General features: G+C 41.9%; 1 protein-coding gene across 1 annotated transcript; it reads left to right on the top strand.

Moving 5' to 3' along the window:
• Positions 1-23,977: 23,977 nt before the first annotated feature.
• On the top strand, positions 23,978-63,623 carry SLC22A15 (solute carrier family 22 member 15). Its single transcript, XM_032189036.1, has 12 exons — positions 23,978-24,064; positions 36,050-36,262; positions 42,309-42,441; positions 43,524-43,688; positions 44,750-44,879; positions 46,590-46,805; positions 47,493-47,633; positions 48,419-48,504; positions 50,572-50,692; positions 51,583-51,655; positions 53,988-54,176; positions 57,221-63,623. Exons 1-12 carry the CDS (start codon positions 23,978-23,980, stop codon positions 57,305-57,307), a joined length of 1,641 nt encoding a protein of 546 aa, XP_032044927.1. The 3' UTR covers positions 57,308-63,623.
• The last annotated feature ends 8,259 nt before the right edge of the window (positions 63,624-71,882 follow it).

Genomic DNA, 71,882 nt, shown 5'->3' with positions numbered 1-71,882 from the left:
CTAATCGATCGTCATGGTCTCCATGGTTACCGGGGTGACAGAGGAGTTGGGAGAGACACATACTCCAGCCTGGGGCTGTCAGACCATTCCTGAGAGAAATAATACCAAAAAAAAAAAAGAAATCAAACCCCTTCCATCACGTTTTAACGCATTTACTTCTTCCTTGGAGCTGGGAAAAACGTAGCCCGAGCTTCTGTTTGACGCTGCTACCCCTTGGCTTGGCGGCAGGAGGAACAAAGCAGATCTTTGGGAAAGCAGAAGCAGCTCCCTTTCCCCTTTTTCTTCTCAGAAAGGTTTGATTATTTTTTATTTTTTTTTTTCATTTTTCTCCCAGTCACTGTTGTAACCGTAATGGTTGTTTTTATTCTTCTAAATTGGATGGTTAGTCTCTCGAATTGGCCAAAGACAATGATATCCTCCGGGAAAAGAATCGCAATTTATTAGTATTAGTGGCATCTTTTTCTCCCTGGCCTCAGCCCCTAATACTAGGCAGTCTTTAGCCCTCGTTGTGACAGATCAATCAATCTGACTATGATTCCTGGTTGGAAGCAAGTGGAGTGTGATACTAAGGATGAATTATGGAATTAGGAGAGTTCTTCGTCTTTAGAAGCAGATTGAGTTGGGCAAGGCAACGTCTCTGACCAAGACAATTAGTGTGTCAGGAGCATGGGAACTGAAAATGCTCAGTGCAGAATATGATCCTGGATGGATCAGGGGAGGAGGAAGCTATGTTTGAGGCAATATCACTGTGGCATCCCCCACTCCATCCCCAAAACAACCCAGGAATTTTGCAAGGTTTGCCTTCAATGCACCATGCAGGTACACAGAGCCATGCCTGGTGCATGGGGTTCCCTTTCAAGCCTGATTTGGTCTTTGGGCTGACCTCAGCATGGTCTACCCCAAAAAATTAGGATACATTTTCTGTGTTTTCTGGGTACAGCCACAGTGTTAATGCTTGTCAAAGCTCATCCCTTGGAGCACTGCGGCTGGTGCTTTTCTGGCCATGTTCCTGCCCGTGGTAGCACACAAGGCTTTGGAAATGTCAAGCGTAAGGGCGGCCAGAGGGAGCTGATAGCACCAATGTATACGGCTGTGATGGGCTCAAGGGCTGGTGGCCCAGCACAGCTCTCCAGAGACCTAAAAGTGCCAACTGCTACATATAAAATGCATCAGATGAGTGAATCCTGGGCCAACTAGAGCTCTCACGGAGCTACGCATGGTTTGAGAGCTGCATATGCCTTTACATGTCTTTTCTCTTCCTGAAATCTGAATTAAACTGTTTTTCACTCAGAGCCTGCAGTCGTGCTTTGCTCTTTTGCCTTCCAAGTAGAAGCAGAAGGTGCTCAAGCTGGGTTGCTCAGTTCAGGCTGCAAATATGCATTGAGGGTGGGATTCGACTGTCTAAACAGTGTCATTGCGAGTGACATCCTATCCAGCCTACATGCTCTGCCCCTAAAACGTGCAGGTTTTCCATTAGGACTGCGCATTATCTGCCAGGCACTTTTGTCTGCTCTGGGGATGTAAAGGAGCACCGGGCATTCATGCAGCTCAACACCAACCTGACTCCTGAAGCAAAACATCAGCCTGAATATTTTGCAAGGGATCAGGAAGACAGGCTTTGTAGCAGTGTCAGGTATTTCTTCCACCCTGGGGCACAGTGAACAGAGCTTCTGGTGTGGAAGGATGTGGTGTTTGTACCACAGAAGTCCTCTCCCTTTTCCTAGAAACGTATGCTACACAATACACCACAACCACAGTAAAAACTGGCACAACGACAAATATTTCCTCATCTGTACTATGACAGGGGTAATGTTTCAGTGTTTCCTACTTTATAGAAAAATATATGTGATCCCGTCTATTTAAATTCTAATTTTGCTCCCTCCCAGCAGCATCCCTGTTTCTAACCTGAAGGGTAGGAAATCCTCTACTCTTCGATATTCCCCAGCCTTAAATACCATGGGCCTCCTCAATTTTCATACTGTACAAACACAAACTAATTAAAGTCATACAAATACATCCCAGGAAGAGAATGAGAATCTGCTCACTGGAGGGAAAACTGCTGGCTCCCAGATCCCAGGAAAGCTCCCCAGCAGTTTACATTGTTCTTTTTGCAAGGGATAATTTACGGTAAAGCTGGTTTCCACTGAAACAGCAACCGTGTGTAAGGGAGGGGAAAAAAATGTAAACACAACAGCATCTTTGTGAATGCAGCAAGGTGCTGGTGCCTGCCTCTGCGTGCTCCATAATATATTAATACACACTGGCTGGCCAATCCCACTGGAGCATTCAATCATGCCATATTATAATAGAATTTAATGGAGTTGACAGCTAAGACCTAGTTGCTGGAGACATGCGAAAGACCTTTGCAATGAGGATCTACAATTAATAAAGGAAAGGGCCATAGATTTTTGGAGAACCTCATAAAAAAGTAAAATATCGACATTGATCACGGCATGCAAGGATATTAGACACGTAAATCTGGCTATTGCCTTTATTTATTTATTTGCACATCTTTAATATTATAGGCACAGGTTTCCCCGAGGCCAAAATGCAATTTCTCTCTCCATTTCTCAGCAGGAGCTTTTCATCTCCCTATTCACCAGGTTTTGAATTGCACATTTAATAAGCGATAAAGAATTCCTGCCTCTTTTCCTTGGGCCTAAAGCCCATCATTTCCTCCTTCCGTTTCCCTTTTTTTTTTTTTTTTTTTTTTTTAATGAAAACAATGATCTCTTTTAACCACTAGCAGCTTCCTTCAGGATGGGTGGGAGTGGTGTAAGAGGGGACCTGGCACCCATGGGGGTGTCTGGATGTCAGTGTGTCACCCTGAGTGTGGTGTGGTAACAGGGAGGCAGAGATTGTGTTGGACCAACACAAACAGAGATCAGGAGAAAGGGTCTACAGCACCATGCAGCAGCTTTCCCCAGCACCATGCACCACCCCACCCCAAATTTTTTGGCACCTAAGTCAGAGCAGCAGAAACAAGTTATGGCTTTGCTGCCTTCACCCTGCTGCTGGGGGAGAGAAGCATCCAGCCTTTGAGGCGTATTTGTAGTGGTTTCAGAGGTGAGGTGTACCAGACTCCATCCCCTGCCCTGATGTGTGCATGCTGCTGTGCTCCATTAACCCCAAGTCTCTCTGCATTTGCAATGAGCACACAACTGGATCAGGGCTGCTGTTTGGCTCCCTGGGCTCCCTCCTCCATTACACTGATGAATTGTGAAGTCAGGATCAGACCCCAGCGAGCTCCAGCCCCTGGCAATGTAAAGGTCTGGCTTCCAGCGGCATGTTTAGAAACTGAAAGCAAGAGTGGGTTATCTTGCAAGCAGGCAATGTACAGCAGTGGAAAAAAAAGGGGATGAATAATTAGATATTCCAGTTTTGAGACCAGCTGTGGTAGGTTACTCTCCTGTCAGGTGAATCAACCCTGTTTCTCTTCCACTTACCCATGCACAGACGCGTTTCCCCCGGATAGGTGATGTCTTGTTTGGAGCGAGAGGGGCCGTTTGCCCACATCACGCCAGTGGCGCCTGCATGGTGTCACCTCAGCCTCTCCTCCAGCAAATTGAGTTTGTCAGTGCTCAGCCGCACAGCTGAGCGGAGCTGCGCTGTGCCTCGCCTCTCCGGGGAGAGAGGAGTTGGCATAAGCCAGGCCGTAATGGGATCCAGAAACAAAGAAGCGTGAATGAAGTGCTAATTGCATTCATAAAGACATTAACAAAGGAATTAAAATGGCAGAAGCTTCCTTTCCCCCTCAAGATTCATATAAACAGCCAAAAGTATATTAATAATCGCTGAGGTTTTTACCGTTTTGAAGGAATTACGCAGAGACGTGACGTGAGGGCTTGGAAAGGCCATTTCAGTGGTCTTTTTTCTTGGTTCTGTATCAGAGATGAGACACTTTACTGCAGCTGTTTACCCAGACTTGCTCTTTTCTTCCTATACTTTCTCCTACCCTTGTGCTTCCTTCAAAGAACGAGAAGATTGATCCTCATTTCCCTCTGAAATTTTTGACAGTTGGTAAAAATAATGAAGTCGTATGAAAAAAACCTGCAGATTTTCCCTTAAAAAACAACAAAATGACCTCCGGAGTTTGGCTACTGACACGCTGGAAATTTCCTCTATAAAATAGCCTGAAACAACCTGTCTGTGTTTTTGTTTGTTTGGTTTTGTCTCATTCAGTTCTGCTTACCTTTCCATGGAAAAGGGAAAGACGACATGCCTTCTGTTTTCCCTCAGTCGGCTTCAACACGATGCCATCCTTCCATTTCCAAACTCCAGCACCGTGCTCTTATTTGCATTGGTAATACTGTGAGAAAACATTTACCTGTAAAAAAAAAAGTAAAATCTCTCCAATGAATGGGATCTCTTTTTCCCCATGGGAATATTCATATTCGTCTCAAGCTTAGAAAGAGCTTGTTTAGCAAACCCTAAATTCTGAGGCTGGTTTAGTGTTTTCATAGCAGTCAAACGTTAGCTCTTTGCTTTCTGCAGTGCTTGGCTGTGTTTATCATAGCTCCCCGTCTCTTGCGCTCGCTTTCTTTCTGTCTGCTGCTGTGGGTGTTGTGCTAGCAACAGCTACAGCTACAGGCAGCTAAACATTTTAGTTCCATTCGCCAGTTTTCAGTCACTCGTCGCTTTCAAAAACGTTCATTTTGGGGGACTGCAACCTGCCAGTCCTCAGGACACTGGCGGGTGCTAGCTCTGGGGGCAGAAGCAGAGACAGGGAAGGAGAAGAAGCCCCAGAGACGGGTACCTGAGGGGATGAGCCTCAGATATTCACGGGACGTGTGTGGGAGCAAAGGGCTGGGGTCCCAGGGTGGGGGTCTGGACTGAGGTGGGGATCGGTGGGATGGGGCAGCTGAGCAGGGAGGGAGGCAGAGCTCCCCCAGCACACTCCTGACACCACACAAGAGTGGGGATGTTGTCACTCCCCCCATCAGGACGCTGCCTCATCCAGGTGAGACCCTCATCCCTGACTGCTGCACCCCTCGATGGGCTCCAGAGGCTGGGAGCTGAAAGCTTCACAGAAAGAACGATGAGTAGAGGCAATGCTGGGAGGAAGAATGAGCATTGCTCCTGCATTAAACATAAAAACTCACACTGAAGCAATTTTCCGTGTTACAGGCAGCTATAGCCCATTACCAGTTAGCAGCAGCAGGATTTGGGGGGGGGGGGCTTTAGGAGCAAGCACGGGGCACAGTTATCCCTCTCATCTCAGTATCCCCAGCGCAGGAGGGAAGCATGCCCTGGCTGTCACTGCAAAGCAGCTGAACGAGGAGCAAGGGCAGCCTCAGCCCAGGCCTCGTTTCTAAATAAATGAAATGTGCATCTTCCACGTGGTCAGCTGGGAGGGAGAAGCCTATCTCAGGAGCGATGGCAGGTGCTGCTGAGCTATTTCCATTTTCCAGCTCTGCAACCTCAGGAACCTCTTTAATCCAAACCACCCGCCAAGCTCCATTCACTGGCAATGAAGACCAGCCAGTGTTTTCGGATTCATTTTTAAGGCTGTCTTTAATTTTTGGAAGTATCTTGCTGGCGGATTTTTGGTCCCACCTGTGATTCAAGAGGAGATTTGCAAATCTCATTCTCATTTTTTCAGTCATTTAAAGGGACACGTCATGCCAAGAATTTAGGCTCCGCTTTTAATAGAGGGAACATGGGGGTAAAGGGATATGAAAAGAAAATCAGGAGGTACAGGAACACTTTGGCGGATTTGTTAGAAATGAAAACACTCTTTATTTGATTTCTGCATTCCCTGGGGCAGCCAGGGGAACCTACACGCAATTGCATTGAAATAATGTATGAGAGTCAGAGAGTGAATTTGACAAGAAGCTCCACCAGACTCACCTAGAAGCTCAGCAAAGTACAAAATGTAAATGCAGCAGAGAAAAGAGTGGCGTAGCTCAGGGCCATGATCTCAGTTACCCTGCTTTAAGGCGTCAGTAACAGCAACTGAGCCAGGAAAATCAGAGAAGAGCCACGCCAGCCTGACTTTAGTTAGGGTTTATGTTCCACATACATAATCTATCGATAGATGTTAAAGGTAGACGGCATTTTTGTAGGCACTTGTTCCACTTCACGAGCACATATGTACACACATAGGCAGACGCAGATACGCATGCACAGCTACTGCTCCAAATGCTTTCTGGTGTCCAGCTTGCCGAAATGCTTTCAATTAGGGTTTGGAAAAGGTTGACTCAGTCAGCGTATGCGACACTTGCCAGAGACAAAATTAGTTTTAGTCACTGCTGTTTTCCTTCCAAAACAAAAAGCCCCCCCCTCTCCCTTGCTCTCTTCCCTTACATTCAGTGGCACGTATTCTCAGGTAGGTGTTTAGCTGATTTTTAATGCCATGGAAACTTCATCTGCAAATTCGTTAGAAACTCTTTAGTGAAACAGTCTAGTAAAACAGATGATTAATATTGGTAAGCTCCTCATTTGCATATTAATTAGTCTCTGTACTCAACTAATTAAAACAGGGCTGCCTGTTTGTAGACTTTCTGAATTCCAGATTGTTGCTATTGCTCCCACGTAGGTGCATTTAGCACAGCTAAGGCAGGCCATCCATACTACCCACCAGCCACCCTAAACAGCAGTAGCAGCATTTAAAGGCATTTGGGGCTGTGAGGAAGGTACTTTCAGCATCGCCTTTGAAAAAAAAAACAAGGCTGATGCTTGAAATGGCAGGATGTATTGACTGAGCGGTGCTCCAGCTTCTCTGTGATGCTCTCAGGGAGCAGGACAACTGCAGAAGCTGTTCAAATCCAAGGGAAACAGAACATCACAGGGCACGAACAAGCTCACACCAAGCTGCCCTTAAGCCCTGTGTTACTCAGCTTTGTCCAGAGATGCAGCCTAAAACCAAAGCTCAGCCTGATAACCCAAGAGGTGAAAACTGAAGGTTAATTCTGACCTCTGCCACTCTGGTGGAGCTCTGCAGGGATGTCACAGAGACCAGCCACTGCCTGACCTTTCACAGGTGAAGAGCTGCACGTCCCCATTCTGCATTTCCCTGTTGGCACTGCCTGGGTGCATGCATTACAAAGAAATCCTGCTGTTTATTTCTTGCCTTGGAGCTCTGGCACTCAAACACCCATCTCCCACCAAGACCTCCTTGGTCACAGAGCCATCCAGCCCTGCCCTCTCTCTCCAGGGCAGAAGACCCTGCCCCATCCTGCCTTTCCTGGCTGAGGACACACCATTGCCCCCTCTCCCACCATGCAGCCCCCTCTGCTTCACAGCCAGCACACCTGCTGGTGGCCGTGACTCCTCTCTGTCCTCCTGCCACCTTTTCCAGCTCCTCCTGCTGCTCTTGCTTCTGGACCTGCTTCTTGGCTCTGTTCTCCTTCCCCTCTCTCCCCGTGCACCTGGTTTTAGTTCCTCCCAGCTGCTGGTGTTCCCCACCTTGCCATCCCTGCAGTAGTACAGTATTCCTGCAGAAATTCAGGAACTGAGGATAAAACACGCCAGGCGGAGAGGCCCCGTACGAATGTCTATTTACTGCTACAAAATGTTTTGCATGGCAGTGACGAGTAGGTTTTCTCAAACTGTCTGTGCACGCAGGGTTTTTCCTCACCCTAGCTGCCAATAGCAGTTTGACAGGTTTTATTATACTCCATTATTCACAACAAGCCAGGTCGCTGTGCCATATGCTGTCCAGTCCTGCTAAAGCTAACCATGTGCCCATGTTGGCTGCTCACCAAAGCTGGGTAAAACATGCTCCCTTTTGCCTGCTATTTGTTTTGAAAGAACTGGAGACAGGGGCTTCGGGTCAGGCGCTCCTGTCTGTTTTATCGCACAATTTTGCTCACCCTCAGCAGCCCAAGGGCCAATTCAGTTGGAAAATCAAGGGTCCTGGTATGGTTTGCACCTGTGGTTCTTGTGGAAACCTGCCCTGAGATGAGGCTGGTGCAGTTTGAGACAGGAGCAGAGCCTTAAACCTCTCTGGGGCTATGGAAAGTGAATTCAACCTGGAGCACAGCTTTTGAGATGATTTCGTGCCCTGCTTAGCAAGAACCATGCAGTATTTCTGAGACTAAGCCTCTGCATCACTGGCAGCAGCTGTATTAGAGGCATCACAGCTACAGCAGGCGTTGTACCTGCATATGGCTGGACAGGCTTCCTAAGGCATCCTCCAAACCAGCGCTCACCACTCCATGGCCCACGCAACTTGCTAAGCCTCTCACTGCTCCCACAGCTTTTTCTTCCCACCATCAGGCAAGCTGATGGCAGAGGCTACTACGTTCTCCCATTTCTGTACATGACTCTTGTTTCCTTGGGTGTGCTGTCTGCTGATTCCCTTCTGTTCCCTTTGGTGTCATTTTCCCTGTTTGTGTGGCTTTTCATGATCCTGTCACTGGAAAACGAGCAGCGCCTCTGGCCCTTTCTGGAGATGGGTTGTTTTTTTAAAATTTTTCTCTTGCTAACTGCTACACTTTTTGTTCAGTTCACACGTTTGACAAGCAGAGCCACCCGAGATCAAATGAGATGTAGTTCAAAGTCAGTGTCCTGCCTGCAGCAGTGGCCAGCAGCAGCTGGCTTGGGAAGAATGCAAAGACACAATGAACGGAAAGGGATCTTCCTGGCCATCACCAGTTTAGGGATCTCTTAAGAATTTCCACGAATTTCAGCTTTTCAGGCTTGTTGTCTTCCATGTGATTTCCTTTCAAAAGCCTTTCTGCAGCTCCTTTGTTAATTTTATGCTGTTTTTGTGGTTTATGGCTATGTACTTCCAAGAAAGGAGCAAAAACTGTGGTGCATTCCCCTCACTGTGCTCCATGCATGTACACCTCCAGCTTGTGACTCCTCTAATCGTGCTGTTACAAGGATGCTCCAGCCCTGGGCCACCTACAAACTCCAGGGGCCACTGTAGTGTGTGGCACCACAAGGATCTAACAGAAGACTTCTCTGCCCAACCCTGTCCATGTGGTATCATTGTGAGGGTGAAAAATCATGGTGGCAGCTCAGGCTGGGAACAGCGTGCCTCCCATTGCATGCACTGAAGGCAGGTGATGCTTAGGTGTGTGCTGATGGCATGAGATAATTTTGATTTAAAGCACGTGAGATAACTTTAAGTGTATATCCAAATTTACTCATGAAACACAGTAGATGTACCCACTGTGTGTGATCCAGCTCAAGGGCTTGTACGCTTCTTGGTGCTGTAGGCAGAATCTGCTTGTCCCTCCTCATAATGTCCTGGGTTCCCATCACATCCTTCATGTATCTCAGTTTCTAAGGGTCCAGACATTTGCAGAAATTATCATTTTAATGCTATGCATGACCACGAACTCTAGGGATGTCAGTGGCAAGCCACGTATTATTTTCACTGTATGACCAGGGCTTGTCTTGCCACTAGCTTTTCCTCTTCAAGTTGGCATAAGCTTCTAAAGACAGCTATAAATATCTATCTAGTTATATCTATAGATAGCTATAGAAGCTGATCTGTTCTTGTTTGTTTGCAGGCTTGACAGTCAAGGCAGCAGAAGTGGCACAAAGGGGTCAACACCTAACTTTATTTTAGCCTTGCAGGGCTTTCACCTTCTGGGACTATTTTGATAGAGTGCTGGATAAGATTTCCAACAACCTCTTCACCCTCTCCATGTGGTGGGGATGCTCTGGCATTCCACCACAGTTCCGTACTACAAACTGAGCAATAGCATCTCTCATTTCATGAGGTTTTCAAATTGAAAGTTTGAAATACTCACTGCTTAACAAGGGCGTTGGTTCTAGATGCTATTAGAGCCCTGATGGCAACAATTGGCCTTAATTACCCTGAGGGCACCAATTGGCCTTAATTGCCCTGAGAAGCACTGATTTGGGACCTCTGACCAGCGCTGATCTTGTCTCCTGCTGCTCCTGATGGGATTCCTTGGATGGGGACCTGCACTGACACATCACTTCACCTTGTCTGGCTGTCACTGGACTGTCACTGCTCTGCCCTGCTCAGGCACTGCGGGGCTGTGTTTTGCTGGTAAAGGTGCTGTCCCACCTGTGCTGTGGCTCTCCTGCTGCTCCTGCACAGGTGTCCTGCTGGTACTCTCAGGCATGTCCTGTCTCGTTAACTTCATGGCAATAAAAGACAGTCAGTTTTCTGGTCCTTGCTAGGAGAAACAGCCAAGTATTGCTGTGATACATCCAGAGAGACAAGGAGGTCATCATGCCTACCACCTTCAGGGAGATGCTGGTATCCAGATATGTTTGCTCTAGGTAAAGTGCACACATCAATACTGAAATTCTTCATGCTGTTGTGGGTTTGCTCTCTACTTTCCTGAGGCACGGCTGTGTCTTCCTTTGACTCCTTCCTGAGAGTAGGAGGCATTTAACTGTTTCGATCACATAATAGGTTGCTGTTCTTTGTACTTCTCAATAAGGACAGAATAATGCATTTCCTATGAATTGCATTTGCCTCGTGCTGGGCAATGCATGTCATCAGCATATGGATGTATTTTTCCCAGCTCATTTTCCTGCTTATCAGTTTGGTTGGTATTACATGACAGCTAGGTCTGCAGTCCAGCAGAAATCAAATTGGTCATTGATCCTAGAGCAGAGTAACTGCGGTGGTGGCTGAATGGTTAGCAGTCTTCAGAGATGTGCCTCGCATGTGTGAATCTGCCTGTCGCTGTTATCACACTGTAGAAATTCTCTTTGCTGGAAGTCTGTGTCAATAACTTCACCACTCCGTAAGCAGCTATGCCTTCCTTCTGCAGAAGATACCCTGTTGCAGAGAGAAATGGGGTTGTTTCTCCAATGTCTTCCATCCGTATTCATGACTTGTATGTTATCCCCCAGTCTCCTGAATTGTTCATGTGGGTTATGCTGTATTCTAATGTATTAGTTGGCTTTCCTGCTCCATGTAAACTACTGCCTTTGGCAGAGGCACTTGTTCTGCTCTAGCAGCCCTTCTTTTGGTGTTGTCTTTGGTTCAGTTCAGCAGCCCTTGCTGGTCCTTCCGTAGGTTTAGCTCTCAGTCTGAATGAACTGGAGTCCTCACACTTCAGAGGTGGGAGCATTTGCAGGGATCTTTAATGAGTCTTCATGCCAGATGTCTTGGTTGTTGCTCTAAGTATGTTTCTTCTATATTATATAAGCACAAACATGTTGTAACATTCCCCAACACAGCTCTCATTTCCCCAGGGTCGCTGTACTCACCAAATACATTACAGACTTCCTTACATTACAGGCAGGTGAGGGAATTGCATGGCAAGTGTATATTGCCACTTACCCCCTTCTCATCCCACTGGAGGAAGAGACAAACTTTTGTGTCCATGCACCCCCTGGCCAACTGTTAGCACCCAAACAGGGACATTTCTTCACAGGCTTGGGCACGTAGCTCTGAGGCTGGAAAGAAGAGCATCTCTGCACTGTTCTCACAAGTTTCTGTCTTTGTGTCGTCTCACTCTCATCCTTCCTGTGGATCTCACAGGATTGAAGGTTGTTATCTTCTTCTCTACTGCCACATGCTTGCTTGGCAAGAACTAGGAGGGGCTACATTTATGAAACAGAAGTTGTCTTCTTAGGAACGAAGATGTCTCCTTACTACGATACTGCAGCCAGCGTTAAACTATGTGCATGTAGACTGACTTACAAGTTTCCCCAGTTCTTCGTTCCCATTTTAAGACTGTTACATTGACTGCTTAATGCTACATCAGAAAACCAGTCATTTGTTGGATCCTCAAATGCTAACAAGGTCCAAGGAACTGCAAGCCCTCAGCCCCAGACTAAGACAGGCACTTATTTCAACGGCTGGAGCCTTCATTTTGTTTAGTAGTTATTTTGTTAGTGCCAAGCAGGTACGTGCGTAAATCCCTCCTGTTGGAGGTAATGTCTTTGATCCCTGGTATCTAAACTGCCCACCCATGGAAGGAGTCAACATCCCGGGTCTGTGTAGTAATGGATCAGCCAGTTGAGTCTCTCATACGGGTTGGTGCCATTGAGGCATTCAGCACACTCCTTCCAACTGCTCAGCAAAAGAAATGTGTTCAGAGGTGTAAATAATTTTGACAATTCAAGTGTTGTGTTAATACACTGATCAAAATGCTGAGAATTTTTAGGTCAGGGCACATCTGTTCATCACAGCAATCTTGTTAAGAGGTAAACCCTCATAGCCTGGGAGATGCTGAGGAAATATTGCAGGATTTCTGTTTGGCTGGTTTTTTTTTTTTTTTTTTTATTTTTATTTTTCCTCAGTATCAACTTGTGCTGGATCTTCACCACAGAAAGACTCCTGTCAGGGTCTTGAACACTAATCAGAGAGACCTCAGCAGAAGCAGCATTAAACCAAATGGGACCTAAAAGGCCAGAAGCGTCTCTGCACTGCTTCCCAGCATCAGCACTGATGAATGGCCAAGGCTAATAACCATTAATCAACCCTACTAAATGAATTCAAGGAGTTTAGACAAAGCTAAAAGGAGCAGAGTCATGGGGCCAATGTGTAGAGCTGCTGTCATTCATGTGAGGTTTGGGTCAGTTTCCTGCCTGTGCCACTGATTCATTAGCTAAATCTGGGCACCTCTGAGGCTAACAGGAGGCTTCCTGTTGTCTGCCAGGAGCTTGGCTTAGAGCTTTTATTCTCTCCTCTTCCCTGCTTCTGAAATAAAGATAGTGCAGCTCACCAGGGATGCTCTCTTCAGGCTTGCACTACCTAGGGTGTAACAAAAAGCCAGATCTCCTGTGGCCATTAAACTTCTTGGGACATTAGCCCCACCGTCTGGGTACAATGTGTCTTGCTTACCATGAAATTTCTCTGGGAATAAACCCTTTTGAGTCGATGCACTTCAGTCCTAACAAAGCGGTACAATTTGCATTACACATCCGTTGTTTTAGAAGACAATGGATGAAAATCTGGAGCTCTACACTTGGTTTTCGCTCAGTCTGTCTTCTGTGGGAATATTGCCAGCCAAAGAACTGACTGAAGAAGCACTGGTATTAACACTGTGTTTCCAGTGTTATTTGTCTGAGTAATATACTTCAGAGTGTATTCATTAACCTGAGGTAAAGCCCAGGGAAATCTGTTGAAATCTTTGCATTGATCACAAGTAGCTTTTAGATCAGAGACAAAAAATAACGAAATATGCAGGTTCTTGAAAATCCAGGCATGTAGACAAGAGGAATAATCTATTCCCTTTTGGGGGCTGGAGGGAATGGAGGCTGAGAGGTGAAACTGCCTGTCTGGTGCTGCTTGGGTAATCTGAGATTGACACTAGGTAAATACATATGTTTTAGGAAGTACTGGCTATGGGATGAGGATGTTCAGTTGATGCGAAATGGGCTAAACTTTAAAGAGCAAATTAAAGACACTTCAAGAAACTTCAATTAAAAAAATAATAATCCCAAAGCTTCACATGGTTTTGGTATAGCATGAATTAAGGGCCAACTTCTTTTAATTGAATCCAAAAAGCTCCCCTGACTATTCTCTCTTCCATTTCTACCTTCCCCCTCCTTTGGTGTCTGTAGCTGTTATGTTTTATTTACAGATAATTGGAAATGGAATATAAACTCTTTCAATAAGCTCAACTGGAACTCCAAAGAAATCAGCTATTAATGAGTTTACTTAAAGCAATCATGCTTAAAGGCGATAATGATGGATGGATGGGGCAGCAGCAGGCATGTTCTGGCAGAAGGGATGAAAATCCACAGCTTCCCCTGGCTTAGGGAAAAGCTTGATCTCGACCCAAAACCTAGCAACCGACTTCCTCAGGTGCTGCCTTTTCTGCATTGAACTGATCTGGCTTTAATCACAGCTCTCAAAACTGACTTTCAAATAGCTGGAAATCTAGATCATTTGAATTATGGAGTGTGGTTCCTCTTTTTGTAATTGGCGTATAGCTTAACCAGTGGTCAAGGTGGGTCAGAATATGCCAGAGGAGAACATGGGACTGCTCAGAATACTAAAATCAGAGCAGGTTTTGAAGAGGGAGCTGTGCAGTTCTATCTCTGATAATTTCTTCTTTGTTGCTGCATTCCCTGTCCCAGGAGTTTATCCACGCTGGCTGATGGCTAGTTCTTGTCTTCTCCCCATGGCCAAATCCTGGAGTCCCATTTCCTGACTGTTTGTAATTCTAGCAGCGCATGACTGACAAAGAAAGGACTCTCCATTTTCATTTTGACATTTTCCTTTTTATTCTACATAGATGTGTCTATACACTTGTTCTGGCTTTTTTTGTCACTTCTCTTCCTCTTTCTTTACTAGCAAATATTAAACTATAGGGGAGTTTGAGCTGAAGTACATATGGCACATCTGATAAAGATGTTCTAAGTGGACAAATCACTTCCAACTATTTTCTACTCGCAAGGAGCAAAGGCAGTCTCCTGCCTGTATTCTTAACAAATCTCTCCTTGCTTTTATTGGCAATGCTTCTGTTTTGGCAGCAACCTGTCAAGTTTGGAGCTGGCAATCATGGTTTTTAGCATTCTCAGCTCAAATGTAGGCAACATGTTTTCTACAAAAACACCCTTCCTACTCTTCATTAGTGCTTCCAACATTATTGTTCCTGGTACAGAAAGCAAACATTGGTAGCTTCCCTTCTCCCATCACTGTAACCTGGGCTGAACAGGGTTGAAGTGACAAAGTTTTCAGTTAGGGAAAAAATATTCAGTGAAGTAACAAAAAGAAAATGCCCCTGTAGAAAGCCCAGAATGCAGTCTGGGCACACAAGTGGCTGTCAAGGTTAGGAGTTGTAAACTGGCTTTGAATTAGCTGGTTGGTCCACACTATGCCATGTGGAGATACTTGATTCAGGGTACTAGAAATGCTACGGTGTGTTAGCATTACTGCACTATGCTCCATTCTTGTCCCGGGAGTCTTTTCCAGCTCAAAGAAAAAAAAAAAAATCCTTAGAAACACATTGCACAGGAAGCAAAACAAGACAAGCCCAATAAATGGGGTTGCTTTTTCCACTCAGTATAGAAAACATGCAAAATGTATCTGAATCATCAAATGAATCAGGATCCTCTTTTGCTTGAGCAATGAGTTTGTCCTTACAATCCCTGTTAAAACCCTTCTGGCTTCCTGTGCATTTCACAAATTATTTAAAATCCACATCCCTGTAGAGACCTTACTTTAGGCTCCTAGATCTATTGTCCTACTGCCTGCCCTTGTTGGGTTTCCTGTTGTTCATCCCCCTTGTGCAGGGGGATGCACAAGGGGTACCAGCTCAGGCCGTGCTGTGCTCTGGTCCTTCCTCATCAAATATCCTATCTCTCTCTGTTTGCTGCATTCTCACTTTGCAACAAGACCAGGCATAGTGGCATTCCACTTCACAGCTGTACGCGGAAAAAGACTTCTTAACACTTCCTGCTAGCACTGTTGCTGGCTCCCTTGGCTATCTCATAAAGCTTAGGAAATCAGTTTAGCCTGTGGCCTCCCTTTCCCTAAACCTCCTATCCTGATTCCTGAATTCTTGCTCCATCCTTAGGAGATCAGGTAATCTAGGATGGGATAACCTTACATACGGAGCTTAAAAATAAATCATGAAGTGATAAGGAAGTTAGTCTCTGCTGAGAAATTTGGAGCTCTTTCTGTAGCCCACCCTGAGGTTAGGATGAATATCCCAGCCCCAGCAAAGAGTAACGCATCTCTTCACACTTGTCTTTCCTTTATCCCTTCTAATGGAGCTGCTGTCCCCTCAACACAACTCACTTCAGTGACTGCAATCATTAAAGGCGTTGGAAATAGGGTCTGAGACTTATGCAAAGTCCTGCCTCAGGTGTCATGACCAACGAACCGATCACAGATGCCAGCTCCTCTTAGAATGTCATCCCTGACTTCGTACCCCATGGCAGATCTGTCACTCAGTAGCCAAACATGTTCATACAGCGGAAGCCTTTAGGTGCACTTGTACCCTCAAAACTCAATGGAGTTACTGTCATCCTCCAACTGTTCAGTGGCCTAGATGAAATTAGTTAGAAGTCTAAATGCGGCTGCTAATAAAGATACTGTCTTTCTGCCTTACAAAAAGCACCAGCTCCTTTTGCTACCAGATGTCCTCTTTGGCAGTTTGAGTCAATGAGGAGCGAAGTGATGAAGAATGAATGCAGTCTTCAACTGGAGGCCTCAGGCCCCAAGCGGCAGCGGTGGAGGCAGCAGAAGGGAAGTTCTCTATTGCTGCTGCCTGCTGGGGTTTGGAGTTGATGTCAGTTCCTACTTACGTTGTTTGTCACCAGAATCCACTGGAGCCACTTGTGTAAATCTTCTCATGTTCAGCAAACTTCCCCTGTTGGCTCCACACAGGTCTCCTGGAGTGCTGCTTGCAACCTTCACTGAGGGGTCTGTGCATACAAAGGCTACACGTAGCTTTACTTCAGCACCACTATAACCTTGGGCAGCAAAAGTTCCCTCCAGCTTTCATTTCACTTACAGCAACAGTGCTAAACAGGATTGCTCCAAATGGTCAGCTCTGGACTGAGCAAACTGATTTAAGGGCTGGTGACTCACAGATTTCAGTATCATTTGGATGGTTGTTTTTTTTTTTTTTTTTTTTTGTTGTTGTTGTTGTTGTTGTGTTTGTTTGTTTTAATGTATTCATTTTAAAAGTATTTGCATTTCCTGCACAAGACTTGAGTTTCACTGTTTCAGTTTTCTGGAATGCTTTCTCCCATTCAGCTTAAGATAACTTAAAGAAGACAAATTTGCTTCTGTGCTTTAATCCAGAGGCTTAAGTAGGTATAAAAAGACTGCATGCATTGACCCCCAGGAATTCAGTTATGTGACTTCGACTTGGAACAGCCAAATTCTCTCTCTGCCCCTTCCCTAGACTTTGCCATCATAAAATCTGCACCTATTCTGCACTTGCTACTGTGATCTAATGCTCCCTAGCAGTCTGGAAAATATGGCCATCATGTGTAAGTGCTTACTACGGTAAGCTTGGTACTTAGCATTGCCACATCAAGGAAGCTAATCCTCTATAAAGCAGCTGCTTCCCTCAGCTCTGCTAGCAAAAACGTCCTTAGGCTTTAGCTTTGTGTTACATCTCCACGCCTGTTGCGGTATACGACGGTGGCAGTAGTAATTACAAACTAGACCCTTATGAGTCCGAATGGCAGATGCGTGCACTAATATCTCCCAGGACAGCCTTCATCTTGTGGCAAAGCTTAACCCAGGCCGTAGCACCCCATATTTCGGCGTGCTCGCCCCCAAGCAGCCCCCCACCACTTCAGGAGGCCGGGTGCCTGAGGCAGCCTCCCCCGGAGGCTGAGGCGGCGCTCGGCCTCCCCCTGGCGGCCTCGACCGGCAGCGCTCCGGCCTTTGTCCCCAGCCTGAGGGCAGCCTCCAGGCCCGAGGGATCCGGGGCTGCTCCCTCCTGCCCCCAAGGCCACCCCGCACTCTGAAAGGAAAAATTAATAAATAAAATGCTAATTCTGCCCTCATTCCCTGTTCTCGGGCTACCTCCACCCGCGTTTCACTGCATTGGGGATATTTAATAGCTTGTTGCCTACTGTACTGCTTCTTCCCCATACATCAACAATAGGTGTTTATTCTCTTTTCTGATAAGGTTCATCATCTTGCTTCATTCTGCGTCTTTCTCTGTGTTCTGCTTCAGCGAATCCTAATGCTGCTTTGGTAGCATGGCATGCATCGGGAGTGAACCATCGAGGTCCTTGGGATGTTGCTGGTCAAGCAGCTCTCCTGCTGTCAGGGCACTGAAATGTTAGCTGTCACACTGTCTGCACGTTCACACCCAGGATACAACAGCCCCAGACATTGCCTCTGTTAGAGAAACTCCACATAGTCCAAATCCACTCCATTTGGAAGCCTTTCTTGGGACCTTTCTCCACCCAAGTGCCTACGGAAATCTGGCAGCACATACTAGCTGTAACAGGCGACTAGTTCAGTGTCAGTTTATTTATCTCATTTACCTTGTACTCTTTAACTGAGTGGTAAAAACTTATTGCCTCCATGCTTCTGCATCCAGCTAACTGATGTATTCATTTGGATTCACGTTACTGCCTTCCTCTTTCACTACCCCTCATTGCTCTCATTGACTTGAAGTCTTGTATCAGGCTCTAAATTTTGGAGGCAAAGATCAAGTCCTATGAGGTTTGTGGACAAATACAAATTAATATCCCGAGATCTTTGAGAACTACGGCTCTTTGGAGAAAGAGGTCTTGTGGATTTTCTGTCTTGGGAACTCCCTCAAGGTGCATACCCGTTTCCTGGAGAAAGTGCCCTAACTGCTGCCTGCAGATAACCTGTTACATCTTGATAATTGACATAATGAGCATCCTCTACCTCCAATGTTTAGAAATAAAAACGCAGAATCCCATCTCCCATGGCTGCTTTCTCTTTTCATGCAGAACCCTACGGTATGTCTACACAGTAGATCATACCTTGGATGGCCCAGCTAGCACCAGCCAGAGCCCGGCAGTCCCTGTAGCATCAGGTTGGACAGGTAGGGCCTTGTGAGACTTTCCATGTTGCTGCCACAGTGCTATCTGAGGCCTCCAGTTTTGACTGTGAGCTTCTACCTGATACTCAGGAACACCTTTCTGATGTCTACCTGTCTTACACCTTCATTTTTTAGTTAGTTTGTTTGTTTCTCTAAGTAGCCTCACTTCTTTTGTGAGGGCAGGAGAGGACAAAAGGCCTTATTTTGCAGTTTGGAGTTGTTGATCCTGTGGTAATTTGGTAGCAGCAGAGACTAGAAAATTTAATGGGAGACAGATACACTGAGCAGAGTAGCAATACTTCACTACATGTCAGTCTGGGGTGGGAATAGCTGTTGAAATCCTTGCAATAGTCCTAATTAAGGTCTTTTTTACTACTTGTCACGTACCCTCTCTGCTCCCAAATCCAGGGTGCTGCTGTTGCTTCCACCAGACAAGCCACCTGTAAATGCTTTTATGTACTTCTGTAGGATCTTTGGCAGTATCAAGAGCTGGAGACATGGTCCAAACAAGTCTTCTGTATGCTGATGATAAGGCAGAAAATGAAGTGTTGAAATGTCAAGACGATGAGCACTACTTCAGCCAAACGATGATTGCACTTCTAAAGAAAAGAGCCCACGAAGGGCCCAGGGGTTCTCAAAGGCAGCATGGCACAACAGTTCAAGAGAACCATTCTGAGACAGAAGCACTCACCTGTATGCTCAGTGTTATTATCTGTGCCTCAGTCACCGTTGGGTGACAATAGTGGCTGATCCTGCCTCTTAGGACAATGCTGTTGTTTTGTTTTGTTTTGTTTTTTTTTTTTTTTTTTTTTTTTTTTTAACATCTAATTTTTTAGTATGCCTTAAGTACAAAATTGTGGTTCAGAATCTCTTTTTCTCAGCCTGAAACCCCTGAAGGCATTAGTGGTGACAACAGAGTTCCCACCACAGGGTGGACAATGCAGGCCAAGTCAAAGTGATGGGAAACTGAGTCGGATCAGGGATGTACTTACAGAGACCATTGGCCAAAAAGCATGTTAGACAGAGGTGTGTGCCTTAGGGCATGACCAGGAGAGTAATTTTGAGGGCAACTAGCTAGTGTCTTTAGTCAAAGACATGTGATGGGTGGGGAAGCTCAGATCCCTCTGGAAACTGAACTGGAGCTGGTTTGCAACAGACAACTGTCCATCTCGCAAGGGACAGGGAATCAGCTTGTAACATCATTCACAGCACAGCCAGAAATTCAGCATCCTCAAGCCTCATCTAAGATTGAAAAGTGCCTCCAAAGGAATTGTTTGTTGCTTTGTTTGCAAAAAGTGCAAAGGGCACATCAGAGAAACAAAAATGCCTTGGTGGATTGTTTGGCTGAACACTTAGTCAGGGTGTATTGTAATGAGCCATATGCTAGCTTTGCATAGTATTATGGGGCAAGCCAGCTGCAATGTGCAGCTGATTAGTCTGGTTGGAAAAATCTTCATTTTCTGTAAGAGGAGGACAGCAAAGGCAAGCATTCTGGCAGGTGCCAAACAACCTCTCAGACTGCTCCTGTCATTTTGCTGTGGATCAGACTAAGCTAGGAGAGAAAAAGAACCTTTGCGTAATTTTTGTCCAGGGAGGGAACCTCGTTAGCCCTAGGCTTGTTTAACAGTAGCTGTATTTATGAACCATAACCCTTTTATTTTCTTATGGAAGATGTTTGAACCACTTCTCCCTGCAGCTGTCATTCTCATTGCCTCAGTCAGAGCTCAATCATGCAGCATTCAGTTTAGCTGATGTGGTGGAAAGCTTCTGTGAGTTAAGGGGATGGAGGCCAGGAGGGGACGGGAACCTGCTGAAGTGCAAGATCATGGAAATGTCTGTGCAGCATCCAAGCAAAGGTCCTTCTGCCCCAAATCCTATCTCTTGCAGTGGCCAAAAGCTGATGCTTAGGCAAGCGTATAAGGAGAGAGAGTAAGCATTTTCTCCAGGTATCAGCACTAAACAATTTGTGTCTCAGGGACTTCCTGAAGCCAAAGGTGCTTCCTCTTTGCATTTGATAAACCTCAGAAGACTTTCCTTCTGTGCACTTGTACGGCCTTCACGAACCCACTTGATCTTCTGGCATCCACAGCAGCCTGGGCTAAAGAGCTTCACAGCAACTTGTTAAGCTGCTGGTGGACAAGCTGAGACTTCCACCATCAGGAACAGATTTGCTCTAGATCTCAGCTGTGCCAAATGCTGAATCAAGGATCTGTGTGGCCACCCTTTGAATGGGTCAGAAATCCCCAAGTAGAAAGTGAGAACATGAACAGTTTTTTAAGGTCTTCTTTCAAACTATTACTGGTTTCGTCTCCAATGCAAAATTAACAGCTGTGTCAGAATCCATTATGAATTAATACAACAAATGTAGAAACACAATGCCAATGAACCAGAACGAGATTTTAGCTTTAAGAAATCTGATTTAACTGTTTTTTTCAGAGAGAAATTTATTTTAGGATTATCCTTTTGCATTTACATAGATCTAATGCTTTGAATGCTCTGGGCCATCATTACACACAGACAAAGGGTCTGAACATACATGAAAATTACTTGAGAAAGGCTAAAAAGAAGCCACGAGGCTGTCTCTGTCTCTGTTTTGGGGTGCCTGCAAGAATTTGACATCTAAGCATCTAAAGTGCAGCAGCAATGAAGCAGTAGTAACAGGGGGAGGTTGGGAGCGATGTGGTAAAACCTTGGGGATACCATATTTATGTCTGAGTGAGAAGGCTGATTCAGTCTCATTAAAAGAAAAATTCCCCACAGACGGGATTGTTCAGACTATTCTTATTTGACATGGTTATTAATGAGGAGGAGGAGGGAGCAAATCGCACATTAATGAACTTCACAGACAATAATACTCTGGGAAGCTCTGAGGGCTCCAGTGAGGCGAGACCATTGGCCAAGTGGAGTGCAGCGCTACCCTTATGCCAGTAAAATGCTGAAACTTCTGAACATTGCACCCAATCCTTTCCGAAACCAGCAGGCTCAGGGGGCAGACACCCTTCATTGTCAGTGAAAATCAGCAAGATGAAGAAGCCTGTTTTCCTCTAAGTTCACCATATGGTCTTTGCAGAACGTGACATGAGGTGACCTGAGTGTTTGGGGTTTAGGGTGACAGTTAATAGGTATTTCACTTCACACAGACTGTTCTTTCTCTCCTCTCCCTATACTCAGCTGGGCTCCTTGCTTCATGTCCCTGGCCCGTGTCTCACAGGTAAACTCTGCACCTACTCCTGCCAAGTCCCATCCTTTACAATGACACTAAACGTCACCTTTCTGCCACCAGTCAGGTCAGAATTCTGATGGGTTTAGCGCCAAAAAAAAAAAAAAAAAAAAAGCCAAATTCCTACTAAAGTCACGCATTTTTGTTGCTGTGATCAAGATCTGTAAGTTTTAGAACACAGTGGGAATATGAAGAGGGACGTGAATACCTGGGACGTGAATACCACCAGACCCACGTAAGAGATGAAGCATGTGACACCACGCATTCTGCTCCGCAGCAACATAAAGGAGTGAGCTTCTGAATGAGCAAGTGAACAAACCACCTTTGGTAGCTGAACCCAATACTGTGACACCATACAGCCTCTCATGACTGCAACCATACAGCCTCCTATTGCCTACATGAGAGATGGTCCAGTCCCTCAGCCATTTCATGGTCCAGTAGGAGATGGATTCCCTGACAGCTGTTTTCCCCAGGCACAGGACATCACCTTTTGCAGCATGTATGGGTATGCCTGAAGCAAACACAGTAATTTTGGCACAGTCAGGACCAGAGGCTGCAGGAGCTGGGGGTGCTATCCCAGCTGAGCTGTGCAGGAGCATTATCTGGAAGGCAGCAGTGAATGAAGGTGAGTACAGCCTGCCCGAACCACTGATCGAGAAGGAGGCAGAGCCTGTGGCTTGGGTAGCTGCAAGGCAGCATGTAAAATACAGAGTAAAACCACTATACAGGCAGTTGAGGTGGCCTGAGTTCAGAGCAAAAGCAGCAGCCCTTCCCAGTGCTGGACAAACTGGGTTAAAGCTGCAATTGGCACAGAGTGCAACTGGCTTGACTGGGAGGGTGTGAAGAGTGGGGGAACATCGAGCATCCTGTGCACCAGAACACCTCCTCTGCATCTTAGCCAAGTAATAAAATGAGACAAGTGCGGTTGGATGAACACCAGAAAGGTCCTGACATTTCAGAAATCCTTTGCTGTTTTGCCTTTAATCAGTCTGTACTAAGCCTCAAATATGAAAAGAAATGCTTAGGGCAAAGGTGAATTTCATAGTAAGAGCAAATTGCTTTGACGCGTGTCAATTTGCTGAGATTTTTATGGCAAGGAAATGATATTATTTTCCAGGCCCCTGGCATGGCACTAAAGGTCACACCTCACAACACAGCTCTCGTCCTTTTTTTTTTTTTTTTTTCCCCAGCTGTTGTATCCAGGACAAAAACCACAACAGGCATGAAGATGTCACTGCCGCTTCTTGGTATTGCCAGGATAAAAAGCCTCAACAACCTAGGTTGTTGCATGTTCTCTAAAGTTTATTGTGAATTTGGAATGAAAACAGATAGTGAAGAAGTTCATGGCCATTTTGAGTGAATATTGAGTATTACACAAATGCATTTATCTCCCTTCCCTTCTCAGTAGAGTTCACATTACTTCACAAATCAGCCTCATTACTTCTAAATGAGAACTTTTCCCACATGTTCACCATGCAGGCTCTCCAAAAAAAAAAATACTTTCCATAAAACACAGCACAAGTACTACAGTTTTATGAAGACACCCATAACAGCGGGTATGCTATGAAGTATAATTACAGAATATCCCACAGTTGAGGCCTGTCAAGATACAGGACTATGCATAAATTTACAGGCCTTAAGCAGGGTGCCCTGTGTGGGTACAGCTTCTCAGGCATGGGGTTAACTGGTCAGCGAAGGTGTGAACCCACTGAGCACAGACTGTAACTGAGCTTTTGCTCTTATGAAGAAACTGCATCAGAGGTAAAGTGCTGTGTGGAGGCTGCCAGAAAACCGGGAGCCACTTCATTAGCAGGGACTCAGAGCACTCTTCCCATTTAGTTAGCATGCTGACACAGGTCCGTCTTGGTCTCGAGGGGTCCAGCGCATCACCCTTCCCTTATTTGCTTCCAGAAAGCTGAGACAGGAGCTGCTGTGCCTCACAGGCAGCACCCAACTCCCCCCGCATCCATCTCCCCAGCACTGTGCCTGCTTGCTGTAGGCAACCCAGCCACTCAAAGTATCCCACATTGCCCCCCTCATGGACCCCTCAAACACCTCACAGACCCCTCAGACTCCCTCACAGACCCCTTCACTGAACCCTCACACGCCCCTCCCCGCCTCCCTCCCGAGGGCAGGCTAATAGCAGCCAGAGAAGCCCGAGCCCCTTCCCTTCCTTTCCCTCTCCCCCGTCGCCATCTAACGCCCGCAGGCGCGCCTGCGCCAATGCTCGCAGCAGCCGCCATGGCCGCTCCCCTCCTCGGCGCATGTGCTTGAGCGCCTCCTGCTCCTGCTCCTCCTCCTCCTGCTGCTGCTGCTGCTTCTACCACTGCTACCACTGCTGCCGCTGCTCGCCACGGCGCAGCGCAGCGGGATGGAGGTGGAGGAGGCGTTCCCGCTGGTGGGGCAGATGGGTCCCTACCAGGTGTACCTGTGCGTCCTGCTGGCCGTGCTGCTGCAGGTGAGGGAGGGATTTCTGCCTGCCGGACTGGGAGGTGGTGGTGGCTGCTGGCACAAGTGCTGCCAAGGTCTGGTACTACCTGGCCTAGGCTGGTGTTTTCGGGGTGGTGCCTTGGTGCAGGAAGGGTTGCAGAGGTAAAGGTGCTCGGTAATGCCTGTGAGTGTAGGAGCTGTCACCTAAAAAGCTGATGGGCTGTGACTGCTCGTGATATGTCATCTTGCCTTGACTTCATCGTCAGCGTGTTTCTGTGTGAGGTGTTTGGGCAAGGCTCAGCCTTTCAGGTCTGTATTCCTGCGAGATTCAAAGTGCTTGTAAGGTCAGTGATGGAAACAAAATGCTTCAGTGATAGAAACAGAGCCCAGTGTAACAGCAGAGCACTATATTCAGGGACCTGTGAACCTAGTGATGTGACCTGCTGGCAAGTCCGTTCGTACTTCCTGCTTTGCTTTGTCTTCATGTCCATTCCCAAAGTTGCGTGGGGAGATGAGGACAATACATGTACATTCATACCTTGCCAAAGGGATAAGGTACAGCTTGAATCTGACAAAAGTTCGCTTGACTCCATTCTAACTCGTCCAAAACTTGATGGTAGTGAGTTCAACTAGGTTTAGCAATGCTGGATTACTGCCACTGTGGGAACGTACCAGCTGCAGGAGGGAAGAGGGGGGGACTTAAAAACATCCCTCCTGCTGCTGTCCAATATCTTCTGGTAATCTACAACTTCCAGTCATGAGCTGTGAGACTGAAGATGTCTTCTGTCAGCCAAGGGATTGATAGCAGTAGTAAGAAACTTTGTAAGGTGACCAAAGAAACTTCATATGCCCAGTCCTGTCAGCTGGGAATTCTGTACTTGCTTGCTAAGATGATGAATGGCAAAGGCCTCATAAGTTTCAGTTTCCTTGTACTGTTTTTCCTCTTTTTCCATCCATGATTTAACTTATTTATCTTTTAAAATTAAGCACTGCTTAGAACTTGATGTTCTGGCTGACTGGCTAGATGACATGTATGCTCGCTGAAGTTGAGAGAGCAAGGAAACAATACTTACTTTTTTCCTTCCAGTGGTGTCCATGTTTTGGAACAAACAGCAACTACAACGAGCGCTCTGTGCTCCAAGAGGGTTGGGTAGTGTTGTTCAACTGTCCTGTAATGCCTTTTTTATTTGTTTGCTTTGTAATGAATTAACTTGTATTTCCCATGGCAGAAGTAGACTGCCATGGGAAATACATGAAGTATTTTCACAAATCACAGGGCAAATTCAGAATTTTTTTTTGGGGGGGGAGGGATGGAACAGGTGTACAGATTTTTTTTTTATAATTATCAAATTATTTGATCTTTGATTCCTGAATTTTACCAATGAGGATCACCCCCTGGCTCATACAAACTCCTATGCCTGCACAGATGTGAAGCACAGAAAACGCTAGGGAATTAGATGTGAAGCATGTTCCCTTTCAGTCTGTGGGTAGGTTCAGATTTATACCACTGGCTCCTGCTTGAGTGGCTGATTGCTTTCTGTGTTCCTTTATTGGTGCCAGGTTATGTAATGTGTCACTGGGATGTGCTAGAGTAAGTCTGAAGGGAGGTGCCATGGCTGGTGTTAGTCACTTGTCTGATTTATTGTCAAGTTCTGAAGGACAGACATGAAGGTGTAAGTAATGTATTTGGTGTGTGATGTGGATTTGGGTAATCATGGGCTCTCAGTGCCTCAGACACACCATCTAGCTAGAGGAAGAGAACTCGTGTTAGACTGTCAGTGCCTCTGCCATGAACTGACTGTTCCAATTGATTGCTTGTTTACCTGTTCCTTCCGACAAGCTTCCTCAGTTGGCTTGTGGTTTTTGTGTTGCTACCATATTTGTAACAAAAATATTTCTACATTCTTAAAAGTAACAATACCACAGGGTGAAAATCGGTTTTGTCTTAAGGCTGTATCAGATGAAGGGTCTTGACAATGTACTAAGCTTAAACTCTATGCTTTCCCTACTCCTTAAGATTCTCTGCAGATTTTTTGCTTTCCATGTGAAATTCATGCTTTTTCATCTCTGGGTGTTTCTGATCTATTGGCTTTCATACTACTTTGTAGTTCTTTTCCCTCATCTTGCGGTGTTGGTCTTTTTTTTCTCTTAAAAACTTCTACAGTGAACTGTGTGTAGCCCTACTGATACACCCTGGTAAAGCCTTCACGTCTGATCTTTGAATTCAAAACACAAACATAGTTTAGCTCACAGAATTTCTTTGAGACAAGTTGCACCGAATGCTGAAGTTTGTATGAGTGAGACTTTCCACATGGCAGTCAGTTTTCACACAGGCCTTAGTGAACTGGTGCTAGACCTGTGGGATGAGCTGACACTGGAAAGAAAACCCTCCAGGTTGCTTGTAGGTGGAAAATTGTCTCTGTATATCATCTGTGCAAAATTAGCCAAAGTCTTGTGGGCCGCTGTTGTTCAACTTTGCAGGGTATTCGATTTCACTTTCTTGCTGATTCTTTTGTTCCTCTACTACCTGCTGCTGTTACTCATTAACTTGTTGGAGCTGTTACTGCACTAAACTGTGTTTGGCTTATTTACTATCAGCCTAATGAATTTGGAAGATTTTTGGATGTGTTCTGTAGCAGTGGTTGATACCCTTATAGTGGCATGATGATAGCTAAAGCAGAGAAATATTTTGTTCCAGTATCTATAGATTAGCCAAACTTATCTGAAGGATATGGGTTGGGCTAATTGTATGAATTGCAGGCTGTGTTAGCCTTGCATTTCTAGCGCATCTTCAAGAGAGTTAGAGGGAGGAATAAAGTGAGATGATAACTCTTGGAATAGTTACAACTTTACTTTGAACTGAAAGTAGGTTCACGATACCTATTGATTACTAGAAAAGTGCTCACTACATGTATCCATACATTATTAAAATGGTGTCTTGTGTTTAGTGTGTAGCAACATCAGACAATCTCACATCTGGATCAGATGCCTGAAGAGTGCACAAGTGTTAAAAAATAAAAATAATAAAAAAAAAATGTTTATTGCTCTCAATATATGTAGTTGAAGGAGACTTGCATTTGCCAGTGAACCTGAATTACAAGATTGCTCAAATCTGATCTGAACCGAAACAGAAATTGAAGAATGGCAGTGTGTTGCGACTCTGCCTCTTTTAAAAGGCTTCTTTAAACCTTTTGGAGTTAAAAAGGGAGGTCCTATTTGCAAGGCTGAAAAATGCTTTGTGGAAAGTTGGGTTACATGTGCCTTGCACAGTGATACGAATAATTACCTAGGGTGTTGTTTCTCTCTAGCTTGGAACTATTACTAACTGAAGGGAAGATGGAATAAGAATTAGTGTAGATGGAATTAGTGTCATCAAGTTTCTTGAAGAATACTTTGCCTTAAGTTATAACAAAGTCATTGTTGATGCGGTTGCAGCATGATTAGAATATCATGATGCAGAAAGCTGCTCTTTAACCAGCCCATCTGCACAAATGTTCTGAGGGAAAGCAGGTACTTGGGCACATAGCTTAAGTAAGGTAAGTTCTTTCTGAATCTTTAGAAATAATTCATAAGGAGCAGTGTCTGGCTCCACATAGGATACAGAAGTGATTCCATGGCTTAACTCTCTTTCTCGACAGAACATTTCTTATTCATTCAGAAGATGAAATACAGGAAGGTGTGGGAGCACACCATCAGTCAGCATCTGTAATGACACTAATAAAACCTTGTCAGTGAATCTTTTCAATGCTTGTTTGAGCCAATTATGGTGTTCTTTGAACTATGTGGAACCGGTCATAAACTAATACAGTTCAGTCCCTCCTTGATGAGGCATACTGTTAGGATCATATCTGAATAGAAGGCACGAAACAAATATGAAGTGTAATGAAAAATTTAAAGTGAAGGAAAGAATTACACTTGCTAGCATAGGTTGCTAAAGGTGTTCAGGGGCATCATGACAGATGCTGTTTGCCCAAAGTTACTTGCACTGTAACTTAGACATAGTTCAACTTAAAGTCTTAGAGTCTGTAAGGTATGTAAGCAAGGCAACAGGTATAAAAAAGCTGTACAGAATTGCTGTGTGACAGCAATTCACTTTGATTACCTCACTTTGATTAATTCACTTTGATTACCTCACTATTTGGCTGCTTTTTTTTTCTTAAAATTTATGGGAGAATTTTTAAGTCCCTTTCCTGGGAAAGCAGTTGCAGAATGTGCATCAGATGTGTGCAGCCACTTGTGTGGAAAAGTGGTTTCAAATGTGGAAATACAAATAGATAAAGTACAGTCCCAATTTTAATTTCTTGAGGTAAGCTTCTTATTCCCATATATTTCATACATTGTATCTTAAGAATATGCTTATACTAAAGAATACAGGGACTTCTACTTCCCTTGTGGAAGTGATGAAGGTTTCTAACATAGTTGCAGCTCTGAATATAATGCCTTGGTCTGGTCCTTTTTCCTGTTCGGGTGGAAAAATATTTTGTGTGGGCAGAAGTACATAAGCTAACTACACTGCAAGACACATTGCTACACATTTAGTTAAGAAATGTTCCTACCTGAAAGTTGGCAGGATGTGTGAGTAAAGACCAGTCCTACTGCTTGCTTCAGTTGGGTGGGGGGACCTTTTATAGGAAAAAAGGTTGTTATTTGGTCACGTTTTTGATTTTTATTTCATGTGTAATGATTTAGATGCTAACTGAGACTTCCCAATGCTTTAGTGGAGTTCTTATCTAGGAGAAGAACCAGAAATACAGTCAAGACTCAGCATGGTCTTTCGGTAATACTTTCAGATCCTTAACTGTTCCTTAAAAGAAACAATCACTTATCTCTTCTGATACTGCAGCTAGGACATGAAAACGTGAGTGCAGCTGCTACAGACACTGCATTATATTCTGCAGAAAGCATGAGATAACAAAGTTATGTTGTGATCTGCTTTGTTAACAGTGGGGTTCTTAACTCTCAGGTATAATACAGAAGTCTGAAGTCCAGTAACTTCGTCCTCATTGATTAATGTTAAGTTGTGAACTTGATATAATTTTTTCCAAACATGCTAAATGGATTGGGTGGAAGTAGGAGTCACAAATTCCTTATCAGCTGCCAATACCTGTCTTCCCTCAAGATTTTGTCTTAGTCCAAACCAGTGTATCATCAATACAGCTAAGCTTTAAACGTATGCTTATACACAGAATTATGATCCAAGCAACCTTGATACACAGAAGAAACATGAGCTGTAACTTTAAGAACTTCTCTTCATTAGCTGGATCTTAATTACAAAGCATGCATAGTTGACCTCCTATTTTTAGGTGGTTCTGCATATCATCGCATAGTTCCCAGGTTTTCTTGCTCTTTTATTGATCACTACATTCACTCTTTGCCACTGAAACCTCATGTTTTTTATGTACGTTTCCATATAAACACCTCTGGGCGGCTTTTGCAAACTAATTTACAAGGCTGGCTTCAGTTTCTTTGCAGTTCAGTCCTGAAAGGTTCCTGTTCAATGTGTTGTTGAAAGACCTTACCAGAATTCATGCTGAAGGATATAGCAAGAAGCGTGAATTTTGGGAGAAACACACAAAAGTGAATATGCTGAGGGTATGGATGTCTCTTTATCAACTGGGAACGGAAGGCGACTTGGAGGCATCAGGTCAACGGTGCCTGGCGTCTTTCCATCTTGTATGGGAGATGGTGGTGGTGGGGTTATTAACAATGAAGCTACTGTTACATAAAATATTTTGTGCGATGGGATGGTAATTAGCTGGAACAATCCTGTCTTCTGTTATTAATCAAGACGGCTTTCAGCCCGGCAAATTCTGTTGGAACAGTCAGCCTAGCTCTGAGCACCTTCAGAAGACAAGCCTGGGAGTTATCATAGACAGTTCTACCGGATAGCAAAGACTATGGATTAAATATATTTACTTTATGACACACCAGTTCCCTTTCCTTCTTCCCTGCCCTTATGTACACACACTGTAATCTTCCCGTGTTTTGTATGCAATAAATTTTCAGTGTTTTTCCACTAGCAAGCCACATCATCACTGCTCTCATCATTTTAGAGAGTCTGATTTCCTTTTCTCTCAGCTGACTTAACTGGTAGATGTGTCGCTGGACTCAGAATAATTGTTTCCAGTTTGCACATGATTGTTTCTCTTTATTTGACCCAAATAAAGTTCAGTGCACTCAAATGAGTTTATTAAAAGAAAAATATGGAAGTAGTTAACATAGTGACTTGGGTTTATAGGTCACGTTGTGGTTCATGTGCCTTGATTCCCAAAAGTAAAATCTCTGCTCTTTGCAAGCAGCAGCTGAGTGGACTGGAGGCCCTTTGGAGGAATAGCATTTTTTCTCTAGGTTTTTGCCTGTTTACAGTCTGGTCTCTGATTAGGTTTGAGAGGGAGTCAGGTCTTCTGTCACCAATACTTAACATGGGTAAACAGTGTATTTGTGTTTGGTTGTTTTCCTAATCCTGGTGGGTTTGGGAGGAAGGGTGTTTCGAATTTGCCTTGCGAGGCACAGTGAAGCTTTTGAGATCCCGGGGCAGGGAAAGCTGAGAAGAGTTCAGTCCCTAGCTTATTCCAGCTTCCAATTTGTGGCACGCTGTTCAATTATTGGTGTGTTAAAATATATATAGAGAGAAAGGCATGAGCTTTTAAATCTCTTTGAATTTTGCAGGCCCCCTACAGACTTCCCACTGAAGATATTAAATCCTTCCACAGTAAATTTAAGACTGCTGACACTTTGGTGTTTCTTAATTATTTTTCACGGAACCTCTTTAAAAGTAATTCAGGGGCTTCTGAGTCCTGTGGACTGGAAATTGGAAATCACTGGTTTAGGCAGTTCCACCACAAAGTTGGAGAAACTACTCTTTCATTTCTGGAAATCGTGTTGCTCTGAAGTAGCACTAAAACCAAGGCTCTTTTAAAATTAAAAATCCCTTATCCTCAGGCAAGTCCTTGAAATGATTAAATGAATGAAAGCAGCTGATACAAATGTCAGCAGCGTCTTTTAATCTGAATCTTTAAATAGCAGAAACTTCTGAAATGATCAGCGTATGCTTTTAATTGCATCTTTTTACAGAGTTAAGTGCTTTAGTCGTTTGGTAAAGAGGAGGTCCAGGCACAGCCAAGGATGTGCTCTTTGCATAGCCTTAAAGTGCTCTGTTTGTGAGACCAAGATGCTCACCCGTGCTTTGGCAGTGCCCCAAACCAGTACGCTGAGAAAGGTGAGAGCCTTGATCTCTTCTGATGCTGGCCCTGACTCGGATGTGTTGATTGCCAAAGCAGGCTGGGAGATAAAGAGAGAAAGAAGGACCAAGATGAAGTGCAGATGGAAGAATGATCTCGCTTGTGGAAGCGGGGCTAAGTTCTGACACCTGCCAGTTTACAAGTCCTGCCTCTTTACCAGCAGTTGCTGATTTATCCTTCATGTAATCCCGTTGTGTCATTGAGACAGTTCAGTCCTGGGCTGGTACGTAGTCAATTCCTAACCTGGACTAAGAACCTCTGCCACCTTTTTGCCTCTAATACACTAATACAATTTAACCTTACTTCTGCCCAAATAGGAAGACACAAGAGTGTTTACAGTGCTCTGCATAATTTTGATCACCAGTTCTTGTTTTGCAGTTTGGTTCTCTATCTTAGCCATGTGTGAATGTTTAGAGAACTGCAGGGTTTTATGTGGATATTCTAACAAGGCGCAAAACCTTTCTTCCTGCCTTCTGTTTTTAAAGGCAGACAAATAGCAGTTTGATACTACACTTTCCTCCTTCATGTTCAGAGACCTGTCAACCTATGACGCAAGGTTTGCTCTATTTCCTTTGCAGAGGGGATCCAGTCAGAGCAGTGGCGAATCCTGTGCCAGCCCTCTGAGCTGCAGCATATGAGCCCACGCTAGATAGGTATGCTTGCCTTTGTAGTGTTGTACGTCATCCAGCATGCTGTGAAAATGCAAATGCTTTAGGCTATGCTGCCTCAAACTGTTCTCAAAGCAGTTCTGGCCTCTTGTTTTTGGCCTGCCAGTGTGCATTCAACTGCTGTGTGGTTCAGAGATCTGGCAAACCTCCTGACACCGAGCTTGAAGCTTTACAGGGCAAGACTGAGTCTTCTTTTTTTCTGCTTGGTGTACTTCCTTTATAACACATCAGAAGCCTTGTAGCACTCGGTTCTCCAACCTAGGTTTCCAACAAATTCCAGGTCTCCTTAGTATTATGTTTATTGCCTGTACTTCCTACACTGTTTTGGGGAGAAAAAAAAATAAATACACACACACACATATATATATATTTATGGTCATCTTTCATGTTCCTTTAGTAGGTAGCGTTCAAGATGTTAGTTTATTCAAGGGATTGGTGTGGCGGGGAGTCTATGGAGGTCTTTCAAATCCTGTAAGCTGTTTCATCTGTCCCTGAGTAAGTCTTGTAAGTAATTGTCTTGCAAGATTTTGGTACAGTACAGGACTGACAGATGACCCTTTACCAGAAAACTTGTCATCTGTGTATCTGTAGTACTATGGGGAAATCTGGCTTGCAGGTTGTAATAGCAACCTGTCACTGAAGGTAAATTTTTTTTGGTTACGTTTTTCATGAGGAGTGTTTCTTATCAGAGTGGATTTGGAGTTGCTAAGTGTCTGAAAGATTACATTGCGTTCTTCTGCACATGGCTCTTCTTCATTTTGTAAATACAACAGGACATTTCCTTGTAGTGTGCTACTTTTTCTCTTACTCTGCTACTAAGAGAAGAAAGATATTTTGATAGAAGAGCATGTTGTCAGCATAAGATAATAACTTTGCAACAGGAAGATGCTTTTAGGGTTCTACACAAAAAAAAAAAAAAGGTTATCTGGGAAAACAAAACAAAACACCTGAATTAAAAGGCAAATTGCCATTTTTGGAATAACTCAAAGCAGATGAGTTCATCAGGCTTTCAAAAATAAGGTGGCCCTCCAGCTTTTCAGCTGCTTGTGCTGTGTTCAGGAGAAATGACTTTAACCCACAAATGTAAATTTCTTCATCATAGGCTTTTACCAGATCAAGGTCATTCATTATTCCTTCTAAATTTCTGCCTTCCCCTTAAGGTGTAGTTTTAATGTTTCTGTATTTGAAATGTCAGAAGCTAGTGGCTTGCTCGTTGTTTTGTTCAGCAGTGAATGCTTCAGCTGATACTTGTGTAAAACGTCTAGCCTGGTTGTGAATAGCTGGTGAGCTGATTAAGAAGTGCTTTCAAACATTATAGTAGAATTTAAGTCTTGCTTTTGTTCCATGGATAAATTATATTTAAGTTTTAAATGATTTTTTGTGTTCTTCATGAATGAAACTGTGTAAGCTCTTTCTTTCTACCCCTATGCTAGTTGTATTAGAGATTCTACTTTTTTTCTTCAAAGTCATTTATTAGGAAAATGACCATTGAGAAAGCTAGTCAAGAAGTTGCAGGCAACTCTATTAATATTAATTTTAAAATTTTAAGTTAAACTGTTAATGAAGTAGCAGTAAATGATTGACTTAAATTCCCTTTACTTAGCCAAGAAAGTCAAAGTAGCAAAGAAAGCAAAAACTTACAGGTTATTATGTTGTCTTTTAGTAAACCTCTATACATCACGGATTTCTAATCTACACAGACACTAAGTTTTAACCTACAAAGAATAGAAACGAACAGAAGAAACTTGAAACTAACAGAACTTCACTCTTTCTCATCTGTGACTATGTGCCACTGCCTCTTCCCCCTGTGCTTGGTGTTTGTCTTGATTAATGCAGATCCATGCATGGAAGTCTGTGGGGAGCTGTTAGCATCCACGTACAGCTAATTAATACGGCATATCAATAGCAGGTATTAATTAAGTGACACATAAATTTGACTTGTAGTATGTATTTGCCATGGTACACATAGTATAACGTAACCATATTACACCTTAAGTTGTTATTAAATGCCATCAAAACAGAATAAGGTATTATGTATTCATCACCGGTCTAAATAACCGTGTTACTGCTAAGCACCAGCATTTAGTGCTCTTAAGAGGAGAACCCCCAGATTCATTTAAAAAAAAAACAAAACAAAACAAAAAAAAACCCTACCTTTTATTTCAGTGTTAAAATTGTATTTTTGTTCTTTTCTTTTGTTATATATTTAATATAAAAATGTAATATTTTGTTATTGTATTATTGTTCTTTGTAAGCTTCAATATTTATTGTTCTTTGTAAGCTTTGAGTTTGCTTGGTCATGTCCTTAATACCACTTCTAGAAAATGTTTCTGGTCTTTTGAATTGTAAATAAACTGGGATCGGGGAAGGCTGTGTGTTGTGTTTGTTTTTTTCTGCTTTGCAACATAATTAAGAGGATTTACTATACCTGTTAGCCAAAGTAAAAGGCAAATAATCACTAGAAAAATCAGTCTCTTCACAGCAGTGACTTCATTGAACGTGAATATAGAAGAAATAGTGTTTGATAATATCAAAGCATGTCACCATCTTTGAATATTTTTCTGATTCAGCATATTAATTCAAAGTGTTTCTATTGTTCTTTCCTTGCTTGCTGCAGCTGCTAGGATGCTTAAGGCTGACTTTTTTATTAAAAAAATATGATGTTTCTTTGTGTGCCTGCAATCATTTATTTTTCAATTTATTCTTCTGTAGCTGGGGTGGGCTTCACTTGGAGCAAAAATGAAAAGTGTTCAGCTTTCTTTCCCTAAACCAAATGCCTGGAAGATTTCATTTTCTGAACTACTTCAAAAATGTTTATTATTTCAGAAGACAAAAACAAGGATGTTACCACTCAGTCCTGACATGGAATTGTCTGCGTGAGTCAGAATACAGGGATGCGCCACAGATCATGACCTGTAATTCTAATTTCTCAGTGATTTCAGGCTCTTCCTGAGGACTTGAGAGTACTGTATCCACACATCCCTAGCAACATACCCACTCAGCTTTTTCACTCCACCTTCCTCATGTAATGTTAGTCATTGCCTTCTTTCTCAGATGAGTTCTTTCACTTTTCATCATCTGTTTAGAAGTTGTTCTTTAGTTTAAGTAATATGGTTGACAGACTGTGGCTTTTTCTTCCAAATTCCTTTTGATTTCCATTTATTTTTATCCTTAAAAAGGAAAGAGAATGAACTTTTGAAGCATTCACCTCCTAGCACTGCAGCAGCAGTTTGTCATGTGGAACACAAAGGAGCTGATGGAAAGAAAATACTTGTGTAATAACTCAGTTTTTGAATATTTATTGATCCTATCTACATTCTCTTCAGTTCTGAGTATTATTTGTGTAGCAGCCTTATGAGAGGCTACACTTCCAAGAGGCATGCTCTTTCCAAGAACACACTGAGGAGGTGCTGGTAGCAAAGCCAGGACTGTATTCAGGAGGTGGCTGAAATGGGGTTTGAGGGACGGGGTGGCATGAAGGATTTCTTTCATGAAGAAGGTAATAGTCAGGAGAAGCAACAAGATCCTTTTTTTGTCAGGAGCTACAGTGATGAGTTATTAAGGGCATGAGACAAGAGGTAGCTTTGTTTGGGGAATGGCAGAGGTCTTTGATTTGTTGCCACCAACTCCTTTTCTCTCAGATTTTTTACCATGAGTTTTCTGTGGCAAAACTCATAGCTCCTCTGTGTTCAAAGAGGTCTAAAACACTGGGGTTTAAGGTGAAGTTGTAATGTTCTAGACTGTTAAAGCAGTGGCCTGTGAATGCTTTTCTGGGCAAGAACCAGTGACCCTACTCCATGCCAGGTTTAAAACATCCGGGTTTCCAGCAGTTTTATTTATATTTTCCCTAAACAAAGCCAGCTGTTAATTTCTGAATGTAGGCCTTGTGTGGGTGTGTAATATATATTAAATATATATCTGTACATTTGCATGCATCTCTGTCTTTATTGATAGTAAAAAAGATTCACAGGAAAAAACAATTTTGGTAAAAGGGGTAGGAAGAGTCCTATTTCATATTTTCTTTGGATACTGTTTTGATCCAACTGCAAAGGAAGCATTGCTTGGGTGTACACTTAGCATCTGTGTTGTTGTCTTTCACTTCAGCTCTATGTGGCCACCGAAGCCATCCTCATTGCACTGGTGGGGGCAACTCCCCCTTACCACTGGGACCTCGAAGAGCTCTCGGCTAACCAGAGCCATGGCAACCAGTCAGCGAGCGAGCAGAGGGCTTTTGGGGAATGGCTCCTGACCGCCAACGGCAGCGAGGTTCACAGGCACGTACACTTCAGCGGCAGCTTCACGTCAATAGTCTCTGAGGTAAGTCTGGAAGGTGTTTTGCTGCCTCGTGTGTAAGTAGTAAATGGCACTCAGGGAGTATGGAGCAAGCTGGCGGTACTGCTGCTTCTCTGTTCCCTATTAGTGTATGTTTTGATTAGCAAATGAAACAGGTGCTACCTCCAGGTAGAGAACAGGTAACCTATTCATATCCTTACTGGCAACAAAAGCTACGTTTGTTTTGCAATGCAGATCTTGACCAACACTCTGCTCCAAAAGTACCCGCCTTCTCCACATGGGAGATGCGTCTCGGGTCTTGTAGCCTGGTTCCACAGTTGAGCTGTAATCACATAATTGCACTAATATGTTCAAAATCCTGTGTGTATCTCGAGCTATTTCTGGCCACCTTCTGCAATTTCCTTGGTAAGAAAGGCAATGCATCCATCATGCAATTAGCAAGCAGTAAAGATATGGAGAAGAAATTACTGTTCCTTTGCTGCTCCAGGTATGAGGGAGGACATCAGCAGTGGGGAGCAAGGTGGACAAAGCAATTGCATATGTTCTATCCCAAAATAAGCTTTAGCTTTATCAGTGTGGCCTGTTTTGTAAGTGTCCTCTTTCATGGTCTAGCCACAGCCTCTAAAGGAACGATTGCAGCTTCCACGCTGTTGTGTTCAACACTTGCCATTCTTGCGGCCTTGAGTATTTATTAATGCCATTCTTCTGTGCAGGAGCCCCATCTGTCTGCAGCTGTTATGAGACCTGAATTTAGCACTATACAACTAAGTCAAGCAGAGCACTGCTTGATAATTCATGGCTATTGACCGAATGCATTAATACTGTTTGAATTAGTCCTGTAAAGTACTTAATGTTATTGGTTATGAGCATATTAATAAACACTGCCAGTTTGGGAATAGTACCGAGCAATTGTATACAACAGGCATTACTTCTTATTCTGGTAATGAAGTGGGTATGAGTGCTAATGCCACTACAGAAATTAAAGTCCTAATGGACAGTAGCTTTTCTTTAAGCATAACTTAAAGCTAATTGTCAAAAAGGTTTTAAAATCTTTTCTGGCCTTTTCCTGGTTTGCTTTTACTTTCTCCAAGAATTGTTTATTCTCTTAAACTTGACATGTGAGACATGTTCATGGAGCCTAGCAGTGGCTTAGGATATAAATTTTGTGAAGATACGTACGCGTTTTAGTTGCACAGGTAAGAAATGCAGGTAAAGAACGAAGTTTACTTGAAAAAATACAAAATTAAGAAATATCTCATGACATCTGGTACATTAAAGAACTTCAAAGAAGAATCTGAACTTTTCAGTAAAGGCCCATGCATATAAAAATCCTGTTGCCTCTCCTGTATTCCATAACTAAGATACAATTTGTTCAGAAATTTAACTGTATACATGGTACATTTGAAAACTGAGTTAACTATGAAGTTCTTGGAGTATTTTTTCCAAAATGGTCTGATATTATTTTGGGGATTTCTGATTGCTAAGCGGTTTCTATACTGATGTATAGAGAAGTTTTTTCTGCATTTGGGGAAGATATTTTTAATGCTTACTTTGTGGCATAGCTTAGTAATAACTTGACTATTGCAGAAGTGCTCTGAAAAATATTTTGATGTAAAAAGATGCATAGTATTCCTTTTTTTTCAGGAGAGAGGCCTCAAGTCCTTTAAAGGGCTTCTTTGTCACTGTGATTAACTTGCAGAACAAACCTTGCTTTGCCACAACCAAATTTTGCCTTGATCTCTGAACAGTTCAGAAAGTATTTATTGACATAGTATCTAGTGTTGGCTGTTTTTTAACACTTATACCAAAATTAGAGAATGATTCTTTAGCTCTTATGAACTTAACTGTGTTATTTCAAGTTAAAATTAATCTAATATAGGTAGGAAGGGGGATGGGGCTGAGGCTAGGATTGTTGGGGCTGTGCCAGGGGGAACAATGGCAAGGCCGGAGGATAAGGCAATGGCCCAGCTGAAGTGCATCTACACCAATGCACGCAGCATGGGTAACAAACAGGAGGAGCTGGAAGCCATCGTGCGGCAGGCAGGCTACGACTTGGTTGCCATCACGGAGACGTGGTGGGACCAGTCTCATGACTGGAGTGCTGCAATGCCTGGCTATAAGCTCTATAGAAGGGACAGGCAGCATAGAAGGGGTGGTGGTGTGGCTCTCTATATTAGAGAGTCTTTCGAGGTTGTAGAACTCGAGGTTGGGAATGACAAGGTCGAGTCCCTTTGGGTTAGGATCGGCAGGGACAACAAGGCTAGTGTCCTGGTCGGGGTCTGCTATAGACCGCCGAACCAGGATGAGGAGACGGATGAGGAATTCTACAGGCAGCTGACAGAGGTTGCAAAATCATCAGCTCTTGTACTCGTGGGGGACTTCAACTTCCCTGACATATCCTGGAAGCACAACACAGCCCTGAGAAAGCAGTCTAGGAGGTTTCTGGAGAGCGTGGAAGATAGCTTCCTGACACAGCTGGTTAGTGAGCCTACCAGGGGTGGCGCCCCGCTAGACCTTCTCTTCACAAACAGAGAAGGACTGGTGGAGGACGTGATCGTCGGGAGCTGTCTCGGGCAGAGTGACCACGCAATGGTGGAGTTCACTATTCTTGGCGAGGCCAGGAAGGGGACCAGTAAAACCGCTGTATTGAACTTTCGGAGGGCTGACTTTGAACTGCTCAGGACACTGGTTGGTGGAGTCCCTTGGGAGGCGGTTCTGAAGGGCAGAGGGGTCCAGGAAGGCTGGGCAATCTTCAAGAGGGAAGTCTTAATGGCGCAGGAACGGTCTGTCCCCACGTGCCCAAAGACGAGCTGGCGGGGAAGAAGACCGGCCTGGCTCAACAGAGAATTGTGGCTTGATCTTAGGAGGAAAAAGAGGGTTTATAAGCTTTGGAAAAGCGGGCAGGCCACTAAGGAGGACTTTAAAGAAGTAGCGAGGCTGTGCAGGGACAAAATTAGGAAGGCCAAAGCTCATCTGGAGCTCAATCTGGCTACTGCCGTTAAAGATAACAAAAAACGTTTCTATAAATACATCAACACAAAAAGGAGGACTAAGGAGAATCTCCATCCTTTACTGGATGCGGGGGGAAACTTAGTTACAAGAGATGAGGAAAAGGCGGAGGTGCTCAATGCCTTCTTTGCCTCAGTCTTTAGCGGCAATACCGGATGTTCTCTGGATACCCAGTACCCTGAGCTGGTGGAAGGGGATGGGGAACAGGATGTGGCCCTCATTATCCATGAAGAACTGGTTGGTGACCTGCTACGGCACTTAGATGTGCACAAGTCGATGGGGCCGGATGGGATCCACCCAAGGGTACTGAGGGAACTGGCAGAGGAGCTGGCCAAGCCACTGTCCATCATTTATCAACAGTCCTGGCTATCGGGGGAGGTCCCAATCGACTGGCGGCTAGCAAACGTGACGCCCATCTACAAGAAGGGCCGGAGGGCAGACCCGGGAAACTACAGGCCTGTCAGTTTGACCTCAGTGCCAGGAAAGCTCATGGAGCAGATCCTCCTGAGAGTCATCATGCAGCACTTGAAGGGGAAGCAGGCGATCAGGCCCAGTCAGCATGGCTTTATGAAAGGCAGGTCATGCCTGACGAACCTGATCTCCTTCTATGACAGAGTGACGCGCTGGGTGGATGAGGGAAAGGCTGTGGATGTGGTCTACCTTGACTTCAGCAAGGCTTTTGACACTGTTTCCCACAGCATTCTCCTCAAGAAACTGGCTGCTCTTGGCTTGGACTGGCGCACGCTTCGTTGGGTTAGAAACTGGCTGGATAGCCGGGCCCAAAGAGTCGTGGTGAATGGAGCCAAGTCCAGTTGGAGGCCAGTCACTAGTGGCGTCCCCCAGGGCTCGGTGCTGGGGCCGGTCCTCTTTAATATCTTCATCGATGATCTGGACAAGGGCATCGAGTGCACCCTCAGTAAGTTTGCAGATGACACCAAGTTAGGTGCGTGTGTCGATCTGCTTGAGGGTAGGAAAGCTCTGCAGGAGGATCTGGATAGGCTGCACCGATGGGCTGAGGTCAACTGCATGAAGTTCAACAAGGCCAAGTGCCGGGTCCTGCACCTGGGGCGCAATAACCCCAAGCAGAGCTACAGACTGGGAGAGGAATGGTTGGAAAGCTGCCAGGCAGAGAAGGACCTGGGAGTGATGGTTGATAGTCGGCTGAATATGAGCCAGCAGTGTGCTCAGGTGGCCAAGAAGGCCAACGGCATCCTGGCTTGTATTAGGAACAGTGTGACCAGCAGGGCTAGGGAGGTGATCGTCCCCCTGTACTCAGCTCTGGTGAGGCCGCACCTCGAGTATTGTGTTCAGTTTTGGGCCCCTCGCTACAAGAAGGACATGGAGGTGCTTGAGCGGGTGCAGAGAAGGGCGACGAAGCTGGTGAGGGGCCTGGAGAACAAGTCCTACGAGGAGCGGCTGAGGGAGCTGGGCTTGTTCAGCCTGGAGAAGAGGAGGCTCAGGGGTGACCTTATCGCTCTTTTTAGGTACCTCAAGGGAGGCTGTAGCGAGGTGGGGGTTGGCCTGTTCTCCCACGTGCCTGGTGACAGGACGAGGGGGAATGGGTTTAAGTTGAGCCAGGGGAGTTTTAGGTTAGATGTTAGGAAGAACTTCTTCACTGAAAGGGTTGTGAGGCACTGGAACAGGCTGCCCAGGGAAGTGGTGGAGTCACCATCCCTGGAAGTCTTCAAAAGACGTTTAGATGTAGAGCTTAGGGATATGGTTTAGTGGAGGGCTGTTAGCGTTAGGTTGGAGGTTGGACTCGATGACCTTGAGGTCTCTTCCAACCTAGGAAATTCTGTGATTCTGTGATTCTGTAATGTGCTGTTATAATAAATTTTCCTGGATTTTTTACACTTAGAGGAGTTGATTTGTGGTCACAAGACTTGCTTTAGAAGTGATTTTTATCAGAATCTGGACACCCTATTACTAACTGTCAGTAAATATGTCACCACTTAAATGACAATTCAGAATGAAGCACATACTGAGAGTAAGCAAATTATGTTCTATTATGTTCTATTATGTTCTTGGAGCTTCTGAATGATTTTGTTAGCTCCCTAATCTTGGTGAGGTAGTTTGTAACTGAGATGTGAAATACTATAGGCATAGCTAGATAGGATATCTAATTGGGCTTTGGTATTGGAAAAGGTACTAAAGAGAGGATTAGTATTATTGCAGGGATAATGAAGTCATCACCAGTTTACCAGCACAAGAAGAAAAGTTGCGTGTCACTGAAAGGAACTATTATTTTGAGATTCAAGAGGAGTAGAAAAATAATACAAGATACAAGATAAAATAATAGACAAGACAAAATAATACAAGATACAAGAAAAATAATACAAAATACAAGTTTTTAGAATAAAAAAATGCAATCGTTTTTGAACAGTGAGAACATAGCATAATTTAATTCTAGATTTTTATGGGAGGAAGGTTCAACCTGAAAGAGGAGATTTTTTTTGAGACACTGAAGTCTATAAGATCATATGAGGGTCAGGTGTGTGTTCAGAATAGAAAAGATCTGGAAGTTACAGAAGTTACAGAAAGTGGACTGTTTTTTTTAAAAAAAAAAAAAAAAAAAAAAAAAAAGGCAATGCCACAAAACTTGTCTAAAACTACCGAAGTGTTTCTCAGTGATGAGACAGTTCATAAGGAAGAGAAGATTGTTTCTGGATGTAAATGACAATGCTTTATATTGCATGGTGTGCCTACACACTTCAGCAATATATATCAAGAGGTAGGAATGATTTTACTTAAGAGAATTATATGAGAAAAGGCAATAAAAGGGAGAGAGAGGGAAGAAGGCTGCAAAATTACAATATCCCATGAGGGACTTATTCTTGAGTTCAGAATGAAAGACTGTACTTGATTTGGGGGAGCTATGCATTTGGTTTCTTCCCATCCAGAGTCTGTAAGGCAGTATTTGTTTCAGTGACTGATGACTGATTGAATGGGATGCTTAGGGGACTTAAGAAAGGTTTTATCATCCTGAAAGTATGTCATCCCCCTCCAACTATTGCAGAACCAGTTTTACTCTGGTTCATTCTCCTTTTTTGTCTCCATCCAGTGGTTTTTAATTGGCAACACATCGTACAAAGTCAGCGCTGCCAGTTCTTTCTACTTCAGTGGTGTGTTTGTTGGAGCAATTTCCTTTGGCCAGCTCTCAGACCGGTTTGGGAGGAAAAAGGTCTATCTCACAGGTAACCAGAAATGGTCTGTTTCACAGGTAACCTAACAAAATGAATGATGTGAAGCTGTCCTGTTTCTGAAGATGAGTGGCAAGAGCCTAGTTTCTGCTGAGAGCTTGATACACAGCAGCTGAGTTACATGCTGTGATTTTTTTGTCCTTCCAGTACACTTGATTATACTGTCCTTCCAGTGTATTTCTGGGGACAAGAAATCAAAATTTGACTGTTCAGTCAGCATCTGAGCATTTGGGAGATGTTCTGGGTTTAGGAAGTGTACCATTAGAGCTTACATTTAAGAACTGAGTATATGCAGTGGTTGTCATGCTTGTGGGATCTCCTCATGTTGCAATTAATATTCATGTTAATTTGTTAGCAATGTTCTTTCATGTGTAATCTGCTGTGATTTTTTTCACATTTCATCTCTTGGCTGCATAATTTAATTTTCATGTATTTGGGTTCATCACTTTAAACTTTGTAAGTTTTTGGTTTTGTTACTGTCCCCAGATCAAAACAGCATTTGGAACTTCATGTTTTGTGTGTGTGTTTATAAACTTACTTGTCAGTGGATAAGTATGTAGAATTAAAACCAGTGGCTTTCTTCAAAGCAGCAACCTAATTAATTCAAAGCAGATAAAGATGAGCCTGCTATGCAGTGCAAACTTCCAATACACTGTCCTCTGATTAAGCTTCTCATCTCTAGCCTATACGGAGTGCTTTCCAAGTATGAGAAGAGGTATTTTGTCATATGTTTAGTCTGTAAACTCTTGTATGGGGATAAATATGAAGCCATTTTAGCTGGAGCCCTGCAGTAGTTCTGAGTGTTTGAAAAAAAAAAAAAAAAAACCTTCAGTGAACTGAAGTTCAAAGTGTAGTACTGCAAATCATGTATCAAATAATAATCCTAATGTTCCCCTGTTATGATATTGACTTTGGGTACTTTTTGCCTGAACTTGTGGCATGTAGCAGTGTTTTTCAGTTGTTGAATGGGTTTGCTTAAAACATAAGTCACTGAAAATCAAGTAAAGATGTTAACAATTGCTTCTGTTTTACATGAGATGCTCTTCTGAAATGAAACCTTTTGCATTGTTTTTCAGGTTTTGCCCTTGACATCTTGTTTGCCATTGCAAATGGATTCTCACCCTCATATGAATTCTTTGCCATGTCCCGATTCTTGGTAGGGGTGATGAATGGTGGGATGTCGCTGGTGGCCTTTGTTCTTCTGAATGAGTGTGTTGGTACTGCATACTGGGCGTTAGCAGGTAAAATTTGAGTGTCAATGTCTATTTTCAGAATTTTTAGATTTATCATGCACACCACTTGAGAGATCCCAAAGCTCACTAGCATTTGCCAAGTTCATTCTACTCACTTGAGCATTTGTGTAACAACAATCTTTAAGCCTTCCTTTGTTTAATATGAACTATAGACAAGCACAGTAGATAACTTGGCCATTTGTATTTCTGCATCACCCAAACTGACTAAGGTACTTCAATTGAAACAAGTCTCCTGTGGATGTTACACACCTAAATACGCATCTGTGGTTTATGATAACTGATCTCTATCCATCAGGATCTTGGGCTATGCAAAGCAGCTTAGTTTGTTTATATGATACATATTGGTTATTTCACTCCTGGCTATTCTCAAAAAAATCAACCAAACAAACAAAAAAAAACCTTGTATAATGGGAAGATGATACAACTATTGTTAGCACTCAAAAAAGAGTTGTCCCATGTGTTAATCAACCTTAGATCAAATGATACAGATGCCTTTAACTGCCCTGCTTACTAGCGTTGAAGCTGTACTTCAGATATGATGACTATATGCTGTACTGTTTAGGTACAGTCTTTCTTTTTGGAGTGACTTCCCAAGTCTCTGACAAGTGGCAAAGAAGTGTTCTGATGGGAGATCAGTGGCTGTTTTAAAAGAGATTATCTTGCAAATCATGAGAGCTACAAACGAATACTGTATATTCCAAAAAATACCATTTTCCACTGGTTTGTAGTATTTTTTACACGTAGAAAAATGAAACATTTACATTTAGAATTACAAAACTTATTTATTTACAGGGATTTGAGTGAGGAGACTGTAGAAGGGTGTTTCTTGGGCTTGTCTTGATCTTTGTGATTAGGTGTAATGCGTCTACTCCATATGGGTGAAGGACAGAACATTCTTCAGTCAAATAGCTGTGTATTTGCCTGTATTGCTGAGTTAATTTTTTTAATGAAGTGTTAGTATATGTATGATCCCACATGTTGGGAGTTAGCAGTGTTCCTTAAAGGAATGATAATGATGTTTTGTTCTTGTTTCTTTTATTTTATGTTAGGATCTATTGGTGGCTTGTTCTTTGCTGTGGGAATTGCCCAGTATGCTTTATTAGGGTACTTCATTCGATCCTGGAGGACTCTGGCTGTTGTGGTTAACCTGGAAGGAACAGTAGTCTTTCTTCTCTCTCTGTAAGTTATTTTTCAAACTGAAGTCCTTCAAGGAAGATGTCAAAAATGAGAGAAAATACAATTAAGTCAAGGAGCTTTTCTAGGATGGTATGAAGTGCTGTAACTAAGGTATCTCTCTCAACCTCTACCACCCTATGTTCTGTGCTTACTTTAAATTGCAGTGCTGCAATATCTGAAAACCTAAGCATATGTTGCATTGTCTGTGCATTATTACTGTAGATGGGAACAGTCTTGAGTAGTATAGAAGAACATCCTGATCTTTCACTGGTATGTGTAGATGCTTTAAACTGTTGTCTGGTGTGCTACAAGATGCTGTATATACATTCTAAATGATACAGAAACATTAATATGTTTATGTAATAACATGATATTTCTTTTATAATTCTGCTTACATGGAAGGAAGAGCATCAAAATTGCTTGCACATACAGTCTCAAAGGTGACATGTAAAACAATGGGCAGCTTTCTTTTACTTTTTTAATATTGTGATTAGTGAAGAAGAAGAAGAAGGCTTCTTAAGGTAGTTGGGCTTTTTGTTTGTAGATTTCAACGCTGAAAGGTATGATGCAGTGTGATCTTTCTCATATATTTTCTGACAGTAAAAACTTAGTGACTGAGGGAATAAGTGAATTTTAGCTTCTGTTTAAACTTGTTTCTTTCCTTCCAACATATGTAACATTAGTAACTAACTTTGTGTTAAACAATCAAAATGTCCTTTCAAAGGATGCATCAGAACTCAGGGATAGGTCTTGAAGGTTGTAAGGTGAAAGGCAGACTTGACATTTCTGATACTTCAAAACTTAAAACAGTGGCATTTCAGGCCTTTTAACTTGTAGTTTAACTTTTGCATATGTTTGATTTTTTTGAAGTGCTTTATGTATGGGACTTCAGAGCTGTTTCAGATTTTTTCATTCCAAATTTCACACTGCTTCCCACCCACATTGCTTTAAAATGATTCTTTGTAGGAACTATTACCAGAGTTTTATCATGGGAAAGAAAACACATTCATTTCTAAACCCTTATTTAAAAAAAAAAAAAAAAAGATGATTCTGTGCTTTTAAATTAATGATCTCACTTCTGGTCAGAGAGAATCTTTGAAGTTCTGGCAAAAGGTTGAAGTTTAAGTTAGTTCTGGGAATCTGAAAATAGTATGAGATTTGTTTTGTAGGCTGTGTTGGAGTTATAGACCTATCAGTTAAACACTGTGTATGGGGAACAAAAGCCTGGTCTTTGTACAGCTTCTGCATTGCTCTTTATGGGAGAAAATTTGGGGAAATGCTGAAACATGAGGAACAGGAGATAACTAGTCAGTGTTGCAAAAAATATCTTACTTTTAGTTATATGGTGCCTCTAATTGATAGTTTCACTAGAATGAATCCTGATGATATTGCAATTTATAGTATTGTGTATGTATGTGTGTAGACATATATATGTAATTTTTCACTATCTAAATTACATATGAATCATGTTCCCTCTCCTTTCTACATGTTTTGTCTGTTTCAGTAAGTGAATTCTATACCTAAAGGGCTGTTTGAAAAAAAATCTGTTATGTTGAAACATATTTCAGACTTATTTCCATAGGCAAGCCTAGCGATGTAGAACAGAAAAGCCCTAAAGCTGTCTCTGATATATATATATATATATATATATATATATATATGTCTGTGTATTTATGATACATGTATTTTAAAATCAGAAACTGTGTGTTACAGATTCATTCCAGAGTCCCCCCGCTGGCTATACTCGCAAGGCCGGCTGAATGAAGCAGAAGATGCCCTCTACCTCATTGCGAAGAAGAACCGCAAGCAGAAGTACACTTTTTCATTAAAACTCCCAGCAGAGAGAAGCCCCAGAGAGGCTGGCAGTTTTTTGGATCTGTTCCGATACAGGATTCTCTTGGGACGCACCTTGATCATGATGTTCACCTGGTACTTGAAATACTTTGTAGGCCCAGCAGTGTTTAATGAGAGCGTGTATTTTCTTAAAAGAAAGGGCTACCAGTTGTTGCCAGGGCTAGCAGTTGTAATATGGAGCAGGAACCCATGACGCTACTGCTATTTGCTACCAGAAATGTAACTCTCCAAAAGTACCTGTTGTGTTTTGGGGAGTTCTACTAGCCCTGAGCTTTTTATGCTGTCACTTCGAAGTAAATGTATGATAGGGTATCCAAGTCCTATGGCGTTGCTGTTCACACAGTTGCTTTTATAATGTGTATTCTTGGGGGACGATGTATTAAGAAAAAAGTCATTATTTTGACAGCAGGCAGTGTAGTGCTATATTCTTTTTGCTTTTCTAAATTCTTAGTTCAGAATAGTCATTTTTTGCTCCATAAATGAGAGTTAGAAGATTGCCTTGATGATTTCCTGCAGAATGAATTAGTGACCTGTTCCTTTCATCTCCATAGAGAAGTCAGCCAGTCAGAGTTACAAAAGTTACAAAAATCAGAATTTGAGAATGAATAAAAGTGTACTAGAGTATAGAAATTAAAGGAAGGCAGAAAAACTTTAGGCGTATTATCTGAAATACTAAATATATTATATACTGCATTGTGCCAGACCAATGCTTTGACATGGCAGTCAAAGATACAGCTCTGATACTACTTTTATCTTTTACAGGTTTGTGTGCAGCTTGGTTTACTATGGTCTTACCCTTAATGTAGGTGACTTAGGTGGAAGCATTTATGCCAATTTAGCCCTTTCAGGGTTGATAGAAATCCCAGCATACCCGATCTGTATTTACTTGATTAACCAAAAATGGTAAGTATGAAATTCTCTTAATGTGTTTTGTTTGTTATTTTTTCTCACAGATAAGTTTCCTGCATATTGTCTCCCCTATTCTATATCCACAGTATGGGGCTTCATGCTTCAATTTTAGTAATTCAATGTATACTTCTAAGAAATCTTTTTCTTTTTTTAAACTTGAAAGTGCCACTGATAGATCTTTACATCTAGTAACAGTTTAATGACAGTTTAACTTTTTCTCAGCAGCTCGTTTTATTGTTAACAAGTTGTCTAAATTTGGTTCAAAGATGAGGCTGATCTGTCAAACCTAGCTGTGCTGACTCTGTGCTAACACAAGATGGCATTCTTCTCACCTTTGTCTTGTAATTCCCATTCTCACTGTTAGGTCAAAGTTGTACCTAAGCTCAGCTGAAGCTGTTGTGTGGTGCCATGTAATAGCTGCTCTGTGTGTGGATCTGTGAGCACAGCTGTTGAGTCTGATACCTAGCCTTTTCCTGATTCATGGTACTCTAGAGAATGTCTTTCATTTTTTGTGGAATTCACCTGCCAGTCTCCTTTCTGCGTGTCTCTTGAGCAGCTTTACATACGTACACACAGTGGGAATGAAATAAAAATCCTAGATTGTCAGCCGCTGCATGAGACTTTCTCAGTGTTCATCTTAGTGAGAGTAGCGGCAATTTGTTTAAAAACAGTGAGAGAGGAAATGTTTGTGGGAGATGGTGTTCAGCATTTCTGGCTGCAAGTGAAGAGACAACATGAATTTAGAGGACTCACTGGTTATATCCCTTTTTGGACATCAGGTTTGGTCGAAAGCGAACATTGAGTGCATTTCTGTTCCTGGGAGGATTGGCTTGTCTTATTGTCATGTTTCTTCCTAAAAAGAAAGGTAAATGTTTCCTTTTGTTTCTGGAGTACTTTGTAAGAAGTTGTAGAACTCCTCATCTCTCAGCCTAAGAATTTGTTTGTTGTTAGAGCATTAGGTTTATACCACATGCAAGTCTGCAGTTTTAAAGCTAACTCGTAGAATAAGCAGCAGCCTTCCTAAGATCTTAAGAAATGCTTGTTGAAAAGGTGTGGATTTGAACTTGTATTTGGATTCTGACTTACACTTTTAATCACATCAGTCATTCCTGTTCAGTGTTTCTGAATGATGTTTCTTGGAATATCTTCATTAGCTATGAATTTGTCAGTACAAACAGTGAATTAAGGGATGAGTTCACATCTTTTCCTCGCTGCTCTGTAATGTTTGAGAAGGGTGTGATTGTAGTTCTAGTCATGTTCTAGTCATGTGGCTACATAACATATAGTTCAGAGAGTATTCTGAAAATCTTTTGAAACAAGAGTTCTTAAATTCAATGTATTTTTTTCTAAAGACACTAATGTTCATTTCTTAGTTTTCATATGTTTTTTGAAATGGTAGAAACACAATAGTACGGTGAACAGCTTTTCTTTGAAAGTGAGGTACATAAATTCACCTCAGCTTGTAATATTTGTACGTGTAACAGTCACAATGAATGAAAATGCTTCTAATATGTGAAACTAGCATGATTTCAAAAGATTAAACACACATACTCTTGTTGTCCACATAAATAACTAGCTGTAGATGGCAGTGAATATAATAGGTAAAATATTTTTAGAGAATTGTGCAACTAAAGTTCCCAGAAATATTCCAGATGCTAGAGCCCAGACATTAGAGATACCCTTGTTAGGCTGGTGCCAATCATTGAGTAGTTTCTGCACTTCAATACAAGCTCCCTTTAGAACTTGTGTAAAGAGAGATTTTTAAGAGGATAGAACTGCTGACTTCAAGAAACCACCTGTGTGCTGAACTGCCAAAGTCAGACAGAAACAAAACTACAAAGAAGCTTAACAACTTCTTAGCTTGCCAGAAGCAAGCACCACTCTCCTTACTAAGCACAATTTGTTCAAGGCAGTAACAGCTTATTCTATAGCCTTCCTTGTTAGCCATTTAATGTCTTCTGATGTACCAGGTATAAGCTCATAATCATTAGGCACTCTGACAAAACTGAGCTGGATGGGATATTTGGTACAGTTCTGTATGGCATCTTCCTGTCTCTTGTTTTTTTTCTTCTGAAGTAATTGTGTTAGAAAGCATGTTATTGTAGTGTGATATGTAACTATGACTGAATAGGATTCTAGTTACGTTAAGTGGACAAGTTTTTGTTTTTGTTTTTTTCGTGTTTGTCATTCTTTTCTTCAACATGCCAACGGAGCTGATATAGTAGATTATTAATGGTAGACCAGAAAATGTGTGGGATTTTCATTGTTTCTTTTTTGTTTTGTTTCAGCTTTTGTTATGTCTGTAGGATTTTTATCCTGCATTTCTAAAATTTGACATTCTAATAGGGTCTTCATGCAGGATTTTAACTCTACAGAGATGTATCTGATTATAACACTGAGGACAAGGAAACAACAAAATCCTCTCAGGTTTTTTTTTTTTTCCGGTCTTGAGCAATAGTTCACTACCACAGTCTCTGGGACTGTTCTGTCATTTAATCCATTTTTCTCCTGTTGGCTCTTATTTGATAAAATGGAAATAATGTTGGGCTAGTAACAAGTCTACAATTCATTTAAAATGTGTTTTTTGAGTTGCTTTTTCATGGTGTGTTTTATGGAGAGTTTTTCCTCTTTGTACAAATTTAATTGCACAGATAAAGAAAATAAATCCGTAGACACAGAATATAAATTTTGTTGGATGACTTCTGCCACTGCTGCCTAAAAGAAGGCTCCTTGGATTCTCTTGAGTTTTGAGAGTTCTCCTGAAGGTACAAATCACCTCCAACAAATACTGGTCTTTAATAGAAAAACGCTTGCCTGCCATAGCAGATTTGTCAATAGATTGTTTTGCTCCATACTGTTGTGTGATTGAAGTGATTACTGAGATGTGATCTTTGTAATGCTTTGGAACACTGAATTACGTTTTCTCTTTCAGATACTGGAGTGTTTGCAGTGGTGAACAGTCGTTCTCTTTCTTTGCTGGGAAAATTGACAATCAGTGCTGCATTTAATATTGTCTATATCTACACATCAGAACTTTATCCCACAGTGATCAGGTAATGCAAGTTAATTTTAAGGCCTTCGTTTTTCTGGTTCTTATATCAGGATCACCTTTTACTTGCCTTGCTTTTTTCTATCAAGTGTCCCTTTTCATTTGAGATGTTCACTTAACATACAATGTTTATCTGTAGAGTCTTGTATACTAAACCTCTTCCCTTATCCTCTCCTCACCTCTGTCTCCCTCAAATCTGTAGTATTCTCTTCAGCATAACCATATTCTCTGTAACAGTAAAAATAACCCTCTTGGATGCTTGGTATGCTCACAGCCCTCTCTCCACTTGTGAGGATAACAATACAATTGTTTATCATTCTTTTTAATGAGTGATATCTGTAGGTTTCTCACTGCTTTATAAACCAGACATCTCTTAAATGTTCATGCTTGGTTAACCAACAATGCTGCAGATGACCTGTCAATAAGCTTTATAAAAGTAACTTGATGATTCAGAGGAAGAAGTGCCCTGTGCTTGTGGTGACCAAGTAGAAAAAAGCACCTATTATATGGGATTGAAACCAGTCTTATGGTGTTTTTCTTGTGAGTGGGCAGATCAGCTGATTTGGATAGAGGAATTCAGCCAAAGTTTCAGGCAGAGATGAGACGTGTTGACTGAAATCACGCTTTGTCTCTTTATATGTGGACATATGTTAGAATTCTGAATTTGCAGGGTATTTGTGCTTCTCTCCAGTCATATGTTTTGATGTTTTAATTCCTGTCTTCAGATGTTTTCAGTTACATTTCACTTTTTGTTGCCAGTTAATGAGGTCAGGGTCATGACTGAGGCTTCTGGCTGATTAAGTCCTTTCTTGCACTTGCAACTTCTAACCCTTCTAAAGTCCTAGCTCATCCTATACAAATGTCACTGATTAATGATTTTTGCTTTTTTCTTAGGAATGTTGGAATGGGTGCCTGCTCCATGTTTTCCCGTGTTGGTGGAATCATTGCTCCTTTTGTCCCTTCATTGGTTTGTCTGAACTTCTCACTGTTTTAAATATTTTTGTTCTGTGGCTCTGATGCATCAGAAGCTTGCAGATGTGGGAATATTTGGGGTAAATTATATAAGATAATATCCATAAATTGTATGTCTTGGACATTATCATGGTAGACTAAAGACATTAGGATGTAATCTGTAATTAGAAAATCCCGGTATTTAGTTCAGAAGATATTTTAGTCCTATAAGAATTTTGGGACTTACAGTGGACCTCAGCAATATTATCATTTGAAAATAACAAATTGATGATTCCTATTTTAAACAATAAGCATAGAAAAACAAACAGAAAAGGTGGTTAAAAGAATAACTGCATCAAGATATCAAGATCAAAGGGTAAATGAGCACATCGGACCTTTTGTTCTGTAGAATGACACATAGGGCAGGTGAGAGTGCAGCATCTCTGGGGTACAAAAGACAAAGACAAGGCAGGTGCAAGACTCCCAGGCAGAGCTAATATACTGCTTTTATGTAGCAGTCAGGGTATCCGTTTCATTTTATCTAGTGGAGGTTTGTCACTGAAGAAGACAAATCTTGGATCATCATGTTTTGAAGGTGTCCAATGAAAGTCAAAATAGGTGTGTTTAAAGAACAAATTAACATTGATTTGAGGAATGAATTATTTTAGTTTAGAGTTTCTTCAATTATTTTAATGCATTTTTCAGTAGCTTTTGTCTGGGGATGAGTGTTCTAAAACAGCTAAATTGTGATTTGAGGGTTACAGACAAAAGAAACTTGGAAAACCTTTTTTTCCTGAGAGGCTTAATGTATCCCTAGAACAGCCTGCTCAAGGGGTGGAATCTCCATCTCTGGTGTTTTTCAATACTTGGTCAACCATAGCTTTGTGTAGCCTGGTGTAGTGTTGGCTGTAGCCCTGCTTTGAATTGGTGGTGAGGCTAGATGTTGTCCAGAGATGTCTTCTAACCAACACATCTTTGACTGTGTGTTACAAAGTGGTGTTGCCTTTGTTTAAAAAGTATGCTTTATGGATAAGAATTGAGTATGGATTCAGCAGGCATTCTTTTTAAAGTCCATCTCAAAATCTGTGTGGCTCCGATAGTATCGATGGTTTTGTCTGAGACAGAGTTAATTTTCTCTGTAGAATCTTAGAACAGTTTGGGTTGGAAGGGGCCTTAAAGATCAGGTAATTATGAACACCACCACCCCCCTCTGTCATGGGCAGGGACACTTTCCACTCAAGTAGGTTGCTCAAAGCTTCATCCAGCCTAGCTTTAAACACTTCCAGGGTTAGGGCATCCACAGCTTCTCTGGGCAACCTGTTCCAGTGCCTCACCATCCTCATAGAAAATAATTTCTTCCCAGTATCTAATCTAAATCTTCCCTCTGTTTAAAGCCATTACTCCCTGTACTATCTCGACACTCCCTGCGAAGTGTCCCTCCCCAGCTTTCCTGTAGGCCCCCTTTAGGTACTGGAAGGCCACTATAAGGTCTCCCCAGAGCCTTCTCTTCTCCAGGCTGAATAACCCCAACTCCCTCAGCCTGCCTTCATAAGAGAGGTGCTCCAGCCCTTTGATCGCCCTTGATGGCACTCCTCTGGACTTGCTCTAATAGGTCTGTGTCTTTCATGTGCTGGAGGCCCCAGAGCTGAACGTAGTACTCCAGATGGGGTCTCACAAGAACTGAGTAGAGGAGGAAAATCACCTCCCTTGACCTGCTGGCCACACCTCTTGCTGGTGCTCAGTCACCCTCATAGTACAAGTGTTTCCCTATGCTCAAATGGAACCTTCTGGGTTTCTGTTTGTGCCCACTGATGCTTGCCCCATCACTGGGCACCACTGGAAGGAGCCTGGCTCCATTCTCTTTGCATCCTCCCTGCAGATATTTATATACATTAATAACATCCCCTCTAAGCCTTCTCTAGGCTAAACAGACCCTGCCTTCTCAGCTATTCCTCATATGTGAAATGCTTCAGTACATTTAGCATGTTTGTGGCCCTCTGCTGGGCTCTTTCTAGTATGTCCTCATCTCTTATACTGGAGAGCTCAGAACTGGACACAGGAGTCCAGGTGTGGCCTCACCAGTGCTGAGTTAGAGGGAAAGGAACATCTCCCTCAATCCAGGATACCAATAGCCTTCTTTGCAGCACAGGCACAGTGTTGGCTCATGTTCAACTTAGTTGAGTTGAATATGAACTCAAGGTTTCAAAGTTAAGAATTCATTACATTCCCGAAAACTTTAATTTCATCATTGCTGCTACATTAAATGGTTGTAAAGGTTGACTGTTTAAATATGCAGTATGAGCTACATTAACCTCTACTTAACTCTCTCTTTCTGCTCTTGTTTACAGAAATCTGTACAGTGGTCTCTGCCTTATATTGTATTTGGAGCAACTGGTCTGTTGTCTGGGCTTCTAAGTTTATTGTTGCCAGAGACATTAAACAGCCCTTTGCTAGAAACGATTTCAGACCTGCAGGTGTGCTCATACTGGAGGCTGGGGGATGAAGCCATGTCATTGCAAGCCCTAGATGGCTCACAGGTATATTCTTTTTATTTTTTTTTTTTTTTCCTTGTATTTATCTGTCATATTTATTTCAGTTGTCAGTTTAAATATGCCACTCTAAATACACTAGGAAAGTGATTCTTGGCCTGTGGAGGATAGATCCCAAGGAGATACAGGAGATGGTTTAGTATCTTTACCGTCACATCTGAAATGTTCCATGGGAATGCAGGGTGAAACATAGCTGGGTTAGTTTATCCCTTCAAGCCCAGAAGCTTATAGTTGTCTCCTTTGGGATAAAGGCCTTGGTGATATCTGTGCCTCTGTAATCTAAGATGGATTCCTGCAGCATGCCTTCGGATGAAGCTGGCCATTGAAGGTTTTGAGACATCCATTTGTGATGGACTCTTCTCAAAGGCAGCATGCTGTACTTCTGTTCTGACCTGCACTGGCTGTTCTACAGCATCAGTTGTTGGGTCTGCCCAAGAGAGGATTTAAAAGGGTTAAAGATAGAGTAATTTGAGATCTCTCTCGCTGTTGGGTCTGGGAAATGAGATTAGCCGAGTATGTTGGAACTGCAAAACTCCCAGGTATAAGCATAAAGAAATACTTTATTAATACTTTATTTTAAATTATAAAACTATTATAAAAACTATTAAAACTATTGAAATATTTTAAATACTTTATTAATACTTTATTTAAAATGTTTTTCAGTGAAGTCTCCTTGACTGTGTGTTTGTCACTTCACTTTAAACTTAAGAAGTGTCTAGGAGTTTGACAAAATTAAGATGGATCTATTTTTCCTGTCCTGTAGAGGTTTTTTACTTTGTTCTTCTGTGAATGGTGTGGGATTAGAGAGAAGTAGCTAGAAATTAGTAAGTGTCTGTTTACATGTGGGTATTATCTTCATGTCTAAATCCTGGTCTCAAAAATTCTGGTCTCAGAATTCGAAGTATCAGTGGATGAGTAAAAACTGAAGTTGTCAGAAGACTTGAAGGGCAGCTCTTTTCATATCAAAATGTTGCTTGTCCTGTTAAGTTGATGCAAGACAGGATCTGTATAAAGCTTTTACTTTCAGTTACTTAATTTTTAGTAAAGCAGTCTGAGATTTGCAGATTTAGATTCTATATAAATTTAGATTTATTTTCACAGAAATTAGGAGGCAGAGTAAAACTAACTGCTATAATCAGAACAGTTTCTTCCTTTGACAGGCTTCAACACGTTACCTTATTTACCCAATTCAGCTTTAATAATTCTTGAAAGGACAGCAGTTTAGTATCAAAAGCCCCCTTGAAGAAAGCTTGAAAGAGGTAGACCTGTAACCATTAATTTGATACTTGACACGCACATTATATAAACATCTTTAACCATACTGGGTAACTTGTTATGGCTTCATATTCTTGCTGCCAACTCAAATCCGTCATATACCTTTACATCAAGTTTATACCAGCTATTATTTTGGTAATTACATTATTATTACATCTTAACACTGCAGAGGGCTTACTAACAAAAAGCAATTCTAGCAAACAATGCAGTTATTTTAACTCAGAGGAGAGAAAAATCAAGCTTTTCCCTTTTAACCAAGTAAGGTCAGTATCACCCTTAGGTGTGTAACCAGTTATGCATCTATCTATCAATGTGCACCCAACTTGTAGTAATACTGTAAGTATTGGAGTAATACCTGTGCATTCACTCCAGTATTTTTTTTTGCATTCACTCCAGTATTGGAGTAATACTGTAACTTCAGTAAAGTTGTATCTGGAATGTCTGTGGCACATTAAGGATTTATTTTAAAGCTACAACAAAGAAAGCGCTGATAAAATGGAAAGCTGTTAAACATTAACCCTATTTGACAAGGCCATGGAGAGGTCTTATGAAGCCGCTGTAAGAAAGCTGCAGAATTCATTTGGCATACCCTGAATTTCCCCTGTGGAATCCATTGTCCTTTTGTACCACTTTCAGGATAACATGCATTCTGGTTGCCTGAAATGGATGTTTTGTCCCTGTTAACATACATGAATGTGATATTCAAGTTGGACAGCATCCAGTGATAATCTGACTCTCCTCAAATAATTTTAGAAATTCAGAGAAAAGCGTAACATGATTCCCTTTATATCTTCTGACAGTTCCTAGTGCTCAAACTGTCTGAAATTCTTTTGCAGTTAACGCACATTGCTGTAGCAAATCTCCACTGAAGACAGATCTAAAGATACAGATTTTGCTTGTGTGGTTCTGTCAGTCAGGAATATGATTTCCATTTTTCTATTTTTCACCTTCCCTCTCACCCTTCTTTGCATATGATTAGGCAGACAGAAGTCTTAAAATGGATGTAAGCATACTGGAAAAAATCCTAAATACTCATTTAAGCTAAAAGGAATTCATACTGGCAATGGACTCTCTTTAACTTGGATAGTCCACATTGGTTTCATGGAAAAATTAAATTTCTGACCAAATAAAAATCAATTAGCTATAATAGCTGACTTCAGTTTGGATTTATGGAGTAAATTATGTTGCTGGAAGGATTCTGGCTGGAGTAAATAAGCCTGTATCAAAGAGTTTAGTTTCTGCACATGCTAACTGGTAATTTTTTTTATTTTTTTTTTCCCTTTTCCATAACACCTTTGATTAGCACTAGAAGGGGATCTTTTTAAATTAAATTTGCTAAATAAAATGCGCATACTACACATGAAGTAGTACTTGATTAGGTGAGTTTCTCTATCCTCAATTAATCATTTTGTTCTGAGCCTTTGACTCCAGTAGCTCACCAGAGAGTATGGGCCTTAGACTTAAATTAAGAAAGCCTTCCTAGACACTTTCTCTCCTGCCTGTACTGTCTCTAGTGTATTGATGTTGGCTCCATAAGTAGAGTCAATGAAAGTCCATTCAGTTGGGCTCTTTCCAAGAGATTTTGCAAAACCAAGAGCACAAACAAATCTTAATTCATAAAGTTTTAATAGTGATTTGCCCTGCCTTTTCCTTTTCTCTATCAGCATTCCAGCATATATATAATGGTTCATGCTCTAATATATTGAGATTGATTTGATGTCTTCTACGTTAACCAATTACTTCATTTTTCTTTCTAGTCTGGAGACAAGGACAATTCTGCAGGAAGTGGAAGTGAAGATGAGGAGTTTTATGATGCTGATGAAGAGACCCATATGATCAAGTAATGAAAAGAAGGAACACTGACCTGTTTTCATACCTTTTCTTACTTGTCCAGTCAGTCCAGCTCTAAGACGAGAGTACTGGGGACCATCTGTCAGGGAATGTAACTGGGCAAATGCCTTTGTCTTTCCTGACTAGGAGGAGAGCTTGGAGCTTGAGTATTGTTCAGATTAATTACACCACTGATACTCTTCATACGAGACAGCCATTCAAATTCTTGTAGGCCAGAATAAGAATGCACAGTTTACATTTGAAGCCAGGTGAGAGAGCAAGGGAAGGACGATGCACTTCTGAAGCCTAGGAAATTATCCACCATTTGGGCAGATCATCAGCATACACATTTTCTTTTCAAGGTGCTTGGTTTTGAGTCGGCATAAATTGATAAATTTGAAAATGTCCACTGTTTTGCTTTGGTAGAGTGAAAGGGGTCACACTGTGCTGTGTGCTACCCCAGTGGGAGCAAACTCTAGAAATTTTATGTTAAAATGGGTTCCACGTATAGAGTTGCGGAGAGGCAACTGTGAACATACGGTGTCTCTTTCTGTACACGAACACCTGTACAGAGTTACAGGGTGCAGCTGGTTAGTCATGATCTGTGTGCGAACTTTGTGATGATGGAAGGCTGGAAGAAGGGACTTCTGGAAAGAGCAGCCACAAAGTCTGCAGACATAGAGGATGTTGCTGGTTTCTCTCACCTTTTAATCCACCAAACATTTTCTTGGGCTGTCTTATGCATAAATTTGCCACATGTTCCTCACATCTTAAAACTGCTGTTCCATAGCTTTGCCTACTTTAACTTTGTCCTCACTTTGCCATAAATACTGAAGCTCAGCAACTTCTCTGCCTGTTCAGTGAAGTAAATCTGCTAAAGGATATAATTTCATGAATGGGACACAGCTGAGGTGTTTATCACATACTGTGTAATGTGAGGTGTGTGTTAGAATATGTAGCTTATTTATGTGGACCAAGTTGTGTTTTTATTTCTGGAAGAAACTCAACTTTGAAGTGATAAGAGAAACTATGGGCTGCTATTACATTTTGTAGGATTATTGCCAGGAAGCTGCTAGAATTTTTTTCATGTTTGATAAAGTTTTGAAACTCTAAGCCAGCGTTTACTTGATTACTTGACCTTGCTGAGGAAGACAACTTCATTCTCCTGTTTACACTGAGTTTCTTCATTAGAAGGATATGGAATCTTGAAATATGAACAAAGGAAATGTTGTGACTACAACAGTGAGGCCTTAGGAAGATTCAGCTTTCTTGATTACGCTATCATCTTCATTCTCTAACCTGTGGCTTGCTATTTATTAAGATTGGTTTCCTTAAAATATTTAATACCTTTTATACTTGGAGTTCCTAGTGAAGTGCCTGCTGCACAGTGACTGCAAGTAAGTTGCCAGCCTTGCTAGCCATTTCTGTGAGAGCTGGATTTAAAAAAAATAAATAAAGAGAGAGAGAAAAGCTGTCTGCTGAATTTATGCCAGTTAAACTGGAAAATTCATTTACTCTGAAAGGAAGTGAAACTAAACAGTATCAGAAGTTTACAGCTAGCTGCTTGAACTTTGTTCATTGGGAACTGTAGTACTGAGCAAAGGCCAACTATGCTACAGATTCAAGCATGCACTACTCCCACTTGATCAGAACTTGGTCTAGGCATTGCCTGTGAGCAAAGCAGGGAACTTTACTCCCAGTGCACAAGGTGTCAGTATTGTGATTTTTGCCTGTTAGGAGCTTTATTTGAAGAATTCCAGTTTACAGTCTTCATTTTTTCTTCCAGACTGTTGCATATTTGTTGTAGATGTAGGAGGGCACCCTTAAACCTAGTTGGATATTCTTTCTGCCTTATTTGGCTGTTCTGTATACAAGAAAATTGCTCAAAATAAGGTACTTGGAAATTCTTGGAGTGTTTAAATGTGTTCAAAGATAATTTTGCATTCACGTTTTGAAGTATGGACAGCTGGAAAAAGTAACTGATTTTGGTGTTTGATTTCTAAAGACATAAAACTTATTTAGTTGAAGGCAAATGGTGGTAAGCCTGTCAGTATCACCTTGCTGTCAAGATTCAACTTTTTTGTTTGTTTGGGGGTGAGGGGTGATATTGATACTTACTTTCCCTCCTTGAATAGTTGATAGAGTTAAGTTCCTTGAGAAGCAGACAGGAACTGTTAGCCTTCCTCCCTCCATAGTTTTAGTGTCACCAGCTACTGGAGGTCCTGGTCATGCCATGGGACACCTCAATGTAGCTTTCATTAGAACGGTAGGGTGTAACTGTTCAGGTGGAGAGATCATTGCACGACCTGAGCTGGATTTTATGATAGTCTTCAATTTATAATCAAACTTACCTCTCTACTCATGCACTTTTATATCCTAAATACAGAGGTAAAATTGCCAAAACAAGAGTGAAGAAAATATCTTCATTTTTTCATAAAAATTGCACTTTTTCAAACTTCAAATCTGTCCCATGTTTGCACCTATGGAATTTTAAAAGGTAGCTTTTTTTTTTTTTTTGTAAACTGTAGGGGTTTTCTATCGTTAACTCTTCCGGACCAATCAATTCAGCAGTTTTATAGGAAGGAATCACTCCTGGAGATCAGCTATGCAGCATCAGGTTTGCTATGATCACTTGCTGCCCTCCTTTGTGTCCTCAGGTCCAAATCAGTTAGACGCATATAATTTTTCAGAGCTTTATTTTATTAAACTGGCCTTCTGATACTGGAATCTGTAGGATCACTTTTTGTCTTCCCAGAGAGTGTTATTGAGATACTCGTGCTATATGTAGCTTTCGCTGGGGAGAGATGCTGTGCAGTGTTTTGTAGCCCGTGTGGTCAGCATTTTTCTGTACACAGGTGGAACATTATTGCTAAGCAGAAGTTCTTTAATCAAACAGTGCTTGCTGTTACAGGTTTCACAACTATGTTACTTACAAGCCCAAGTCAGAAGGTCACGGCGCTTGTGACTTTATATTTAAATGGTTATGTATATATTGGTGATTATATTTATATATATATATATATATATTTAAAGTTTGTATTTAAGCAGTCTGCATAGGCCCATTTAAAAATCTGTGTTTAGGCAGTAAGCTTGCCCTGTGGAGCTACTGGAGAACTGATGCAGCACTGGTTATATATGTTTATGATGTATAGTAATGCTAAGAGTCTGAAACAATGTTTTTGCTGTAGTTGAGTGAAGCGTGACAATCTTGTTTCACACTTGTTAGAGTAGCCTTGTATATTAAGTATTCTGCCCTGTTTTTTTTGTGATGTGAAAGCACTAGGATACTGACCTCCAAGATGGTAATTCCTTCCTTTGATTCCTTAGGTTTTGCAGTTGTTTTCTTGTTTTGTTTTGTTTTGTTTTTCAGCCAACTGACTTAGATTGTGCTAGAAGTGAGAGAGGTGCTGATTAGTTACATCTAAGCGTGTCTCACCTAAGACAGAATTGGAATTCTGTCGTCTGAGGAGCTCACGGGTGATACCTGAATACAGCTAGGAGTGAAGGGGAGTGACAAGGCATGTGGGGCAGCATAGAGGAGAATTTGTCAGAGGAAGTTGAAACATTTCTGTTTCCTCTACATTTCTGTAGAGGGTTCTACAGAAATGCTTTAGGGCAAGGGTAAGAAGTATGGGATAGTAGCTGTTAAAGTACTCTTCTTGCTGTTTGTGTTGACTTGAAGCTCCTTTCAGTGCTAGCGTTGGTTCCAGGATGTCCTGTTAGGGCACTAGTTTCATTGCTTCCATCTAATGTCAACTTTGTTTAGCATGGCTGCTTTAATGATGAAACACTACTTTTGATCAAGGTGATGTGTGGCACATTTCAGTTTTCTTTTAGACTCAGCTTTTGTATTTGATGGCTTATGATTAAAATTACACAAATTTGTAAAGCGCTCTGATGGAGAATATTGTATAACTGGGCATCACTTAAGATACTAGCTTCACTTTAGAAAGACAGGAAAATTAGGAGCATGTCATCCAGACTTGTCACCAAACTTCTTGTGAAGTGATACTTCTAAAAGGATTTTACTGCCTAGCTATTTTTGTTACCTGGAAAAAATAGAACAAGAAAGTGATTTTTTTTTTTTAATTTAATTTTATTTTTTTTAAGAAAAAAATAAAAAATAGATCTCCTGCAAACAAGCCTAGTACTCACCTTTTAGGGACTGGAAGTTGGAGATAACCCCAAATTCAGAAGGTCTGTGTTAAAGGAGGGCTACAGGTGATTCCAAAGAGATATAATTAACATGGGGCAGGTTGTAGCTAGTTGCCACCTTTTGTTACAGCCCAGTTTGTAAGGATTGTAGCCACGTGCTGATCTGCTCGCAGTGCAGATCATGACAAACTCCGCGACAGTGTTTCCAGGCTGTACTGAGGTTAGTGGAATATTCCTCACAGGACTGTGGGAAAAACAGTTTATCTGTATGTTTTCCAGCACATTTCATCTAAGCATGTCAAAACATTATGCAAGAGATATTTTTTTTGTACTGAAGAAGAAGGGAAAATGAGGAACAAAGTCTGTTTTCTGGAGCATGCTAATGGAAGCGTTGAGCTAAAACTCGTGAACAAGAGTTTTCTGCATAATCTCTAAATGTAGATTTGGTCAGTATCTTGTTTCAGCTGAAGGGTGGTGTGCTAATTATGCTTTTTCCTCCACTCTTAAAGCTTCTTTAATCATGCTCTCTGAAACACATCTGAATCTAGGCATCTGTGCATGCAAGTTGTGAGCCTGGCAGTAAATATGTCAGAAAAGCCTATGAGCAGTACTGTCATTTGAAGGTAGAGTGTCAGTCTGTCCTGACACTCAATGCCTGTGTCAGAAATGTCTATATTTAGCTGTTTACCAAACAGGAGACTTGAGCATAGCTGTATTTTGAGTCTCATTGTTTGTGTCTTGCTATGGGATGTATCATGTGGAGGAAAGACCAACAGAAGGAAACCTCCAAGTGCAGAATGGAGGGTGAATGAATTTCTACAGATTGTTTTCATGCCATCTATTTATAATGCCTTGTGCAGTTTGTGGTAACCTTGAGATTATCCTGGTGCTACAGTTATTTAAGTCTAATAGAGCTGTATAAAATTTTCATCCTGGCAGTCTGCATTTACTGAACTTTCTCATCTTTTTTGGTACTACTGGCTTCTTCTGTCATCTTGAAGAAAGCTCTTGCCTAATAGGTAGTGGATTTTTTCTGCTTTAGTTTATTGCAAATGCCTGTTTTATAAAAAAACTTTTTAATTTCCTCAATCAACTTGATATGGGGACTATGTTTAAAGTAACATCATAGAATTGGATGATGTAAGTGCCAAAGACAGCTTTTGCTGGAAAGCAGTGGTCCAAAACTAGTTCTAGCTTTGTTTATGTGGAATTATTCCATACAACTGGCTAAAACTGGTATTTACAAGCATCTCCAGAGGTTTAGGGAGAGAGTTACCTTTGTTTGCTTGTCTTCCGTCGCTCAGTTCACTTAAGTAGCTTATTTCTGGGGGACAAAGAAGTGTAGGATTTGTAGAACATGCAGAATCTACACCATGTGGCCATTAGAGAACTCTGCAGAGCCTGTTTGCTCCTGAGTTGCAAATGCCAAAGCTCATTCTCAAAGACTGGTAAGACCTGGTCAAAACTGCACATTGAATTTTAGTTCATTAATCAGCCTTACAAATTAGCATTGCTAATAATGACTTGTCTGGAGCTTCATAGAATGTAGCAGATTTTTATAAAAACCACAGTTTGAAGCCTTGCTAAGTATAACGTCTAGAGCTTTAACTCCCTGTTACAACTACAAAATTTGCCTATCATAGCTGATTGTTTGCCAGCAAATAGGCAAGTCGGTAAAAGCTTGTGTAGCAAGAGGTGGCTGCCCTCAAGAGTGGTTTAAAAGAAGTAATTTGTGGTCCCCGCTGCATGTGCAGAATGAAGTGGGACCATGAGGTGTCAGGGTCCTCTCATTGTTCGGTAAGCTTATGTTTAAATAACTATTTGTTCATCCTCATTTACAAAAGGTTTGTAGAGGGAGGAGGTCTTTCGCATACAAGTTGGTGCCTACCAACACACCTGAGGTGCTTACACTATACCTGCTTCAGCAGGCAAAAAGTATGGCATTAAGAAAATCTTTGATGTCAATACTGAAGCAGTTTTATTTCCTTAAGGATGGCCTGGTAGAAGCATCTGGTGCCTCTGTGTTCAAATAAAACATTTTAAAGTGATGGAAATTTGATTGGGAGGCAGGCATTTCTGATAGCAGTTTGCAGGAAAAATGTGTTGCAAACTGATTAAAAGTGTTATTATGTAGAGCAGATGACTGAGTGAGTGGTAATAAAAGTATTTATCGTGGTTGCTGTGGCTTCTAGTATGCCTCTAAATTACTGGTTTTGAATACTAGCTGCTCCTCACTCCCCAAAGTAATACAGATTTTCTTTTTTTCTTGTTAAAAATTTGAATGCCACATAGAAACCAAAAGTATATTTTTCATATGAATGCGTCTATTGCACTACCTTTCCTTTTTGTATCTGGTTATTTTGTTTTTTAAACTACCTCCTTATGTTGATTTTTTTTTTTTTTTGGTCAATTTCTTATTTATTTGATTCTTAGGAAACTGTGAAATTTCCATTTTTTTTACTTATGTAATAATCCATGGTTTAAACAGAGGGAAGATTTGTAGGTTTTAAAGTTATACTTTAAGATAAATTTAAAAGGCCTTTAACTTATAAATTTGAAGGAGATGAAAAATTATACCCTTAGATTATGGGTTCACTTGTGTGTACTGTTTGCTTTTTGGAAGGCCAGCAAGCCCTTAATCTTACACTAACCTCAGTTGAGGAGATTTTCTTGCCTGCAACAAGTTTTGAGTTGGGGAGTTTTAATCAATTTAATTTACTGCCAATTAAGGTGTTTTTAATTGCTGTTCTGGGGGGTGTCTCCAGTCCTTTGGCTATTACTCTCGGGCCCTTCAGCAAGGCAGCAGGTGGTCCAGGACATGAGCACATTGGGCTTGCTGTTTTTTCATTGCTCCTTGTTTCTTACCCAGATGCTCTGGTGTGGGTTTCTTCACTGGCTGCAGTCTCTTCGAGTCTCCTCTCAGCCCCTGCTCAGGCTACCTTTTGCTTTGGCATTTCTCCTACTTAGCTGTCTACCATCTCTCCTACTCCTGCTCTGGCATGGTCCTCTCTTTTACTCCTCCTCCTTCTATAATGCTCTCCTGGCATTTACTGCCTTTTTAAAAATATGCTTTTGCAGATGTGCCAGACTCTGACTGGCCACAGTGTTGGGGTGCAGTGGGTCAGTGCCCCCTGTCCCTAGGAGGCAATGGGCACAAACTGAAGGCAGGAGGATCTGTGAGCACAGGGAAACACTTTTTTACTGTGAGGATGACTGGCACAGGTTACCCAGGGAGGTTGTGGAGTCCTTGGCAATGTTCAGAAGCCATCTAGAATAAGGTCTGGGCAATCTGCTCTCAGTGACCCTGCTTCAGCAGGGAGGTGGGACAAGATAATCCCCAGAGGTCCCTTCCAACCTCAGTCATTGTGTGATTGCTGTGCTGCCTGTTGCTTGGACCAGCACAAGACAGTCCCTGACCTCCTCCCACAAAGAACACCCTGCCACCCCTCCACTACCAAAACCCTGACAGATATGTCTAATGCATTACAGTACAAGGTTTCCTTGTGAATCAAGGCCTTGGAGGGCTGACAGTTTCTGTGAGCAGAACTTGGTACTGTATTCCCCTTGCGTTACTGTTGTCTTAGGTCAAGTAAATGAAATTCCTAAGGATAAAATCAGACACTTATTGCCAAGTTCTGTGTCTGGTGACATGTTTGTATCCTCAGTGATTTCAGAAGACACATCTTAGGTCTCCATTTAACCAGAGGAGCAGCCAAAGGGGTAAACTTCTTTATTTCTGCTCAAGCCTTCATCATCATGAAATCAAATCTTTCTAAAGTCTCTATCTTGTAGGCCTCGTAAACTTTCCTTATTCCACAGTTCAGCTTGAACCAACAGGAAAAAAAAAAAAAAAAAAAAAAAAAAGTCATGGTCAGCTCAGAGCTGAGTAACGGGAAAGTGGGAACACAGGGAATTGATTTTTGTTTGCAGTAGTGAAATAAGTTGTATATAGCTGGTGCGTGTATTTTTATATATTTAATTTGGATGAGTTGAATACTGAGTGTGATTAGCCTTCCGACATTGAAATGAGGACTGAGAAATTTCAAGGTACTTTAACTGTATTAGTGTGCTGTTTTTAATTCAGAGTTTTACTGATGAAAAATCTGTGTGTTAAGAATACATGGTCTGAGAAGTCACAACTGAAAACAAAGCTTTTCTGCAACAGACCTTTTATGGTGGTATATTCATGTATTCTGTGAACAGCTGTTGGGTCCATCTCTTTTTAAGATATTCTTTGCACTAGGTGAGGGACCATAGCAACAAATGTAGAAATATTTAGGTTAATTGCACTTACCTATTTTGTTTTCTTGATGTAATTCCTATGCATACTGCCTTACCCATGTGTACTGTACTTCACTAGAGGAACAAAAGGTAACTATCAGGGTTTTATTTTATAAAATGAGTTGCTTAAAAAAAAAAAGTTATCCTGTAATATTACATATTTTCCAGTGATATATTTCTTCCAAGTTAGGGAGGTAGATAATGGTAAACCCAAGTGAATTTAGTCAAAATTTGATATTGCTGGTGTTTGTTCTCAGTTAATTTCTGAATGATTTTGATCGTTTGAAATAAACTTATTCTTGTAATATTTTTGTAGAGGCTAATCTATGTTGGAAAGCCAACTTTTAGGTGACTTGTAACAGCTCTGAGACTGCCTCTGACTCATACATTTCATATAATGTCTTTGTAACTTATTTTGTGCCTTTTCTTCCCCTGACACAAAAATTTCTCAATAAAAACAAATTCTTTTGGAACACTGCAAACCTATTTTATTGTACTGATTTTACTTGCCTGACCCTTTTTGTTTTGTTTTCTGGAGGGGATTAAATCTATCTCATAATAGAGTAGATATTTATAACGGCCACTGCAGAAGAAAATTGACAAGGTGGAAAGCAGGTCAGTTTGGAATGGCAGCTCTACAAAGCGCCTGGGAAACTGGGACTGTCAGTACTAATCAATATATTCCACTATATCTATCACAAATCATTTCTAACAAAAACTGGCACCAGTGGAATGTGAGAATCAATTTACTACTGGCTTCGGTTGTACTGATTGATGTTGAAAGACTGGAAACACTTTGGGGGTTTAACATAACAAAAATATCTGTTGTTGTTGCTGCTAACACTTTTACTGGAGGAACGCTCACAAACAGTAGTTGACATTTACACCCCTTCGTTAAAGGGCTATGCAAATGCAAGAAAACAGAGCCCCCCCTGTCCTCAGGGGCTCTGCCTAAACATCTTGGGAATGGCAGAATTTGAACTTGTGTTTTCATTACCTGGAAGTGAGGTGATAAACAGCTTAAGTATGTTTCCTGTCCAGTAAATTAATAGTATCTGAATAAACAGGACTGGGGGAAATGGGGAGCAGTGCTCTGTTTTAAAGTGCTGGTTAACAGGGCTTTCATACCTTTGCATATTCATCATGAATTTAAAGATTCTCCCTAAATAGCTAGTGACTTGAGCAGATGCCAGAGCCCTTCATATATCAGTATTTTAAAGTGTATACACTAAAGAAAGCAGGTGGTCTACATGGTAGATAACATCACCGGGCCTTCTGTTATGTTACATTTTACTCTTCCTCAAAATTAAACTATGAACAATAATCCAGCCAGACTCTGCTCACCCTTTGTGGGCACAGACCAGTGCAAAAGCATCCCTTGCTTACTATTAAAAGAAAAACATCTGTCACACTACTTACAAGCCCCTGAGACTTTGCACAAGGTATTAAGACTTTGAACTCTTAAATGTTTTCTTCATCGCCCTTTCCAAAATTAATTATTAGAATCTGAGACATATACCAGTATCCAAAAATACCTGAACTGCTCACTCTTTGATCTAAAGTTACCAGACAGGCTGTCTTTTACTCTTATTTCCATTTCTTGTGAACCTTACTTATTTCTGGTACTTGAGATGCATAGGGTTTTACTTTTGTTCTCCCTTTTGCTGCTGTTTCACCATGGAAATGATTGAAATCCCTGATTTTCAAAGGTGTCTAGTTATGTGCTCAGTTCCCATAGCCATTCAAATTTGTTGTTCCTTCCTCTCAGACACACTTTAACTACGTATGTAGGGAACTACTGGCCTGAAAGGTGGCTGGATGTCATCTATGGACAGCCTGGTGAGAACATGGAATGCTTCTCTGAGCAGCCTTTGGGATTATTTGCTTTTACACCAACACTTGGGCAGGGTTTGCAGATTTCATTCGTGTTGACGCACATTTCTTTCAGAACTGCCAAGTGGGGCTGCCATTAAACACAGCCTTACTTTCCTAGGCATTGTATGGGAACTGGCTGTATCTTGACCTAACTGGAGCCTGTTTAACTACTGGGCAATTGTGTTCTACTGTTTGCTGGGCTAAGATAAGGAAAAACAGGGTGAGACCAAGAATAGGGGAAGTTGGTGCAAGTTACATGTGAAAAAGACTGTGGTTCACATGGCTGTGTTTTGGTTTTTAGTTGTTAGTTTTAGCCTTTGCTTTTTTTTTGTGATGCTTCTGCTGTCCATAATTTTTCACAGTGGTAAGGGGAAAACATCTCTGGAAGCCATCAAATGGGAGGTGTGGAAATAAAGTGCCATCCTGTGAAGTCATGGACATTTTGGTAAAGATGCTTCTTGGTTGGCAATGAGAGCCAGTACTGGTATAAATTGTGATGACGTGAATAAGCATTGCCTACCAGCTACCAAGCAGCTATCAGGCAAAAATACTTAGTCCTTCAAAACAGCAAGTTTAGTTTAACTGAAGTTCAACCAAAGTAAACTTCTGCTAGAGTAATGGAGTATTTCCCAGCAGTGTGCTTGTGAGGGAGACTCTGCTCTGCCTTTTCCAGCATTGTCATTTTGCATCTTGTTGGTTACACAAGACAAACACTTGTGGCCAAATTCTCTCTGTCTTGGTGAATAAGTCTCTAATCCTGCTCTATTACTTAGGAGCATCTTCAATGAACAATCCATGCTGCAGGGAAGAGGGGGAGAAATTTCAACTTTTTATTGATCAAGCTTGGCAACAGCATACAATACTATATCAAACTTTGAAAAAGTGGTTCATGGATGACTTATTCTTGCCTTTTCTTTTTCTAATAACAATGATGAAGATGCAACTGATCAGTTTTACTGCCATTTGGGGGAGGGAGATGGTAATATGCACTAGAAAAAAAGATTAGCATTCCTTTTGATCTCATTTTCCCTTCCGTGCTTTTGCTACTGAGATAGCTAAGATATGACAATCCTGCAATCTGTTCTGCAGCTATAAGTGGGCAATTTTGTTCATTTCTCTGCACTTTGTATAATCCATGCAGTGCCTTGGCAAAGCTACAATGAGGAATGTCATGAGGACTCATCAAAGGGAAGGCTGGCTGATCTATGCAGATGGGTTTACTTGGAAGTTTGCAAGTTTAGGAATCATTAAAAATCTAGTTCAGTTTTATTTTAGTTCAGTTACAGATTGAGCCATGGACCAAATCCCAGAGCTGGAGTGCTCTAATGTTTGTTTATTTGTTTTATTTAGGAGTGTCTGTAGGTAGCTCTCAGGTGCTGCATCATACAGTATGAGCATACCCCAGACTCCTGATTCTGATCTTCCAGCTGCTCTGCTTACCAGCCATGACAGTGCAGGGTGACACCTTTACTAATGTCATGAAAGAGCTGTCCTGTGGGTGAGCCTAATGGAAGCAGGGAAACAAGCATGAGCAGCATGTAGGTGCTTTGCGCAAGTGAAAACTACTGGTACAGAAAGTAGTTCAGTACAGGATAATGCCTCTCTTGACCAAGTGCTCTTTCTTCCAACATCTCCTGTAAATATCTTTATGCTCACTTTATGCTATGTGTTATGCTTTTAATAGTACTTGAGTTTGGTGGGACCTGCCTACCCTGTTTTGGATGGTGGGTGTACCATATAGTACATAGCACCTCTATACAGTTCCTAGCATGACTGATGACTTTTCCCTCTTTCCCAGATATAATTCACTACATTCCCAACTCAAAGCTCAAGCAAAAAGTAGAAACTGTCAGAGAAAGCAAGTATTCTGCCTCTGGTTACATCAAGGAGCCAAGCCAGGGCCAGTACAGAGCTCCCTTGTGTGACGGGAAGGCAGTAGGCCTCAGTTCTTCAGTGTGCCTGCACTGCCCTTTGCGGAGATCTACCCTGCCAGCTTGAGCCTGCACGTTTTTACAGTGTCAGCTTCCTGCTCTGCATTCACCTTTGTTTTCCTGTAATAGCGAAACTGGCTCCTTGTGTTTAAGTGTACTTGTATTAAGTATCCTGGCTCATAGACATATTTGCATTAGATGCCAAACACCCACCCTGTTATATGTTAAATAGCTGTAGGAGTCAGGCACTTGCCCAAGCCCTTTTTCTGTTTGGGTCATGCATTCTCTCTGGTTTGATATTCACATTGAAACATTTGATTAATAGCTTGCTAAAGGAAGTGGAGAAAAATCTGCTCAACCCTCTGCAAGCCCTGCCAACATACACATTGCCAACGTGGTGATTAGGACAAAATCTTTGAGTACTAGAGCTGAAATTGGCACCAGCTCTGGGTAAGTTGCTTTTTCTCACCAAGTTTGCTGCTTTCTACAATCCTTCACTCCCATCTATAAATGTGAGCCAATGCAATTTATATGGGTCATGGGTTATGTTCAACGAGTGTTTATGCTGATGATGCTGGGCGGGTGCATCTCTACTGAAGTTGGCATGATGTTACAGAGAAACTGAGAATTTCTAGGAATTTAATCTCGAATGCTTTAATCCCTGCATGGTATGTAGAGGAAAGGTAAACTTTTGGGATGGTGTGGCTTTCAGAAACAATATGCACAAGGGTAGGAGAAAGCCATGCTTGCACCTGTAGCCTTTTCTGAAGGATATTGGGTTGCCTGAACTGAGAGTCCCTTACCTCTTTGAAAACATTGAATTATAGCTGCAGGTGTTTGTTCTTCTTTGTTGTAGTGAAAGCAATAGAAGTTTTCTGAACCTTTTCAAATGAGACCTCTCTTGTCCGGTTCTTGCTACCAGGGACAGAATGACCCCGTGCTCCTATAAATGCTGCTCTGCTTCCTCTTCACTTTTGGCCCAAACGCAGCAAGGTGGAGAAACAGCCCTTCCCTCTCTTACTAGACAACTGGTAGCTTCATTTACCTTGCTTCTCCTCATAAACACCACCTCCTCCCCACACACATGTATCTGCCATCCCCTCCCCTCTCTCCAGAAATCCCAAGGACCAAAGAGATGGCTTTTGGCTGTCACTCCATAGTCTAGCCATGCTACTTTTTCTGCGTGTTTGCTGTGCTTTTATGCCACGATTGTTTTTCCTTCTCAACCCCTTCTTTCAGTGCTCTGAATCTGCATTTAACTAGTTTTAGCCCTAAATATCTACCCTGTGTCCTAACACTGCCTGGAGCAGATGCAGCGCAAATGATTGACCCTTTGCCCCTTGGCAATTTGGCTTTGACTGCACAAAGCAGCCAATAAAGTGGAAAGGGCTGGGCAGCTGATTATGGGGATTAGCTTGGAGCTGTATAGTTTTATGGTCTGAAGTAGAGGAGGAAGTGTTTGCTTAAAAAAGTGTGATTGCATTCCCCCTTTTGCTGCGTGCTCCTGATGACAATTTTTTAGAAGTTACCAACTAAAAAGATAACCACTATTTGCAATACACAGCATGGGCTGGAGGCTGTTAGCTCATTTTCCAGTGATTGGAAGTGGAGTGTGTAGCGATGCAGGTCATGATCTGATCTGTCTAGAAACCCTTTGAAAAGACTTGACTGAAGCCTCTGTCAAGATACTCTCTCAGACAAGGCTGGTTCTCGCTACAGTTTGTCTGCTGAATCTCTTGATCTACTTTGTTGTACATGTATCGTACTTCTAATAAAGTGCATCTATTTTTCTCACTTCTGCTGGTGCTCTCATTCTTGTCTGTATTTTATTGTTGCCTCCTGGCAGCTGTTTCCCTCAGGACCTTCACACTAAAAAGCCTCTTAATGATCTTTTTCTCCCCTCCCCTCTCTTCTTTCCATCCAAAACATGCAGTTGTCTGCTCCTTTCCCTGTGCTTTTCTTCAGTCACTCCTTAAGCTACTCTGTTTGCCTCTTCAGCTTTCCTTTTCCACCCTGTTCTCAGTGCTGTGTTAGCCTCAAAATACAATGCAGCATCCAAGTTAACATCCTGGGGGTCGCTCACTAGTTGTGTGTTTGATATTTATTATCTGTACAATGTGACACAAGCTGAGGAGTTTGATCAGACAGCTTTTATTGTAGATCAGCCCATACTGCTAACAAAGGTTGTACAAAACCACAGATGCTTTAATGTTGTTAAAGCACGTGCTGAGTGTGGTGGTCCTGCCCTCTGTACTCCTTTTTGTTTTGTTTTTCACCTTAGTCACCCCCCTCCCACACAAATACACCTCCCAGCATGAGAAGTAGGTCCCAAGGACCAGACTCTCTG

The sequence above is a fragment of the Aythya fuligula genome, chromosome 1, assembly GCF_009819795.1.
Source record: "Aythya fuligula isolate bAytFul2 chromosome 1, bAytFul2.pri, whole genome shotgun sequence".
In the NCBI taxonomy this organism is placed as follows: Eukaryota; Metazoa; Chordata; class Aves; order Anseriformes; family Anatidae; genus Aythya; species Aythya fuligula.
This window is presented reverse-complemented; position numbering and strand designations above follow the sequence as displayed.

Excerpts from the sequence above, each read along its gene's own strand:
- SLC22A15 (XM_032189036.1), top strand. The coding sequence starts at position 23,978 with ATGGAGGTGGAGGAGGCGTTCCCGCTGGTGGGGCAGATGGGTCCCTAC. Across the intron at positions 46,806-47,492 it reads TTGATCATGATGTTCACCTG|GTTTGTGTGCAGCTTGGTTT; the intron begins GTACTTGAAATA and ends TATCTTTTACAG. Across the intron at positions 51,656-53,987 it reads CTCCTTTTGTCCCTTCATTG|AAATCTGTACAGTGGTCTCT; the intron begins GTTTGTCTGAAC and ends TCTTGTTTACAG.